Raw genomic sequence first — 71,076 nt, 5'->3', positions numbered from 1 at the left:
TAAACTCGTTGGACAAAATAGTTTTTGGAGTCTATTTAGTAGCTAAGTTAACAAAAATATGAAGAAGCAGTTTTTGGAGTCTGCGTAGACTGTCTCTAACCCAAGGGCGGGGAAAATAAAATCTCATAATTTGGGTATATTTCCTCTCTAAGGTGTGTATGTTTTGGGGTGGGAAAAACAAGATTTTGGGATTGAGAGTTGGTATTTGGGTCTTATATCCATCCCGGGATTTTGGGTGGAAAAGGGCCCATTGTTGCAACAAACCCATGTGAAAAATTGGGACAGCAGGGCCCGCGCGTCAGTTCTACTGACACAGGGATGTTCTAGTTTGCCGCGGCATACGGTAGCATGAAAATGTGCTAATGTGATTTTATGACGGTTAATATCCATCAGCTGTCCTGCTTCTTAGATTACTTTTAAAATCTGACGGCTCAAATCCAATTAATAAATTTTAATGGTAATAAAAAAGATTCAACGGCTTATGACACACCCCAATCTGGAATGTCCATCTGAACTTCGAATCGAGCTGTGCTGACCGACACCAGGAAGGTGACAAAACCATAAAGTGTAGTGATGTGAAAAAAAAGTGAATAAATTTAAACCTAAAGTGCCTAAATGTAAGAGTGCGCATGTGAGCTGGATTGAACTCAATTCATATGTGATGTCAGAACATAAGAAAAGTACAATAAATGTATGATAACAATTATACCATTAAAGGTAATCAACTATACCAACATTTGCCAAGAATTTCACTAAACGAATGTCAAAAAAGGACTTGGGGCGTCGAAATTAGCCTAGAAGGGTTTCCGAGAAAATTTCGAAAAGTTAACTGGGAGTTAACTGAATATTCCCTCCAATTTCATAAATGGACCCAAGTTGGACTTGTTGATCCAGGTTTGGATTTTTTTTTTCGTTGGGTGTCGACCCAGTCCCAGTCGCGGGTTGCACAGCTGCAATCGTCAGTTTCTAGGCTGGTTTGGCCTGTCAACTTTTGGAGTTGCGAACAAGCTCGATTTTTAGCTATTTCACTCCAAACAAAAATAAAGATAAAAGGACAACAAAATTGAATCTACCTTACCCAAGTAAAATAGGTGGCTGGAGAGGCTTGAAAATTGCCTACAAAAATCGCGGCTCTCGCCCTAAAACTAGGGAAGTCTACCCGAGTTGATTTTTGCACCAAAACCCCCCATTAAAGACCTTAGAAAAGCTAAAAACATATACTTAAACACGATCCAAGAAATTTTAGGTGGTTTTGGAACTTACCATTGTTGAAAATTCAAAAGCTCACCGGAGGAAAATATGCACAGTGATGGTGCCATTGTGCAAAGAAAGAATGAAGGACAAAGGCCTCGGCCTGGTTTGAGATCAACACTGGGAGGGTCTTAAGGTGGTGGTGTTTGGTACGGTCTCCACGGCGTGGGTTCGACGGAGGTGGTGATCTGTGATTTCCAGAGAGGGAGAGAGCTAGAGCGGGACAAAGGTGAGGGAGAAAATAGAGAGAAGAGAAAGGGGGTACGGATGTGTAGGGAGGAAAATCCCACATGGAAGAAAGTGAGTGGTGGGCATTGGTCCCTCACTTAACAAAATCTAAAAGGAAAATAATAAAATAACTTAGGCCAATTATCTTGGATAGTGAATTTACTAAAATACCCTTTGTCTTTGTAAGTCCGTAAAATCTCTATTGTAGCTCCAAATTCGAATTCTCTTGCGCTCACGCGTTCGTACCATTGAGTACTTCGAGATTACCATAAAATAATAGCTCATGTCACGAAATAACGGTCAACGAAAGTCAATAACCTCGCCACTAGGGGCATTTTTGTCAATTCACTCTTTCAAAATTAATAAAATTGTAAAATTAGGGACGGGTTGTTACAATCTACCCACCTTAAAAAAATTTCATCCCTAAAATTTGAAATAACTTGTTGTACATAAAATAGTAAAAATACAAAAGAAAAGTATATGTAAAGAAGATATCCAGCTAGAGCAGTTGCATAAAAGAACATGTCATTCTGTTGCGATCAGATTGCAATAATTCCTCTTTCATGCCTCCAACTCAAACTTCCTTCTCCTTCAACATAATACTGTAATATAATACCTTTATAAAATAAAAGACATAAAGTCAAAAATAGATATATTAAAACATAACGCCAAAATACGTATTTAATAATGTAAATTTATAATAGTTCTACTAAAATCAAAATCGAACATAGAAAATTTTCACCACACACTCATAGCGTCACGTACTCCGAGAACAAGCATGTAGTATCTTTGGGTCAAGCCCCAACCATAGATAAATAACTCAATGAATAAATATAAATAATAAAGTAGACGGGCCTACTTATCCACTTGCTTAATGAATCCAACGAATAAGTTATCGGTATTACAATATGCAATCCAGAATACCAACAACTCATTGTTGTCACAATAAGCAAGCAAATAATTCCCAAGGGTGAAATATACCATCTTGTCCCCCATTAGGAAATACGCATAAAACAACTGAATAATGCCTCGTTCGCGCTCACGTACTACCTTTTTGGGTGACAACGTCAATAAAACACAAGTTTGCTACAGTGTAATCTCGATCATTCAAATACATGTTTGCAATACTCATTTGTCAATCATGTACTATGCATAAAATCTCTATAAAATGGCTCAAACGATACCATAGCCAAACTAGAATAATAATTATCATTGTACGTAACTCAAACAAGGATAAGTGTTTACCATAACCTTGCAAAAACTACAGAACAGACAAACGCAACATGTCCACTAAGGTCTGAATAATTCGTTCAAACTGGTCGTTAGTCTGAGGGTGAAATGTGGTACTGGACAAAAACAAAAGCTTAGTACTCATGGCCTTCAAGAAGACTTCCCAAGACTTAGAAGTTAAACGCGCATCACAGTGAGATACAATAGTAACATGGACACCATGTAGCTAAATAATGTAGTTGACAACGTCTTAGCAAGTACAAGATAAAAGAACTATGTCAAGAAGGCTAAAAGAACACCCAAGAATTTGAAGGTCAAAACAAGTCCATCAAATCAAGAGTACAAGATAACTGATTGAATGCATAACATCTCGCTACAACGGTAGCTTCCAAGAGATTCAATCACCAACAGTAAAGATTTGTTCAGCAGAGTAATTGTTGAGTGATTGAAGAGTTGACGGTCACAACTAAAAATTATATGTCTGAGCGAATTTCCTAGACAATCTATCTGCATATTAAATAATACGAAATGCAGTAGGATAGACACGTATCTAAGGTTGACTGGAATGCCTTCTGGCACAAATAGATGAATATGGAATTACAGTCAGAGTAAATGCTGATTGAAACTGCTAGCAAAACTAATAAAAAATGATGAATCTTACCAAGTGGTCTAAAATGTTGCCCCTTTGGGACCAACAGAAAGTGAGCTAACTTGTCAAGCTGGTCGAAAATCACCAAAATATCATCATAATCTCCACATGTACAAGATAACTTGTATTGGGAACTTATGGTGATATTTTCCATCTCTATTTAGATATCATAATTGATTATAACCACTCGAACGATTTCTTGATAGTTTGTAAGTAACGTCGTATCAATACTCGTGAATTCTAGCTGAAATGGGATAGGATAGGCTGAAAGTGTTCAAGGGATATATGTCTTTTGCTACTGTAACAGTAATTACATTTGCATAACCGGGGTGATACACGATGGTGCAATCGTAGATGTTGATTTGGTTCTTCCATCGTCGCTGTCAAAATTTTAGTTCCTTTCAAATGAAGATACATTTGAGAAGTCTAAGGCTAGTAAAGATTTTGGACACATTTCTCCATAGAAAAGTGTCATCCAGTTTTCAAGTAAAGATGGTAGCTGCTAATTCTAAGTCATGAGTAAGATGGTTCACTTCATACGGTTTTGACTATCAAAAAAACATAAGTGATACTCTGTCATGCTACATTGGTACGCAGTCAAATCATTTAGTGAAACATCATTATAGATTATGTAATCATCGTTGTTATCGAAGGGTGTACGAACAATGGTCGAAAAGAAGCAACACCTCAGTTGTCAGAAACTTTATCCACCTTTAGCATCTAAAGGTAAACTAACTTTCCTTTGTTAACTTGTGAGGAAAATGCTATAGTTGAAAAATCATTAATAAACCGCCGATCAAAATCGACAAGGCCAAGGACGTCTCGCATTTCACAATAATTTGTGGGAATGTCACACTGCTACAACCTTTTGGGGAAATAAATATAATATCGCCAGCTGAGATCATATCTTCCAAGAAAGATACCTAATCTAACAAAGCTAACATCTGGAGAACTTGGTATAAAGTTGACTATCAGTGTTTAGAAAATTTGATCTCATTTCTAAAGTAGGTGAGAAAGTTGTCGATAAGACTACTACAAATTCGTTAGGCTATGAAAGAAAATTTGGACTCTAAAAAGTTGGTCAGACAGACCATCAACTTGAAGTATAGGTTTTAATCGTCACCGAATTATGTTGCCAGGAATCCAGGTACCATCCTAAGGTTCGGTCTATCATCCTCGTGACTAGGTTTGAGGTTCCCTAGATAAAGTATTTGGTTAGGTAAATTCCTAATTGGTAAGCCTTTGTAACTAAGTTCTCTCAATGATGTAGGAGTAGTTCGAAAATATGCAAGGAAAACTGGTGTAGTACGAGAAAGTGAATCGGTGGTGTACTTCACTTCACAATTTAGTGGTATCCCATGTAAAATTTTGAAAAGTGATATCAGAGATATATGTTTCCTCAGAACGTACAATACTACTTCTTTTCTCTACAACATGTACTAACAAGTCTTCACAGCTTTCACGATGCTCAATTCACTCTTACAGGAATAATTCAACTCATGCTTCAATTTTAATGTTTGTCTGTGGAGTTGATCAGAAAGGCGACTAGTTGAGAATCTTCTGGTTACCTAGATGGGTAAAATGGTTTACACAACTGCAAGTTTACGGTCCTCCTACAAGGCTTACTCCTAAATTTCCACAATTGTAATTCCTTCGGCTTTGGTAGTCAAAATTAATCAGTCTATTAGTCACATTGCTAATTAACGCATTTAAGATATTTTGATATTGTTTATTATCCTAAAATTGTGAACCAGCGTTCGGGCATAAAGATATCACTCCTAGATAGTAGCATGTGTCCGATTTCATAAATCATACCCCCTGAATACTGGTTGACATATTCTGGATGTCGGACAATATCAACAAGTAGTAGCACCATCGTAGGCTGATTACAGGTTTAAGCCTGCTCGGGTGGATGGTTTCGAATGATTGGTAAGGAACTGGTCCTGTGAGTTGGTTTCGTTGATTATGGGGAAAATACTTACTGCTTCGAGGATTTCTACTAACCGTAGGTATAACAATTTGCAGTCTCATGCCTATACTCATTGAAATGACGAGTACAACATTGAAAGAAATTTTGGGAACTAGTATTGATTGAAGTGCTCTAAGCCTAGGAAAAGGAATTCACTACTAACCTACTTTAGAACAGGTTTAATGATATTTGATTTTCCTCCTAAAGATCCGAAATTATAACTACGTTTAAAAGATTGGTGTTGTTGGGGATCAAAAGTGATTGTCCCCAAGATGTTCTTCATCGAGTGCTAGCATTTTAGCACCACATTGTCATTCGAGACATTTTCAGAGATTTTGACAGAAAGTAAAACTTTGTAGGAAATTTGATTGGTGGTATACTAATGGTACCGCCAAGGAATCAAAGCTATTTTTAGGTTCCTAACTTGAAGGGTTAGTAATGATGAGTGGATAGTAGTAATGGGATTAATTGGTAAATTCCTAGTGGTACACAACTATCAATACATTAGCCCGGCTTTAGGGCCAACAATTCATTCCAAACAGGGATTTTCCTTGGCAGGGAAATTCTTCACTTGAAGTCTGAAGGCGTTCGCCAAAACGATTTTCTAGCATGTCAATAAGTCGCCTAATCTGTCCAAAACTTAGGAAAAGCTAACACGTTTTTTGTATTCGATGGGGTGGCAAGATTCGACATTAGGTTCAAAAACTGAGAATGCTTACATCACGTATGTGATGGACGCAATATTGCCCAAACTTATGCTCTGATACCAAACTAACACACCCCGACCCAAAGTGTCCACCTGGACTTCGAATTGAGCTGTGCTGGCCGATACAGGAAGGTGACGAAGCCATAAACTGTAGTGATGTGGAAAAAGTGAATAAATTTAAACCTAAAGTGCCTAAATGTAAGAGTGCGCATGTGAGCGGGATTGAACACAATTCACACGTGATGTCAGAGCATATGAAAAGTACAGTAAGGTAGAATAAGAATTATACAATCAAGGGTAATCACCTATACCAACATTTGCCAGGAATCTTCATCACAAAAGCTCTGCTACTAAACCTGAAGGGGTGAAAAATAAAGGTGAGTGGGTCTAAAAATAATGTTTTGTAAAACCTTTTTGAAAATATAATAACCCTTCGCCATAAAACATGCATAGTTTCCAAATATAACATACTACGTATAATATGAAAATACGTACCATAACCAGCAGTAACTCAAGAATGCGATACATCACAAACTTTCATAAATAAACACATGACATCCGTAATCACATAATCTCGCATAAGAAAACCTATCATATCAAGTGCTCATCGACATATGATGACACACGAGTTCATGCAAAGGTATTCTGACAAAAACAGGACTAAGTGTAATAATGATATACGCTCTAGTACTAAAATCACGTGAAGACTGGCGCTATATGCATCACATATGAGTCCTAATTGTCTATAGCAATCTAGGACAGGACTAGTACCTACAATGGATCCAAAGTGAGCATACGATGCAATCTGAACATACACGTGACAGACTGGCCCTAGCCCTCGAGTGAGTACTAACACCAATGCAGCACACAATGAGCAAATAACGTAAATATGATCATGCAACGGTAAATCGATAATTGTAGGTAACATAACACTTCTCATGTTGCAAATATAATTAAGACATCCCATAATAGTACGCATACATGTGCATCCTATAAGATTCAGAATAATTTCATAATTCTCAACATTACGACCTTTCTTGTAAATGTTAATTTAATTATGGCAATCACATAGAAAATTCATTATTAAATATATATGTGGAAACTAAATAAATATATATATACTATATAAAAGAAAAGACTCACTCACAGATACTTGCGAGGCCGTATCCTTTCGAACTAGAAAAGCTGAAGTCTCCGATAGTATTCACACTTAAGCATAATATTGAGTCCCATCAGTAAAACTCAACTAAAACGATTAAATTTGAGAAAACGGACTGCGGATTTGAAATCAGGGCATCGAAATACGCTAAAAAGGGTCTCGGGCAATTTTCATAAAAAGTCAACAAAGAGTCAACGGTCAACCCTAAAGAGTCAACTAGGTCACATCGGCGATCAACTACGTTAAAACTTAGGACTTTAGCTAAACGGATATCAAAAAAGGACTCTAGGCTTCGAAATTAGCTTACGAGGGTTTCGGAGAAAATTTTGAAAAAGTCAACAAAAATCAACTAACGATCAACAGTTAACTTCAACAGAATATTCCATCCTAGAAGAAATATTTTGTTAAAGTTGACGAAATATTCCAAATAAATATTCCCTCCAATTTCAAAAATAGACCCGGGTCAGACTTGCGGATCCAGGTCAGATTTGGTCCACATATCCAAGTTTGGATCTTTTTTTTTCTTCGGGTCGGGTCGACCCAATCCTAGTCATGGGTCAGTTTTTGGGTTGGTTTGACCTAGAAACTTTTGGTGTTGCGATCGAGCTCGATTTTTAGCCATTTCACTCCAAAATTAAACCAAAGGAAAGATAAAAGGATGAGGACATTGAATCTACTTACCCAAGTAAAATAGGTGGCTTGAAAATAGCCTGCAAAAATTGCGGCTATCTGGAAAACTTGGAAGTCTCCCCTAGTTGATATCTGCACCAAAACCACCACTGAAAACCTTAGAAAATCTAGAAACATATACCAAAACACAATCCAAGAAATTTTAGGTGGTTTTGGAACTTACCATTGTCAGAAATTCAAAACCTCGATGGAGGAAAATATGCACAGTGATGGTGTCACTATGTAGAGAGAATGAGGGAGAAAGGCCTCGACCTGGTTTGAGATCAAGACTGGGAGGGTCTTAAGGTGGTGTTGGTTGGTGCGGTCTGCTCGGTCTGGGTTCAGCGGAGGTGGTGATATGTGATTTCTGGAGAGGGAGATTTAGAGCAAGAAAGAGGTGAGGGAGAAAATCAAGAGAAGAGAGAGGGGGTCTGGATGTGTGGTAAGGAAAGTCCCATGTGGAAGAGAGTGAGTGGTGGGCATGGGTCCCATACTTAACAAAATTTGAAAGAAAAATAATAAAATAACTTAGGCCAATGATCAAGGATAGTGAATTTACTAAAATGCCATTCATCTTCGTAAGTTCATAAAATCTCCATCATAGCTCCAAATTCGAATTCTCTTGCGCCCACGTATTTGTACCATCGAGTACTTCGAGAATATGGTAAAATAATAGCTCATACGCGTCACAAAATAATGGTCAACGAAAGTCAATAACCTTACCAGTACGGGCATTTTTGTCAATTCACTCCTTCAAAATTAATAAAATTGTAAAATTTGGGATGGGTTGTTATAGCTTAGATTTAAACCGTCAAAATAATATTATCAATAATCCAAATCAGATCCAACACATTAAACTCTATAATGCACCCATCCATTTATGTGTAATCCATAAAAAAAAAAAATAACAAATAAATAATTTTTTTACATCAAACCATTGTGAGAAAAAAGATAGATAATACAAAAACTAATTCCAAAATTGTTAACAAACAAGAAAGATTAAAGAGACTTTCTTACTCTCTATTCTTATAGAGGAGATCTGTTCTCTTTCCCCTTAAAATACAAAAAACTTAACAAACTATAAAGTTAAAGGTGAAAAATAATAGGTTCATAATCTTGGATGGAAAAGGGACTAACCTCATATATATTAATAGTAAAAATATGGTGCTAAATTTTGTAATTTCCTATCCTTGAAATAGAGATAGTCTAGTCTTACTAGCTGAGTCAACTAATTGAAGCTTCACCAACCGTACTGTTTCTAAGAGAATACCTCTTGGCAACCTAAAGCGCATTAAAATACAATTATACCCCTATACAAATTACTAAATTTTAAAAAATTAGTTAATTGAGTATGGATAATTATGTCAAACAACAAATAAAATACTATAACAAATATATATATATATATAAAGAATAACCAGAAATAAAAATAAAACTCCACCGCCCACGTTCCCTTTTTCAAAACCTCCACACCACCCCAATTTCTTCAAAGCCAATTTTTTTTTTTTTTTAAATTGCCTAAAAAGTTGATATAAATATAAGTCATAGCAAATTGATAGATTAAATTTAATAACACAACGCATAACGTGTGGACACATGGCTAATAGGATATATAAAACATATTGAGATGAAATCATCGAAAGAAAAAGAAAAATAATACCCTGCCCAGTCGTGTATTTTTCGTTAACGCATATATCGTGATGTGGAGGGACCAATTGTGCTCTAGTTGCCACCAGTGCCACATACATGTTTTTGTAGTGTTCCAGATGGTCTAAAGTAAAAGTCCATAAGTGCGGACGGTTAGCAGTCTTTGACTTACTCGTCTTCTAGATGGTCTAATAGGTTCCCTGTGGAATGGTAATGCACTTCACTTACTCTTCTTCTTATGGTGGAAATAATTAAATAGCTAAAAAAATAAAAATAAAAATATCTACTTCTAGCTTTGACTCTGTCTCACTTGGTGAACCCCTTATTTGTTTTGTGTTGAGTAAATATAGTGTTATTGGTTTATTATTTGATTTGCTTCAGAAATTGACATTTAGTGTTATTTTATTTTGTAGAATTAGTTTTGTTTCATTTTGACTCTTGAAATTTTTATTTTTGTCTCATTAATTTCAATTCATCTCATTTTTATCTATTTTGTCAAACAGATGTTATCGACATTTTATTTTTGACCCAACTCTTTGTGAAAACAATCCAAACTCCATTTTTTTATAACTCAAATTCAAGGCTCCATTCATCTCTTTTGCGCCTTTTTTTTTTTTTTTTTTTTTTTTTTGTGCAGATTGGTGCAGAGTTGTAGTTGAAGCTGTTGGATTCGATTACATGAGTTTGAATTAGAGTTGTGAGATTATTTTAGGTGGCATATGTTGGAGGCAAATAGCTGTTTCACTTTCAATAATGAAATGTCCACACTACTCTCTAATTTAACGTTTATTTGATGGAATGTATAACAATGGATGAATCGAGACTAATGAAAATAGTTGTTTTAGGAGGCAAAGGAAAACAAAATTAATTTCAGAGAGTAAAATAAGATTACATGACAGTTTAAAGGAACAAATCAACAAATAAACCTAATCCTTATTATATAATACTATATAATAAACAGGTTTGTAATCATATTCTCAATCATCTACTGGAGTGTTACAAGTCTAAAACTACAAGTCAATAAAATACAAAAAAATTATTTGCACGTTATGTTTCCAGTTTCCAGGAAATTATTAACACCGCTGATGTCTCTAGTTAACTCACTATCCAAAACACTACATATATACCAAGCTCCACACAACAAACATTCACACAATCAACACATTTGCTCATCAGTTCATATTTTAATATAGAGAAAGAGAGAAACCAAACAGATTATTTTTCTTTCGAAGCTTTTATTCAGCAAAAGCAATTAAGATGGCTGAGAAGACCCAACAGGTTTATCCTTCAGTCCTCGCAACCAATGGTTACCAAAGAAGTGATGCTGAGTCTTTGCAATCAGCTGACGAGCTCAAACGCAAGAAGAGAATCAAGTTAGCCATTTATGTTGCAATTTTCATTGTGTTTCAAATCATTGTCATAACCGTGATTGGTCTTACTGTTATGAAAGTTAAGACCCCAAAGGTCAGACTAGGCAACATCGACATCCAAGAACTCAACTCCTTCCCGGCAACACCTTCATTCGACATGAAATTCACAACCCAAATCAAGGTCAAGAACACAAACTGGGGTCCTTACAAGTTTGATGCTAGCACTGTCACGTTTTTGTACCAAGGAGCTGCTGTCGGACAAGTGGTTATTCCGAAGAGCAAGGCTGGAATGCTTTCCACCAAAAAAGTGAATGTCGAGGTGAGCTTGAATTCGAATGCACTGACGGGTTCCAATCTTGGGAGTGAATTGAGCAGCGGGGTGTTAACTCTCAATAGCGCGGCTAGTTTGACCGGAAAGGTTGAATTGATGTTAATAATGAAAAAGAAGAAGGCTTCCACCATGGACTGCTCCATTGCATTCAATCTGTCATCGAAGACGCTCAAAAGTTTAGAGTGCAAGTGAAAACAGACCAAAGATTTCTTTGTACTTGTTTTATATTTTCCTAAATTTTGAATGTTTTTTTTTCTGTTGCCTTTCGTTTTCACATATCCTATAGCTCGGTATATACGTATTCATACCAAAACGCAATTTTGCACTTGTACTCTTTTTTCTTTGGTTAAATGAAGATTGATAGTGCTGTTGTTTTAGGTTTTGAACAGATCCTTTGGAAACCTCTGTAACAAAATATTGACACTTTCATCCCAAAATAGTATGTAGTAAAATTCAAACATTTAGTAATTGAGAAGGACCATAAAGATTGCGACATGCATGGAGCCTATAAACTAACAGAAACTTTAGTAAAGTGGTAAAAATTTCCATTGTTTGGGATGGTCACCCCTTCAGATTCATCCAATCCAACCCTAACTTCAACTGACTAATTAATACCTAATTAATGCCTAGTCTTTGTCTTACAACGGGACAAATTACAAGCTGTGGTCTTGTTTGCAGTGGGGTGTGACATTGCTGTCTAATTTGTCCAGCTTAAGATGCTGTTTGATCTACTATAAATAATTCTCAAAGATAAATATCTAGGTGACATAATTCCAGCCTCCAGGCAGTATCTTCCTTATCTTTTTTCTAGTATATTTTTCCTACGTTTCGTTTTATTTATTTACTTCTTTTGAACGTGAAGAAGCAGCGGTTATGCAGTCCTTCTCTGTATTCAACCAAACAAAAAAGTCTAAAAGAAGAACAAATAAAAAATGAGAAAGACTGCATAACCGCTGCTTCTTCGCGTTCAAAAAAAGTTCAAGCATCACACAAATAATAATAAATCATATGAAACCGACTGGTTATTGGTGTGGCTGTGTTCCCAATACCTTGGAATAGGTCCCAATTTCCAATTCTTCAAGCACAAACCTTAAAAGAAAAAGAAAAAATCCTAATTAATGATTTAATAAAACGCAGTTCAACTCCAATCCTCTTTCACTCACTGCTTAGTTTGTGATCATTTGCATTTTAGAGTTTTGACCGTCTTAGTTGACAAATCGATTGTTACGGTGCAATTCATTGTAGCACTCTTCTTTTTCTTCATAATTAAAAACAATTTAACTTTTCCACTCAATTTGGCTTGGCTGCTCAGCGTCAACATCCCACTCTTCAATTCACTGCCAAGATTGGAACTGCCATGCGAGTTCAAACTCACCGTGGCACTGACCTTCTTGGTGGAACGCATTCCAGCTTGGCCCTTCGGAATTGAAACTTGCCCTATAGTCACGCCTTGGTGCAAAAACGTGACAGTGCCAGCGTCAAACTTGTAAGAACCCCAGTTTGTGTTCTTGACACTTACTTGGGTTGTGAAGCTCGTGTCAAACGAAGGTGTTGTTGGGTCAGAGTTGAGGCTTCGGACGTTGATGTTGCCTAACCTGACCTTCGGGAACTTAACCTTCATCACAGTGAGTGCAATTATTGTGATTACTATGATATGAACTACAAGGAAAATACCAATGTACTTGTACATCATCCTTCTTTTTTGACGTCTGAGCTCCTCAGATTGCAAATACACCGCGGATTCTTCATCTTTTCCGTGGAGCACAGGAACCGGTCCCATGTGACTGTACTTCTCAGCCATTTTTCGTTTTTATGGTTTTGTACTTCTCAATGATTGATTGAGAAGTATAAGAGTTCTACGTTTGGTAATGGTAGCAATATTGTGTATTTATATTGTTTAGACATCTTGACTAATTAATGTATTTACTTGAATTGGAAGGGAATAAGTACAAATGAGTTCTGGAATCAAAGTGACCATTTTGCATTTTTCAATTGGAATATGCAAACACGCTTAGATGAGATTCTTGCCTTCTAAATGGTTCCATGGACATGACTTGTAATGCAAGATGAAAAATGTACACTTATTTATCTATTGAAGCCTCGGTGACATCCAATTGGGACCATATAATAAATATATCTATACTTTGTCCCTTAAGGGGGGCGAAGAACGTGATATTGAGTAAGTACATGAAAAAACCTGAGAAAATACTTGTATTCACCCTATGGGGCAACTTACTTGTTCAACATCATAATCATAACTATTCCTTCTTTTTTTTTTTTTTTTATCATCATGTAAAGATCATCTCTTAAAAAAAAAAAAAAAACAATTTTTAGAATGTTTAGGTGCCATCCACATGCATCAAACAAATGGGTTGTTCACCATGATGATGATATTTGTTACAAAAATCATTAATTTATTTGACACGAATGGATGACTAAATGATCTCTAAATTGAATGATTATTTTAAAGTTAACATTTATATGATAATAAAGAGAATGAATAGATACCCGCTTATGATGCTTGTATAGTGGAAGTACGTTATATCACAAGTAAGTTTCCATTAGGTGATGGTCACAAGTATTAATATCCTTTATCAAATTTCCTGTCTGTTAAAATTTGCACACCAACTTTCACCAACAAGAACTTGCACATTAATTATGACAGAGAAGCATGGTGGCTCACATTTTACAGTGAAAGCATGTACTTGTCGACATTTTTCGCCCTGTAACGAGCTTTTAACTTTTTGTCCCAGTAAAGTAGAGGCAGGGAAGAAAATCCATGCCAAAAATTTGGTTAAGTACTTCTTGTCGACCTAAGTTCCTCATTACAGTGATGGAAAATTGTTTTGTGGATATTAAATATATATACATACACACACATACATATATATAGGAAATCTTTAAGGGAAGAGATCTCCATTTTTTTATAAAAATGGAGATTAGTTGTAGGATCCACACTACATCAAACTTTAACAATCCGAACCGTCTATTTTTCAAGTTGCACCTCATAAATCATCCTTGCAAAATATTAGCCAAATCGGAAATGTTTAAGACATCTAATTGAATTTAAAGAAATTAACGAATATTTTGTTATATAAGAAACAATGAAATTTTATCTTGATAATTAAATAGGCAAATGATTTCGGATTGAATTGAATTTTTGCAAGGATGATCTATGAATCGAGACTTACAAAATAGATGGTTCGAATCGTTGAAGTTCGATGTGAAGTGAGCCCCACACCTAATCCCCATTTTTTTAAAAGAAATGGGGATCCCTTTGCATAAAGGGCCTGTGTATGTACGTGTGTGTGTGTGTATATATATATAGGGCTAGGATCGGAGGACAATTATTTTTTGACACACATTTTGTAAAGTCCACTCCATAATTTTTTAGAGGTGACACGTAGACTTTTATTCAAGAAAGACAAGATTGCCCTCAATAAATGGGCAGGTTTCTCAGATGCTCCCACGTGCAACTTGCATCCATTGAGATCTCAGCAGCTGAATACGACTGACCACCTGCCCTTGGTAAGGAATTAAAGATAAGGATTAATTACCCAAATCCTTATCTTTAGTACATTCCTAAATTGAAGATTGACTCCAATCAAGTAAGTAATCCTTATTTAAATCAAGTAGGGATAATTACCCCATTATCTCAAGATATTATCTCCTATTAAATAACTTAGGCATCGGAGATCTATTGACCTAACGCACCCCCCCCCCGCCCCCCACCACCTCGTGGGCGGGCGCGTGAGGCTTAGTTCTTCAATCAAAGGTGTTGATTGTTTTGCAGGTGCATTTTCGTCAAGACTGAAAACGGTGGAAATTTGCATCGACACGTAAGAAAGAATCTCGTTTATTGGTTAGCTTACGGTAATGGCTCTTATTTTTGCCAAGTTGTTGCATGCTTTTAGAGACTAAATGACTGCACTTAATAAATATCCAACATGCTAATATCCCTACAAGACTTGTTGCCTACATGGACACTTCCAGATTCTGATGCTCAAGTTGGCATTTAAACATATAAACCAGGTGATCAAGAAGTACTGGTCTTGTAAGTTTGGACAGTCTTTGTGAACAAGTCAAATGCAATGGTGCAGTCCATTGTGGCTGCTTAGATAGTTTAGCTTTACTGCTCAGCGTCAACACCGCGCTGCCCAACTCATACTTGAAGTGTATAAAACTATATTCATCTTACATTATTAGAATTTTGTGAATGGAATGATTTGTAAGCATATGTTTCTACATATATATATATATATATATATTCAATCATATAAAAGAAAAAAGAAAGTACACTGAGAAACAAGAATAAACAAATAACAGTAATAATCTTCATCTCGAAAGTCTTATCATTTGCATTCCAAAGTTTTGAGCGTCTTGGATGACAGATCAAATGCAACAGTGCAGTCCATGGTGGAAGACCTCTTCTTCTTCATTATAAGCATCAGTTCAACCTTTCCAGTCACCATAGCCGTACTGTTGAGAGTCAACACCCCGCCGCTTAATTCAGTACCAAGATTGGAACCGCTTAATGCACTCAAACTCAAGCTCACCTCGACGTTCATTTTTTTGGTGGAAAGCATTCCAGCCTTGCTCTTTGGAATAACTACTTGCCCAACAGCCGTGCCTTGGTACATAAACGTGACAGTGCTAGCATCAAACTTGTAAGGACCCCAGTTTGTGTTTTTCACCTTGATTTGGGTTGTGAATTTTGTGTCGAATGAAGGTGTTGCCGCGACGAAGTTGAGTTCTTGGACGTTGATATTGCCTAGCCTGACCTTCGGGGTCTTAACTTTCATGACTGTGAGGCTAATCACAGTTATGACAATGATCTGAAACACAACGAAGATAGCAACATAAATTGCCAATTTGATTCTCTTCTTGCGTTTCAGTTCATCGGCGGATAGCAAAGACTCTGCATCACTTCTTTGGTAGCCATGGTTTTCTGGGGCTGAAGGATAAGCCTGTTGTGTCTTCTCAGCCATGTCTCTTATTTCTTTTCTGATAGAGAAGTGAATAGAAATTGCTTTGCTTTTGTACTGAAGGTTGAAACTTTCAAGTGGAGGGAGTTTTTTGTGGAAATGATGGAAGAGGTGTGTTGTTATATATACTGTTTGGAGTTTGGCCACTTCCAATGCGTTAATTAGTGGTATGAGTTTCCTGGAAAAGAGGATCTCAAGGAAAGTATTTTATTGCAGACGGCAAACGCGTCCAAAACCGTGGTGGAAATTATTGACTTCTAGATGATCGATGACTTTGGTAAGGTGAAGGACTTTTTTTATTATTTCTTTGACCCGTCAGGAGATTAGATATTAAATCTCATTAAATCTCCTTATGACAAGTGAGAACGTGATGAAGGATCTCTTACAGTACGCTTTACGCATCACCTAACACTTTGGCAAACTATTCTGAACTTGATTTATTCTTTCAAGTCCCGTAAGGTAGGCAATTGCATGATTTCTTGAGGGTAATGATTTTAACACTCTCAATTTTCTCTCTGCTTTATGTTTATTTACTGATTCTTCTTTAATTGATACGACACTAATCCTAATCATATATAAGAAAAAAGAGCGAAAGAAGTGCACATGATAGTGAAAATCATTTATCTTCTTCTATTGCTATAAAGTGGATTGGTTGTACTAATTATGGCTAACTACATTTTATAAAGTTTGAAGTTTTCAAAATGGACCATGAGATTTCAATTCTCTCATCACATTGTAGTATGAGGTTTTTTAAATTGTAGCAATTTAAACGTTGAAAAATGCTAGAGAGATCATAGTTTTAGACCATATTTTGTAGGTCACATGATATGATGGTTGATAGTTGGATTCTTTTATTGATCATTTAAAGAAGACTCCACCATCAATTGTCACATTATATGGTCTACAAAGAGTAATGCTAGGAAGACGAAAATTTTAAACCAAATTTACAAACTAAATGATGTGTCACCACTAGGAAATAAGTACGTTTATCAAGGCTTGAGTAATAATCCAATCATCGGTAACCACATCATTTGGTTTCCAAAATTTAGTTTAAAATTTTGGTCTTCTTAGCATTATTTGGTCTACAAAATATGGTCCAAATAGATGGTCTCTCCAACATCATTCTTGCACATTTTGTCTCCTTGAATGTCTAATACTTTATTAATTGATGATTTTTTTGTCAGTTTGGTACAAATGAGGTTTACATGTTAGCCCATACATAAAAGTCTCAAGATTACCATGTCAACAATTTAATGATTATCATACAATCAATGAAACTGTAAGCATAAATTAATACGATTTTAATATCTTAGGGTGCAATATGAGAAAACTAAAACGTTGCGACCTATTTTAAAAATCGCCCCAAACCTAAAAGGTTTATTATGACATGCCACATCGCCCAAGGGAGTGGATCTTGTAAGCCTTATATGTATATTCTCATCTCTACCTAGCACAAGGCCTTTTGGGAACTCACTAGCTTCAGGTTCCATCGGAACTCCAAAGTTAAACGAGTTCGCGCGAGAGCAATCTCAGGATGGGTGACCCACTAGGAAGTTCTTGTGTGAGTTCCCAGAAACAAAACCGTGAGGGCGTGATCAGGGCCCAAAGTGGACAATATCGTGCTACAGTGGAGTCGAGCCTGAGATGTGGTGGGGGCCCGGGCCGGGACGTGACAATCCAAGTGTCGGCCAGCACAGCTCGATTCGGAGTCCTAGTGGACATTCCAGGTCGGAATGTGTCATTTATAATGTAGTTAACCTTTCTAATTATATAATTACAGATTGAAAGAAGCAGAGGCCTCAAACCAATCATGCAAATCCATGGGATTAAGAACTTAATTTAAATTTCATGCTATTTTGTACGAACCTTTTCAAATCTCACATATAGAGCTTACCAATTGAGTAATTCAGACCGTTCAAGTGAGACATGTAGATATTTGGGCATGGAAGAGAGAGATTGTGTGTGAGGTGGGTCAATGGATGAGCTAATGATGACCGTATGATTTAAACTAAACGGCCTGAATTAAATAATGGATCATTTTGGCTTCGGTCCTTAATCAACCTAATTGTTGGACTAAAACCTTGTTTGTTTAAATATTTTGATCGAGGTCTTAACATTATTCAAGAGATTTAACTCATGCATTTATGCATATAATGTCCCACAAATTATGAAATTTAAACAAATTCAAATAATATTTTAAAAATATAATAAATACTTAAAAATAAATATTAGAAAAACATTGTTCTTTACAAATTATAGCAAGAAAATAATGTACCCAACCCACATAATTATTAACATATTTTAAAAAATAACTACTGATATATTTTAAAACATATAATAAATACATATAATTAGCATGGGTACATTTAGCAAAATTAAAAATGGTTACAAATAAATTAAAAAAAATGGGTACAAATACAAATAAAACTTTAAAATATATGGGCACAAAAAGAAATTAATATATGGATACAAATTAAAACTGAAAAGAAAATAGGTACAAACTAAAAATTCAAATATGTGATAAAAATTTAGCATGGCTAAATATAAATATACCAAATGTAACATTTGTAACACCAAATGAATATATTTAGAAATAAAAAAGATTTTATTATTGAAATAATTAATGGCGTTTATTAATACCTAAGGACATTGATAAAAAAATTAAAAATGAATAAGATTTTAATCAATGAAGTGACAAAAAGAGAGATGAGAACCTAATTTCTCCTTAAACAATTAACTTTGTATTAAAAAAATTATATTCCAAAAAGTCAATAAAAAATTGTAATGTCCCTAATCACACATCTCTTATTAACTTTATAGCGACCATGGAATAAATAAAAAAAGAAAAGAAAAAAAGGCTACAATGAGCTACGTAAAACATATTCAAACGCCACCTCAGAAGGAAAGAAAAAACAAAAAAACAATCAATCTAATGAAACTGAGCAAGAACAAAGATACAATCAAGCTCATCATTTACAAGCCAAATCATAAACAAGCTGGTTCGGTAAATTGACAATCATTGTGCAGTTCATCTGTGCTGTTTTGCGCTTCTTCATCAATTTCATCAAAGTCACCTTACCTCTAACCCTGGCAAGAGTGCTCAATGTCACATTCCCTGAGCTCACCTCAGTCCCAAGCTTAGCACCGTCCGATATCCCATCGGAGCTCACTTCAATCGTCACGTTCATTCTCCTTGTCTTCCTAGCCTTGGCTTTTGCTTTGATTATATCACCTTGCCCCACTATGACGCTCCCAAATGTGACATTAGCTTTTGTGGGATCAAATTTGAACTGCCCGAAATTCTTGTTCCTTACAGAAACTTCAGCAATCAGAGTCATGTTGAAGAATGGTGAATTGCTACCTGAAGAACTGTAGTCTAGGCCTTGGACCGTCACCGATCTCAGCCTCACATTCGGAGTTTTAATTTTCATCACCGTTGCTCCGAATATGGCCAGGACTATGATTTGGAACACAACAAAGATAGCGATGTAGGCAAAACACTTCCTGTTCTGCTGAATTTTCTTGAACCTCTCAGACTCCAACATGGCTGCAGGTTTTTTTTTTGAGTACCAAAATTTGATGTGTCTAGGTAGGTGGGGTTGTCTGCAATTTTTTGTTTGGTGATATTTGGGGTTGGTTGCTACCAATATATACACAATTAGATGACGACCCAAGGAGCATGTAATTTTTGAATATTTAATGGGAAGAATGAAGGAAATTGTGTGATGTACTACTTTTCTAGTAAGTGAACGTGTTGAAAAATACATGATAATTCTTGTCAATAGAGGGGCTTGGACGATGCCGCTTTAGTATTAAAAAAATAAAAATAAAGGGCACAGTAATTTAGAGAATTATTATTCCCACTCTAAAAATTTAATTGTATACTAACTTATAAGATTTTTTTTTTTTTTTAATAAAGAAAACTTGATGTACATAATAAAAATTTTAAAGTGTTAATAGCAAGTTCTTAAATGTGAAAATAACTAATTAAAAAGTAAACTAAATTGAAAAGAAGATACAAACAAAACCTAATACCCAACAAATATATGTTGATAATTACTAATTAGCCTTGGCTTGAATAACAAGGCGTACCCAAAAAAATTGAGGTAATTTGTAACGATTATGTTTGAACGGTGACTCGTGCATTTGATCCGACCCAAGAAAAAGTACTATTTGTTGGGCTTGACTTTCCAATTAATGCATGTATTGTGTGTTTGTTTAGTATTTTCAACTCTATTTTACTTCTCGTTTTAATTTTTTAATATTTATTTGTAGTTTGATTTCTTTGTTAGAGGTGCCCATAAGAAGAGCACATAAATATTAAAAAAATTAAAAAGATGTGTGGCAGGAAAAGTAATTTTAAAGGACTAACTATATATATTTTACATTTTCAAGGCTTGAAATGATTTTCAAAATGGGTTATTAGGTTTTAATTTCTCACATTGCACCTTAATGTTTTATAATTGTATCAATTTACTTTTTTTTTTTTTTTCTATTTGAACATCGAATTCTCCATTAATTGAATGAGTTTTTAGTCAATTTGGTGCAAATGTGGTTTATATGTCGACCCAATTACAAGTTCGACACCCACCATGTCATCAATTTAATAAAGATTCAAATAATTCGTTAAACAAAAGGCAGAAATTGATATAGTTTTAAAACCTCATGTGTAATGTGAAAAAGTTAAAACCTCATGATCCGATTTGAAAATCACCCTAGACCTAAAGGGTGTAAAATGTAGTTACCCTAACCTTAAAAGCGTTTTCTGCAAGCTTCTTCTATTTGGGCCGTGAAGAAGAGCAATGAACAAAGCGTATTACTACTAAGTAAGGTTTATTTGACTCTTTTGACTATGTTTGGCAAGAAAAGTTAAATTTGCTTTTAGAACTTAGAACGCCTTTTTGATAAAAACACGCTACGTACAAGCTTCTTCAAGAAGCAAGAACCACTTCAAGTTTAACAAAAGTGTCAACCTGCCCTTAACGAAAGTACTTCTAACAAAAATACTTATGAGCAAAAGTGTTTTCCGCAAAAGTAGTCTCAAATGTCCCTTAATTTGTTAGGACGTAATTATACATCAATTTAATTGCCTTGTAGGCCTTTCATAACCTTGTATATATAAAGCTAGAAGTGGTAAAAGAAAAAACGTTCATGGCACCTAAACAAATTAAATAAGGGAAACTAATTAATGAAAATGGCTTCAAAACTTTGAATTTTAACCAAAAACACTTTAATAAGTTTATTTAATGGTTATGAAAAAACAATCTCTTTTTTTTTTGTTTTTTTTTTCTTTTCCCAATCTTAGATTCTTCAAAGTGAGTGATAGCTGAAACTACTGTAGTGTCTCACATATATTGCCCGACACAGCTATGCCACCAAATCCAGCCAGCACATGATCGTCAAAACCCTAAAGGGAAGCTAGTGTACTAGACCACTAAGAGCTCTTCCAATGTAGGAAGGCTTCCCTGGGCAATAGGCGACTCAATCCCCTTAAATGAACAGTAACGGCCTGCAATGAATAATGGATGCTTAAGTGCATCTCCATCTCTAAATTAAATAACCCAGACAATTTGTATTAAAATATTGTATTTTTTATACTATAAAATAATAAAAGATAACTTTATTTTTAATTTTGGATAATAATAAAAGATAACTTTATTTTTTATATTTCTAATTCGTTTTTATAATTTTTAATAATTCTATAATTTTTTTAATTATTTAAATTGTGGTTGACGTTATCTTATATCATATAGGCAGGGTGCTGGGCTAGGCGATTATTGTCTAACTTCTCCATCGGGCTCGCCTTGGGTCCAATTGCTGAGTAAGCTGGAGTGTTTTGGGGAGGAGTAAGAGTGGAGCTGCTCTAAGGCAATAAACAACAGTGGAGCTGCTCTAAGAAGAGGGTAAGTTTGCCCAAGTGCCCTGTTACTGGAAAGAGAATTCAAGGGATCCCTCACTAGTGGCCTACTGAGTATAAGAGGTCCAGATTATCTAGGAATCGAAGGACTGTTAACCGTGTTTATGGAGGTGTGTTGTCTGGAAGTGCCATCAAGGAAATGATGATTAGGGCCTTTCTGGTGGAGGAACAAAAGATTGTGAAAAAGGTGTTGAAGATTCAGAAGGCAAAGGAAAAGCAAGCTACAAAGACCGAGTAGAACTCTACTGAGTTTTAAGTAGTTTTACAGACTAGGCTAATTTTGGCTTATGGTGAGCGATGCCAAGTAATTCAAGGTGTTCCATTCTGTACTTTTACATTTTATTGTGGCTAGTTTAAGTTATGGCTTACCATGGAAATTCCTGTTTTGTATTTCAGTGGTAACATGTACGTTTTCAAATTAATCGTGTAATGTAAGATTACTAACTTTATTTGCAAAAAAAAGAAAATAAAAATTTCTTAGATTCATTATAAGTCTCTCACACGGTAATGAAATCATGCAAGGTTAGAAGCTACGAGTTTGTTTGACGCCCGTCTTTCTTCTAATACAAGATCCACACATTGAGATTCAATGTTCAGGGAGATTCAGCTTTCCAAAGATGATATTTTTTTTGTGACTTTTGCCAATTTTTTACCAAACCTGACAAAATTAGTTCTTGACCCAAGAAAGTCATTTGCTTCTTTTCCATGTTAGTGCTTCCTCAAAATTAATACTTTGGTGGCTTCTGCAAATTTGATTTGGGCCAATTGATGATCAACCATGCTAAGGAAACAAAATTGTTAATATTAAAGAAATAGAAAGCAGAGTTCTGAAAGAGAGAGTACGAGAGAACACAGCGATAGAAGTAAAAAGGTTAAAGAGATTTCTGTACTGTTTACTTAATATTGAAGTAATTACAAGAGTGTATTTATAGTGAACTAGTCACTCTAATAGACTTTCTAACAAACCACCTAATCTAATTACAAATGGCAAGATCTCATTCATACAACATTATATTCTAACATCCCCTCCCCCCCCCCCCTCAAACTCAAGATTGGGGCACCCAATCATGATGTTGAAGCGGCATCTTCACAAATGCAGTATTCATCATGTTATCAAAGAACATTAGTGCAATATTCCTTGCAATTGGAGAGTGAGGTTGCTGGTGCCACCACCCTTATCACAAATGCCCATATGGTAGCCTAACTGAATATCAAATATACCTCCATCATAGCAAAACACATAATATCATTTGAACTCATGTGCAGCAATTTGAATATATTTCTCTTATATGGTCAAAATAACAAGTTGAACAAAATATTCTAGAAATAATATTGCATTGTACTTTTGTTGTGACATGTTTGCAAGAACCTGTGCAAATTGATGTGCCTGATGGACCCTAGTTGAAGGATGCAATATAGATAGTCCTTGCACTTTTAGTAACTGAGTTGAATAAAAAACTGTTGGTAATTTAGCTGATCTGCTAGTTTGTGAAGTTTCTACTCTAAATAAACTAGTTGTCTATTATTCAGTTTTCATTGTGGAATTAAGTGATAGGGAAGAGACATCAAACCCCTTCAAAACAGCGAATTCAGATTCGAGCTTTTTGATCTTTTCAGCGGTCAAGCGAAGTTAAGCCATCAATGCCACTTCAGCCTCCTTAGCACACTTGATAGCATCCTAATCAACGCATATAGACTCAGCTGCTAGGATCAAAGTCTTATGCATTGTAGCAATCAAGGAGGACCTCTTCGAGTAGGCGGGACGCTTCGCAAAATAGTCTGAGCGGATGACAACTTTCCCAACACTGTCAACGAACTTGGCGTATACATCAATATCGTCAAGCAGGTCAGCTTTTAGTAGCGCGTAAACCTCAGGAAACTTTCTAGCCTAACTTGGTGGATTTCTCACAACTGTCTGCGCGAGCAGATTTGCCTTTCTCAGCAGACGAATTAGTTGTAGCAAGAGGAGGAACAAGCCCAGGCACCACCTTAGCAGCATAATCCACCTTCTCACTCTTCATAGCGGCGAGCTTCTTAGAAGCCAAACTGGACTTAGCTCCCGATGCGCGCTTCGACACAAACCTAGACACTGGGGCACTACCAAACCTTTATGCTGGGCAATCCTCTCAACAATGGTCATGGCCACTTTCAGAGCAGTAGGTTTCACAGGCTCAAATTGAACGGGCTTTTTCGTCCCTTTAAGAGAAGTCAGATCGATGACAAGCCTCTCAGCAGCAAACGAGCCCCCGTGAGCAGCAGAAGAAACCCATGGCTTCTTCTCGACCGAAGGCTCACAAACAGGTGAGGAAGATCTCTTCTTCCCACCTTCATTAGCAGCAAATGCCTCATGAAGACCCCAACGAAGAAGACTGAGCAGCCAAGGCCACTCATGGTACTCAACAGGAATGCCAATGTGATGTGCACTTTCATCATATCCGCCGAAGTTCTTGGAGTTGAGCTAAATTCAGAATCTACACAAAGTAAGAATGACGATTAGTAAACTAAAGTCATGGAGCAGCTCAACAAAAATTCAAGCGGGCCAGGAATGAAGCAGTTTACTTACCATTGATAAAGACAATCGGGACACGTAACTCAGGAGAAGAGTTAGACGCCCACTCTCCATTAATCTCTAAGGTGTCTCTCTCCAACTCATGATCACCTTTACAAGAAGCATCAAGTAGCCTATGGCGAGGCATCAGCTACCCTACACTTTTCTTGTGGCCAATTTCGAAGAAGTACCAAAACTCATTATGGTCAAGCCAAAATCAAAGAGCCTGCTAAAGTTTGAAAACCCTACCATCGCATAAAGACGCACATTTCATGGAGCAGATCACCTCTTGGAAAAGACGTGGCATGGGAAAAGTAAATTCTAACACAAAGTAATATGAATGGAATTTGATAGCCCTCTTCCCAGCAGTGGCACCATTGCTACACGGTTTATGGCTGCTATCATCCTTCACCCGCTTGATGCGAACCCCTGACGAAACACATGCTTGTACGCCTCAAGAAAATCTCGAAATAGCTGGTCAGAATTAATCTTGACATGTACAGCCTTGAAGTGGCCCACCTTGCTAAAAGAACCACCTTGACAGTACAAAGATGGAGGATAGTCGTTACTTTTGTGATTGGAAGAAGACATCTCAAAGTCCCTGCAATATGTACGAAGGAAAATATTTAGAAGGCAGCTCACAAAAGGAGAAACAAAAATAAATAAATAAATAAATAAAATTTAGAAAGGACCTTAAGGCCCAACGCCCTAGCGCCAGGCCCTACAGCCTAGCTCATCGCTCTTTCTTCCTCCTTCAGCACGAGCCCAAACCGCAGGAGCCCAGTTACCAGCCAGGCTCTACGGCCCAGACCCAATTCTCCCTTGAGCAGCATGGCCCGAAGACCTTTGGACGCCCATGCACGTGGCTTACACCACTCAGCCTAACAAGGGAAAAGGCTATCGCCTCCTTCCCTTCTCCCTCGCGCACCTAGAACCCCAAACAGGCCCAGCCTTTCGACCCAAGTCACGGACATTAGAAATCCGGCCCATGTTGAACTCTCATTCTTTCCTATGAGTTCCAATGGGCCCGAGCCCAGCACCGCGCCTCTACGCCCTTGGCCCGTGCCAAACCATTATTTGGCCCATGCCAGTCATGTGCCGAGCCTAGCTTATGCCGCCAGCACCTCAGTCCAAGCTGAGCTGATCCCGTCCCGTGCTGACCACTATGCACACAGCAGCTCTATGGCATCCCTGCCACGTCAATCTCACCTCCTCGGCCTCCGTCGAGCCAATTTTTCAAGTCCCAAGACTCCCAAAAAAATTCAAAAATAAGGAATTCAAATTTTTTCTTACCTTGGCGCGGCATGGAGAAGAAGAACAACAACAGGAGACAACTCTTTGCAAGGGCAAGAGAATAAGAAAGCTTGGGGAAGGGGAAGAAAATTTTTCTTTGGTTTCTCTCTTCCTTGTTGGAATGAAGATTGTTCTCCAAATTTATTTAATCCCCTGCTTAAGGCAGAATTAAATAGGCATTGGGGGCAATTGGTTTCCTTTTCCTAGAAGAAGTTAATTACCTAAATCCTATTTTTAATACATTCCTAATTGAAGATTGACTCCAATCAAGTAAGTAATCCCAATTTAATTCAATTAGGGACAATTACTCCATTATCTCAAGATATTATTTCCTATTTAATATTTTGAGAATATTTCTCCATAAAATCATGGCCAATAGGATGCCGCCACGTGTAGGGCAAAAACCTAACACTATGGCCGGCCCTATCCCTATAAATACCCCATATTCTACCAAATTTCAGAAGCTTTTGCTACCCCTAAAAAGCCCTAAACACTTTACTCTCTTAGAGAAACTGACTTAGGCATTGAAGATCCATTGGCCTTACCCCCCTCCCCCTACACTTCGTGGGTGCACGAGGCTTAGGTCTTTGATCAAAGGTGTTGATTGTTTTGAAGGTGCATTTTAGTCAAGACTGAAGATGTCGGAAATTTCCATCGACAATTAGCACCGAGAAATCTTGACAACTGGGGTGCAATTCTCACTGAGCTTATTTCAACAATCTATCGTACTTCTTGGAGTTTGTGGATGTCTCATCGTCCATATTGAGAGTAGCCTTAGGAAATCATCATTCAATATGTTCATCACTCAGTCATCATTAACGTAGCCAGATAAAGGAGATTGATGACTAACTATGCCACTGCCAGAAGATGTTGATGTTGTAATGGGTGATCTTCGTGATAAGTCCAATTCGAGTAAGTATGTACAATCCCGTTCCCAAATTAATGATAATGAATGTTATCTAATGCCATCCAAATGTAGTTGTTACATTTCATGAACGAACACTTGATATGATACTGAGCACTGACATGGTTGCTTGCAAATTCAATAAACGTCTCGATCCCATCCAAATGTTCGTCACAACATCTATCTTGCAACTTTATCCCTCTTTGTCCATGGTGCCCGTTTTCAGAAATTTAGTCATCATAACAAGTTGATATATGATTTTTCATCCCCTTATGCCAACGACAATGACATTATCCCATTCGAAAAGGGCACTTTCTATGTTGCGGTTTGCAATTCATGCAGCTATTTTCAATTGTAAAAAATTTAGCAACATCTCCCTATGGTTCCTCAAGTGCACGACTTATGTATTATAAATAAATATCTAGTAAGTATTCGAAGAACATTAAAGGGACACAACCAAATTTTCCATAATCGAAAATTGGCCAGGTTCATCGCAAATGCTAAACACATACTAGTGCGTTCCCGAACTATCCGAATTGGACAATTCGAGAATCAGTTAGATAGCAAAGACACATACTACATCTACATGCACATCCAACAAACTTTTAAACGAGTCTAAGGTTTTTTCGATTCTCTCATACATGGGATTCGTTTGAGCTAGAGTGGTTGTTAAATACTTTGGCTTCTGATGTGAATGTTTCCATTCAAGTTTAATAAAATCTTTCTTTCAACAAAAAAAAAAAACAACTTTGTATAAACGGTTATGAAATTTTAAAAATAAATAAATAAATTACACCACGATTTCCAAGACTACTAATGCACAAATAAAATTCACCTAATCTACATATAGTCAAATAGTGCCTTGGTGAGATATTTGATCAGAGGATGGAACAAGGAGGTGTTCGGTAATGTGCATGTTAAAGTAAGAAAGCTTTTTGAGGAAATGAATAATGTTCAATCGCAAAGCATGGATGACCCAGATAATGTTTAATTGTTAAATGAAGAATTAAGGATTCGAAATGAACTGAGTAGAACTCTCAATAATGAGGAACTCCTGTGGGCTCAAAAAGCGAAAATTAACTGGCTTTAATTAGGGGATAAAAACACAAAAAAATTTCAAACAGTAACTAATATTAGACGTAGAAGGAATGAGATTCTTAAAATTAAGGACTCTAGGGGCTTTTGGTGGATGAAAGGGGAGGGCATGGAGTAGGTTTTTGTGTAGGACTTCAAAATGCGTTTTACTGCCTAGTCTACCCCAAATAATGATGCGTTGTTTACATTTACTGGCATTATTGAGGCCTACATAACTGAAAGCCAAAACTTGGCTTTGCCTAGCCTAATTTGTGATATGAAATTTTTGAGGCTGTCAATGGTATTGGAGCTTTAAAGGCTCCTGGTCCTGACAGTTTTCATGCGATCTTCTACCAAAAATGTTGGGATATCGTCGGGCCTTCGGTCATTAATCTTGTGAAAGATTTCTTTTTAAATGGGTCAAGCTTAAGTTTAATTAATCATACAAATATTGCTCTTATTCCCAAGGTGAACAATCCTGAAATAGTGGCTCATTTTAGACCTATTAGTTTATGCAATGTGTCGTATAAAATTATTTCTAAAGTGATTGTGAATAGGCTTAAACCTATTCTAGAAAAGTATATTTAGAATATCAGGGAGCTCTTGCTCCGAAGAGATCTATACATGATAATATTTCTTATTGCTCGTCAGATTTTGTCTTTCTTTAAACGGAAAAGAAGGGGGTACGGGAGCTATGGCAATCAAGCTAGACTTGGAGAAGGCTTATGATATGTTGAGTTGGGATTATATTCAGATGGTTTTAACAAATTTTGGGGTGAATACCCACTGGATAAATCTAATTATGGAATGTATTTCGTCTACAGCTATGTCAATCATGATTAATGGTAAAGCTCATGGTTATTTCAAACCCTCTAGGGGATTAGACAAGGAGATCCCCTATCGCCCTACCTTTTTATTCTTTGCATGGAGTTGTTAATTAGACACTTTAATAAGTTGGCTTTAAAGCCTAAAACTAGTGTCTGGCTTTTAACTTCTCCATTGGGTTTTAAGGTCTCTAATTTAATGTTTGCAGATGATTGCCTTATTTTTTCCAAAGCATCTAAAGGAGCTGCTAGAAATATCTTAAATACTTTGAACATGTTTGCCTCTACCTCTGGACAAAAGATAAATTTCCATAAGTCTTCTCTCTATTTCTCAGGGAATACCATTAATAGTGTTCGTGTGGAGATTGCTAATATTATCCAGATTCAACACAAAACAACTATTGATAAGTATCTGGGCATAAATAAAATTATCTGTTGGAGAGATTCGGTAAATACAAAGGATGTTGAGTTAAAAACTAAGAACAAATTAGCAGATTGGAAAGCCAATAAACTCTCGAAAGCGGGAAGAATTACTTTAACTAAGACTAATCTTTGTGGTTTACCCAAATATGATGTCTTGTTTCAAATGTCTGAGAAGTTCACTAGGATGTTGGATAAAAAAAACAGGAACTTTCTTTGGCGAAAAGAAGGTAGGATGAATCTTGTTGCTTGGGACAAAGTTTGTCAGCCAAAGGGTAATGGGGACCTAGGTATTAGAAAGAGTAACTGCTTTAACAATACTTGTCTAGCTAAACTTGGATGGAAGGTCCTGACTGATGATCATAATTGGTGGGTTCAATTAGTTAAACAAAAGTATCTTCATAAAGAAAATTTTATGGATGCAAAAGTGAGGCAACATTACTCGGTAGCCTAGAAAGGCATTCTAAATGATAGGCCTGTTATTGAAAAAGGTGTGCGATGGATTGTGGGAAATGGCAAGGACATTTCGTTCTGGACTCAAGATTGGGTTTTTCCTTTCCCATTAAAGAACCTTATTCCGAAGGACCAGGAAGTCAGATTGATTTAGACCTAAAGGTTAATCATTTCATTATCGATGGGAATTGGAATAAACATTTGCTAAGTGAGTATGTGGATGAGGATGTTATTTGTAAGATCAGTAGTATACCATTGCCTTTTTATGATAAGGATGGCTACTTGTGTTGGGGCTTAAATGCTAATGGTAAGTTTAGCATTAAATCAGCAACTTGGGTCCAAAATACTATGATAAGTGATGACTTGAAGAAAAGTTGCTAAATAGAATGTGGAAGCTAAATATTCCGAATAAGGTCAAAATTTTCAGTTGGTTATTGATTCTTCATAAGCTTCATACTAGAAGTAAAATTCATAAATTTGTCAACACCATAAGTGAGACTTGCTTATTATGTAATGGAGATGCGGAGGATCAAGATCACCTGTTTATTTGCTGTGAGCATGCCAAGCAAGTATGGGCTTATAGTCTGAAGATTAAACCTCCTACTAATCATAGTAGGTGTTCTTTGTTTGAGTGGCTCGCTAGATGCTGATGACGGTGAAAATCTTTCGAGTCTTAGCTTTGCTCTTATTATGTGTTGGCAGATAAGGAAATTGAGGAACAATATTATTTAATAAAGTTAAGATCCACCCTGTTAAAGTGGCGTCTTTAGCCTTTAATATGGCAAATGATTACAATAATGCTAATAAAAGAGACAAATACATACCATTGTTTTTATTTTCTTCCAATTCAATTACAAATATACAACAAAGAAAATTAATTAATTACATAATTAAACAAAAAAAAACAACACTTTTACCATTCACATGCTCTCATTCAGTGTTTCCCCGTACTAAATAGGAAAGGGATCATCTCCAGATCTTTTCCTCCTAATCCATCAAGTTCGGAGATTCAGACTATTAAAATTTAATTTAACAGCTATAAACAGGAATTCACTTTAAAAATTATAATAATTTTAACAGTTGAATCAAATTTCAATAATCTAAATCTCTAAACTCGGTAGATAAAGAGAAAAGGATCGGAAAGGATCCCTTTGTTTACTAAATAATAAGTGGACCCAACAATTCGAACTTACATAATCTCCAAATTAAAGCTGTGTTGACAGTCCACAAAGGCGGCTGCTTCATATATATATATAATAATCACGGACATTTCCAACATGACAGCCTTGAGTTGGTCAATCCCTTTCTCGGCAGTTGCCTTTGTTTATAAAAGAAGATAATCTAGTAATTGGGCGCGCCACACGTTTATGTCGTTAACTGTATTATTCTGAAGGCGTCTTTCTCTTCCAGAAGATAAGAATAGGCATCTAGTCTTTACGTGAGAAATGCCCCCGCTTGACAAATTCTAAAGTTTATTTTTAAATCCACAAGTAGTCAATCTCTCAAAGACTCCAAACTTTCCTTTTTTTGGTCCAGATAAAGACTTGAAACTTAGCGTCACAAAGCGCCAGGTAACTCTGAGGTTTGATTAGGCAACAACTTCCCGAGAAATTTAAAATTTTTTGTTATATTAGTTAGTAAATAGTGTCAAAAAACTATTTTAGTTAGTCGATTTAACTAAACATTTCCAACAACACTCTATTTTAAAAAAACCTCTAATATTGATTACTTTTTAACAGAGAGAAAAAAATTGAATAATTTGAGAGTTTTAAAACTTTTTTAATGTTTAGCAAGTTAATGGTCACTCTATAACATTCATTTAAAGATTCTTTTTGAGCGAAGTTTTGTTAGTTTTTAGCTAACATAGTTGGCAAATGTTTATAGCATCTCTTGGAGATGCTAAGGCAAAGAAATTAGCTCGACATTGTTTATCATTGATTTACTTAGCACAACTAAACGACGTTATTAATTGTAGATTCACTCAATAAGATTAAGCCAAATGTTTTTTTAGAATGAGAAATCAATCGCTTTTTATAAAATTATGAAATTTGCTAATTAACTACATTTTTCATATCATATCTATACCACCTCTCTAATAGAGCGGTGGTACATATATGATATGAAAAATATGATAAAAGTAGCATTTTTGTTTAAATACACATACACAACCTTTTTAAAAGAGAAATTACCTTCAATTGATAGGATAATTAGTTAATACCAAGGGATAGTTCGACAAAGTTTGATACCATAAAATGCTTGGATTCTCAATGTCATTGCAAATTGTTGGTCAAAAGTCTTCCAAATGGCAAATACGTTTTGAAATATTAACAAAGAAAAAAACAAAGATAATAAAAAATTAATGCAATAAAAAAATCCTATGTCTCCACTTGAATTTCTTAAACATTTTTACCGTGTCTGACACCACAAGAATTTTATAAATACAGCAGCTCCTTGGTCCCAAGTCATTCAACTCATTCAACTCCTCAGAGCCTTTTGTAATTCTTTGATACATACCAAACCAAGAGCAAAGACAAAAATCACTCATCCTTTTTTCGTACACAATGAAAGGAGAGGGGAAGAACACGAAGTGCCTAGCATATGTTGCTATTTTCATTGTATTTCAGATCATAGTCATCACAGCCTTTTCACTTACTGTGATGAAAATCAAGGGTCCAAAAGTCAGGTTTGGCACCGTTGCAGCAGAAAATTTCAGATCCACAAGCTCTAACGCTCCATCTTTGAGTTTGAATTTGGTAACCAACTTTGCAGTGAAGAACACAAACTTTGGTCACTTCAAATATTCAAACAGCACTGTCACAATCTACTATGCAGGACAGGCAATTGGGTCCGCTGATATTCCTAAGGGAAAAGTCAGAGCTCGATCCACACGAAGAACCGATGTCGTCATTAGCATTAACACAGACAAGCTTTCAGGATCCACAAACCTTGGCAATGACATTAACTCAGGTCTTGTGCCTCTGACTAGTGAGGCTACCTTGAAAGGAAAGGTTGAATTGATGAAGATTATCAAGAAGAACAAGTCTGGCAAAATGAGCTGCAGCATGTCAGTTAATTTGGCCAACCGTGCTGTCCAGGATTTGAAGTGCTAGTGATCAAAATTTTGTGTGGTTTTGGTTAATTTAGTTCTTTGTGGTATAACTTTTTTCTTCCGATGAGGACTTTATAAGTCTCCCTTTTTTTAACTTTTTTTAATTTTTAGCTTTTAGGTATTGCACCTTGTTTTTTGTAATGCCTTTTGGATTCTTGTGTTATATTGATTATAAATTCTTTTATATTCATATTCATTTGGAGTTGAGAGTAATTTATGCTTTTTTGTGGGTAATGATGGGCAACAAAAGCAAGCACAATTAGAAAAACTACTTTTAAAATGAATTCATGATACTTTTTCCTGGTAGAAAAATGAATTCTAGTATGCTTATGCTTAAGTGAGTAAGCCAAAGAAAATTAAAATGGTGAGAGTCCCATCATGCTTATTTAGGACGCTTTCTTTATGTAATATCTATCCGTTATCTTAACGAACATCGAACACGTATTTATGAAAAGAAAAACAAAATATAGTCCAAATGTAAATAGATATTCGATTAGAAATGATTTCTTAGATTTGTATAATTCCTTATTTTGGTTCTTGATATTTGAAATCAATAGAAGTATTCTATGAGTTTGTCCAGCATCAATCATTTTGATCTTTCCATAATGTGGTAGCCCAACGGCCAGGAGGGCCCACGGCCATGCAGGCCCAAGGTGAGCAGGCACCGGCCCAGCACGCCCCGCAACCCTCTCCGACGACCTGGCCCGCGGCCCAATCCATTCCAAGGCCATCTCCAGCGATTCGAATTCTGACCACCAGTCCCAAGATCGATTCAGGGTTGCTTTCACCCTATTTTTATGTAGGAATTCCCCCTTTGGGCTCAAATTTTGTACCTGCAGTCCACTATACTTCCACCACACATGGAGACACCCATTATCCATACTCTTCCAATGCAAATGGTACGTGAGCACCACCTGCCCCAGCAGTTCACCAATTTGACGAATGCCATTGCGCAGCAAACCACCTTGGTGAACCAACCCCTTGAGCGCATCGAGATGCAGCACGCTGATAGGGATTTTTACCACTTGCAAAAGTAGAGATAAAAACACTTAAAAATACTTGCAAGAGAACAAGGTAGTTGTAATATAAACGGCTCAAACAAGGTCATTTTCACAGGGATTGAATAAATAATTTATGTAAATACCAAATCTTAATTAATTATTTAAAAAACAAAGATTGGAAAAAGTTGATTTTATGACCTAGAATATTAAAAACGAATTTTAAATTAAAACAAATAAATAACTTGACAAAGTAAAGAAAACAAAAGGAAATAGTTTTGAAAACCAAATTGCAAAAGCCTAGGGTTCCGCCATCCCCTTAACAATTCTATGTAGATTTATCAATTACTTATGAATTGCCCATGCAACTTTGAAGGTTAGGTTTTCCTAATGCATATTCTACTTGTAGTATTCAAGCTAGAACGTATATCAAACATGCAATCCATTCGTGGTATTCATATCAAATATAAACATGCATGACTCATTACGCTTTGTGAAAACCCCTTGAAAAACCATGCAACCCCTAAGACGTGGTATTCATCATAGGTGAAATTACAACTATCAATCACTAGAAGCAATACTCAATTCCCCGGTGGTATTCCAACCGAATTGCATCCAATTGCTTATCTAAGCATCATAATGGTAGCTAAACAGTAAAATATAGAGATAGTTTAAAATACAGTGATTAATAATTCAAAGCATGCATGCATAATATCATAAGCAATTAAATAAAAACTACATATCTATGCTAAGGCTCAAGGCATCACCCTAGCAAACGAAAATTAGCTACTAGCAACCATAAAACAAGGGGACTTTATTGAAATAGAAAACACCTTCAAAATACAAAGTGTCAAAGCCTAGCTAAATTCTCCACATACGTTCCTCCCCCGCCCCCCCCCCCCCCCCAAAAAAAAAAAGTTGTGTAACCAACCCTAATGGCTAACAAGCCTTATTTATACTACTCTAATTAAAATCCTCCTAGTAAAAGGTCTTAAAAGAAAACTAGGAAACATAATTAAATGATAAAATAGAAAATAAAAGGTTTCCTATTTGAACTAGAATTCGGAGTTCTCAGAAAATTAGTCTTTTGACTGACCAAATCAACTCCGATTTGGTTCCAAACAGTCTCTTTTGAAAGCTGAAGACGTCCCCTACAAATCCTCAGAAGGAATCTTCCTCAAAATATGCCATCTTGACTTTCAAAATACCCAAAACGTGCAGAAATGTCAATCTGGAAAAGTTGCGTGCTGAGCCTTCATTTCTTTGCTACGGTCAAACGACTTGGTAAAAAAATCTGGAATTTTGATACAAACATCTTGAAAGACTCACAAACATCCTCTAATTGGAATCACTCCAAAATTCATCTGTTTGAATACTTTTTTCTCCCAAGGAAGTCAAATAAATTAATACTAAGATTAGGGTAAAATATATAGTATAATATGGACTCATCAAATACCCCCAAACTTAGCTTTTTGCTTGTCCTCAAGCAAAACAAAACTCAAAAACAAATTAAAAACTAACAAACTAAAACTAAATGACAAAAATTTTACCTTCAAGTTGCAATCTATAGAAAATGTTAAAAATCAGAACATCTTTTCAAAAGTTCCAACTAATCCCACTACAGAGTCTAAGGCATTTAGAATCAATTAGAAAAGAATTCATGAACTTCCTTTGGTGTAAAGTGAACCAACATGACTAAGGAGACTCGACTAAAACCCTTATCTCTCATCCTTCTTTATTCCACACGTATTAACTTTACAGATAGCTTTTTTTTTTTTTTTTCTCTTCTTTTCGATTTTTCTCTCTCTTTTTTTTTTTCCAGTAACATTAGTGGTCGTGCAATATCAGTTCACTTAAGTTTTCGATCTAACCCATGTAACGAGCTTTAGGTCAATGACTCCCAAACCACAAAGGCTTTAGGGCACTAGGTGTAGAACACCCCTAAGGACTTATTAACTCGAGCTGAAAAGGCTACGAAACCAACTAACCACCCTATTCCAAGACTTTACTGTTTGATGCGAGAATCACTGTTGATCAGGAAGGACTGGCCCGATTACTAAGTAAAGTCTCGGGTGGAACAATTATTACTTTATTCATAACAAGAACTAACTTTACTTAAAACAAAAATTAAAATTAAACTTAGACTAAAAGTAAGGTTTCAATCTCACTCCCAGCAAACCATGTTGATGTGAATGCGCAAATTTTCAAAGTATAACTCATGAATTAGTGTCTAAGCAACGATAAATAGAAAATACTCTACTGTGGGATTAATCTTCACCATGTCTATTTGTTCTAATGTTTAAAATAATCTATGGATATTAACTTAAAAAGAATGAAAATTTTTAACATAACTCAAAAATAAAAATCTAAAAATTCTATTTCCCACCCCCAAACTTAATCACACATTGTCCTCAAGGTGTGGAAAATAAAGAAAGAAAATAAAAATATTAAAGCCTTAAAATAGCTAACAAAGACAAAGAAAATAAATGAAGAAAATAAAATAAAGAAAACGATAAAAGAAAGTATAAAATAAGAAAGAAAACAGAAAACAAAAGACTAAGCAACTGACACACTTGGGATTCGAAGACAGGACCTGAAGATGGGGAAAGGCGCTGGAAACTAAAAACCTACAAGTGCTACTAGCTGGATTTGAACCCGTGACATGGAGGAACAAGGTGAGGCGTTGAGCCTTGCACGTGCAGGAACACTCGTGTGAAAACCCTAACACCTGGAGCTTATAAGCCGACTTAATAGCTTCATTCTTCATTTCCAATCCATGAGTGCACTCCGTCGTCATTTCAAACCCTAACACAAAACCGCTGCTCTCTAGCCATTCCAAAATCTTCCAATGGTCTTGGATTTGTCGAACTCAAAAACAAATACCAACCGTGCCTCCATAGCTGGATTTCTATCATTTATTCCCAAATCTCCGTTATGCTGCAAATCGAAGCTCCAATCCGTCGAATCAATGTCCCAGTGCACACCAAGGTAAATATCTCTTTTTTTCTTACAGATTTCATGACCAGAAGTTGCATGAACTCCTTTCTGAACTTGATGCATGGGCTCATTGATATGACGAAATTCTCTAATCTGATACTTGTGTGTGCTGTGCCTGCAAGTTCAACCCACAAGTGATGCAGAGACCCAAAAATTCGTAGATCCTCATGCCCTCGAAAGTAAAATTCATCACTGCAATTATTTGAGCCTGAACTTGCCAAATCTGTAAATGTGCTGCTTGTGCATGTCTAAAATATGAATTAGGTTAAGTCGCATACATCTGTGTAATAGTGCTTTCTGATTTCAGTGCGTTCATGCATCAATGGTTTTAGTCTACTATCTGCAAGCTCATGAATGTTATCTGTATATTGCATGTCTCCATTGATTAACACATGAGCCCAAAAATTCGTGCATGAGGTCAATCTGCGTATTGGCTTAATGAATGTGCTCCCCTCTGTGCTACTTAGATCCCACCCCAAAACTTGTATGTAGTGATATTTTAAATAAAATGCGAGGAAGTGATTAAGTGAGAGGGGGTGCCAAGCAATACAGGGAGTCTTCTCAGCAATCCCACTATGAGTATCTCTGGACCTCAACTTGGTTTCTGTTTCTGTATTACTTTGATTTCTGCATTGCTGAATCTCATGAATGTTGATGAATTAATGATGAAAGCTCAGATAAGTGTTGATGAATGGATGACTAATGGTGCTTTTTGAAATGAATGGATGTTGAATACTGGTGAATGCAAAATTCAGTCGAATGTGCGCGTATGGTGGATGTTAAAGGCCGACTTTGAATCCGAATGTAACCTGCAAAGACCAAGAATTAAAAACTTAATTGGACAAGGATAATAAAAATAAAAATAAAAAACTGAATTTTTTTTTTCTTTAGATTTTTTATTTATTTATTGTTATTTAATTTTTTTTATTCTTGATAAAGACTAAAAGGAAGAAAATATAATGAATGAAAATAAAAAGAAAAGAGTTTAGAAAAATTGGGTTGCCTCCCAATTAGCGCTTTAGTTAACGTCTATAGCTAGACGTAGAAGGAAGAACTGAAGATCACGTCACTTGTTCTATTAGAGTCAACAACTCTTTAGTAGCATCATAGGGCAATAGTAGGTATGGAATGAGTTGTTTATCAATGGTTGAATTCTTCATAATTGCCCTTATATGTGAATGAATCTTTGTGATCAAATAGGGTCCCTTCTAGCAATGCTTGTGTTTCCCTTGAACTGACTTCAATCTTGTATTTAATACCCACAATTTTTGTATAGGTCAAATGTCTTGATGAAAGATGGGGCTGCTATTAAGCTTTTTTTTCTTCCCGTTGTAGAATGTAGCATGCCGGATAGACCTGCCCAGAGTTGCTTTAAATTTGATGGGCTATGTATGTGCAATGTCATGTGAATTTCCAGATTCTGATTTGTTATGAACAACCCCTTGCAACACGTCAGTTATGATGAATTCCGGCAGCTTGGTTGGTTTCTTTGCAGCCTCTTGATTCGGCCAAAGCAAACATTGTGGGAAAATTTCGTGTGGCATATAAGCATGGGTAGCAAATGATTCCGTGGGAATTTCAAGATCAGCATGTGCTTTTTCCTCCATTGGGCACGAGTAACTGGCAGATTGCTCCTCGGTACCTGTACCAATCTCCTCTTGATCATTAAAGCTCTTCCTACAGTTTAATGCTTGAATAAAAAAATCCTTGCTTGGTTATTTCAATGTACAACTCAGTTGATTCCAACAATTTAGAGAGCTTGTCCTTTACCGGAAGCTCCTGTGGCACATTAAACTACTCAAAATAGTGCTCAAGTTGCCTTTGCAAGCTTAGGGTGTAGAACTCTGAATATGGATTGCTCCAATTTCTTTTTGAGTTGTTTCTCATATTGGTATGCTCTTGGACATAATCTGGAAAATATTCCTTCTGAGGACATTGCAAAATATCATGGGTCTTCAAACAACAAAGTGCACAAATTGTAGGTTTAAATCCATAAAAACCCCATTATGCAGAGTTGACCCATAAGGGCGGTCTTCCTGGTTGTATATTGAATCCAGGAGGAGGAACAAATTCCATTATTGCGCGAATTGTAACCTTAAAAAAATTAAAATAAAATCAAGTAAATAAAAAGTTATATACAAAAATAATTAACTAAGAAGAAAACTAGGAAACATAATTAAATGATAAAATAGAAAATAAAAGGTTTCCTATTTGAACTAGAATTCGGAGTTCTCAGAAAATTAGTCTTTTGACCGACCAAATCAACTCCGATTTGGTCCCAAATGGTCTATTTTGAAAGCTGAAGACGTTCCCTACAAATCATCAGAAGGAATCTTCCTCAAAATATGCCATCTTGACTTTTAAAATACCCAAAACGTCCATAAACGTCATTCTGGAAAAGTTAATTGTAAGCCTTGTTCTACACCCTGTAAGCCACATCAGTTTGTTCTTGCTGTTGAAGGTGAGTTATTACCTGATCCTACTATATACAGAAGCCTTGTTGGAGCCCTGCAATATCTAACCTTTACAAGGCTTGATATTTCATTTGTTGTTAATAATGTTTGCCAATTTATGAATGTCCCAATCAATATTCACTTTAGTTTGGTCAAAAGAATCATGGTACTATGAAATGTGGCTTGCATTTTTCTTCCGGTACTGGCATGGAAATCAATGGCTATAGTGATTCAGATTGGGCTGCTGGATATTAATACCAGAAGGTCTATTATTGGATATGTGATTTACCTTGGTGATAATGCTATTTCTTGGCAATCTAAAAAGCAAAATTTAATGTCAAGAAGTTCTATTGAGGCTGAATACAAGGCCTTAGCTCATGCAACAACTTATGTATCTTGGATCAGGTTAATTTTAAGGGACATGGGTGCAATTTTACGTAATCCTCCTCTTCTACTTGTTAAAACGGAGTCTGCAATTGCATTAAGCCTGAATCCAGTGCAACATTCCAGGCTTAAACACATGGAAACTAATTTCCACTTTATTCGAGAAAGAGTACAGAAAGGTGATCTGAACAAGTGGCAGATGTGCTAACTAAATGTTTACATGATCCTGGCTTTCTTAGACATTGGGCTTACCTTAAACTGGGAAATCCCAGTTACGATTGAGGGAGGAATATTGGATATAGATGAATTGTATACTTGTGCCACATCATCAGTAGCTTAAGAGATAAGCTATGTAGTTTTGAATATGATTGTATAGAAAGGAATTTCCCTCTCTTGTATTGTAGGCTGATTGTAAGAAATACATTTACACATTTACAAGCTTTCTTCTCTCCTAAGCTTCTTCTTTATCTTCTTTCTTCTGAGTTTCTGCAAATATGAATCTTTATGTTAATACCTTGTTCCTAATAGAATGCATGTGCCACAAGCCTTGCATTATATTACGTACCATCAGCCAAGATTTCAAGAGCATCTATCTTTTCTTACTTGAAACTATTGATCATTTGATCAAGCACTCATCATCTATTTTCATTCTTCAACTGTTTGACAACACAAAAAAACCATTGTTCAACTCTTTGGCAACATAACAAACCAAAAGCTTTGCCCTCTCTTCTATCTATCCAAGGATGAAAGGGCAGAGACCTTTGGTGTCCCCTCCAGTCAAGAATTTGAGCCTCACAATCACTAGCCAATATGTTTTTCTCTCGTACCTTTCTTTGCTCATTTACTATAGCTAAAATATTTGGTTTGCGAGTTATTTTAATTTACTCCGACATCTTAATTATATTAGCCCAAAAGAGTATGTGAAACTATTGTAACACTTAAATTCCTCAAATGATAATATACAGTCTCTACTCGTTGACATATAGGATTGTTAGTTTGTGGAATTCAGTACAAGCAGTAGTAGTTTTGATTCTAGACTACAAGTGGTCAAATAATACGATCGAACTAAAAGCATGATTTCTGAGAAAAGTAGTAATTGCATCATGACAATATTCCCACGACTAAATGTATGAAAGAAACACATTTTTGTTCGAGAATCATAGTTAAGTGTGTGATCAGTTACAATGCAAATCCCCTTAATATGGTAAGTTAAAAATGAGTTTCGTGCAGTAAAACCTTGTGTCTTCTTTTTTTTTTTTTTTTTTTTGGTTTCTCTTAAGCATACAATTCATGTTTGATGCGATCATAGAAAAATCAACTTGTTGGAAAAATTAGGGTCTAATTGTTATATTAAATCACATAAAAAATTAAGAAATGATTCATGCAATTATATTTCAAAATTAATGCATACATATGAGTAACCAATGTTAAATGAACATGACATAATGGATTAGGAAAACTTGAAAATTCGGTCGAGGCAGGTGTTAGACAGTTAGACACTTTGTCCTTAAGACAAGTTTATGCTCCACTACGGTGCTCATAGTTGATTGGCGCTTGTCTCCCAAGATACAACTACATCCTTGTAATAGTAGCACTCCAAATCACAAGCCTCCATGAACCACAATTGTGTTGAATACTCTTTCATATGAACTCAATGAGATTCTCTAATATTTAGTGCACTATATGTATGATTATGTAAAACAATGAAAATTGATTTTATATTTACAGGGGGGCTTCCTCATTTATAGGATTTGTGATGACTCTTTGAAAAACATGTGATTATTCATGAAGAGTCAAAAGTTACAATTCTTCATTTGAATAGACACATCTTTCTACCAAAAAGTTTCACTTCTAATTTTCATTCAATTAATAAATTTAATATATAATAGGGAATTGTTATTAGCACTCTAAAAATCTCATTCTACACTCCAAACTTTCTATATTAGGAAAGAAAAATACACTTGTGAGAAGTGTAGAATGAGATTTTTAGAGTGCTAATAACACTTCTCATATAATAATATTATTATTAAATTTTCCAAACACAATTACCAAAATCCAGAATCATGCAACCTTCAGCTATCAGCTACCCGAGCTGTATCAAACCTCCCCGAATTCAATCCCGGAGTAGAAAGTCCAAAAGCCCATATAAAACTGAGGTTGAGCTAGAGCAAAGCCTATAAACCCGAAGCCCATCAAAGACTTTGTTCTTTGTTTTTTGTTTTTTGTTTTCCTGTTTGTTGGGGTTTGGTGTGGAGGTAAGTTGTAGTGAGATGGTGTTCACACACTTTTTTTTAGTTTTTATACACATTCTTCTTTGTTTTTGATCATCGGATTGAATAAATTAAATGAAAGCATAAGTTGGAGTCAAACATGGGTGTGTCAGAGGCTCTAAAGAGTTTTACCATTTGCCCAGTTTTATTGTATCTCATGTCATTGCAAAATTTTGCTAGTAAACTCCAATCTCCATATTAAGGTGTTATATTGAAATGATTCTCATATCTTGAGAACTATATAAGTTTAGATTTGGATTCTGAATTAAACCTTCAACTCATAAATTAATATGTGAATATTATATGGATCATAGTGTCTTAAAAAGAGATTCCACCTTTCACATTATAAATTTATTGTGTTGTCCTAAAGTTCATACCATAGCATCCAAAAAAGAATAAAGACTTCAACATTTTTAGCAAATAATCATATAAAAGTTTTTTTGTTTTTTTTTTTTTGAACAACTGATATTATCTATACAAGTGGAAGGGGGGGGGGTTAGCCTCACAACAAGCTAGATAATATGTTCAAACTCACATTTGGCGAGAATTGAGCCTAAGACCTCTCATTTACAAGTGAAGAGAAACACCACTAAACCATAGCACTAAATGACATATAAAAGTTAATTATAATGACCAAAGTACATGAGATTAATAGGGAAAGGTGATACTATTTATACACTTATTTTTACCTTTCATACACCCCTATTAACTTTTAATCATCTTTGATTCATTAATTGTGTGTGAAAGATAAAATGGTATGTCCCGACAACACCACCCAATAAAGAATAATGGCCACTAATTTAGTACTTCACGCTGGATTCCAATATCTTCCAAAGACACTTCCACTTATGTTTCAATGAAAAATAAATAAAACATGAAGTATGATCCCCATTTACTGGAAAATTTCTATTACTGCAAAGTAACTTAAAAAGTAACTGCACTGCATCTGCATGTGGTCCTTCTGCCTGCACGGCAACTTCCTCATCCACGTTCTAGAAGGATATTCCTGTGCCCACTTCACAAAAGGAGGAGATCAATCACTCTAACAGACAAAGCCATCTCATTCCCACCACCTCCATAGTCCACTGAAAGAACCTTCTTCTGTTAATTTCTCCTTTTTCCAAACTGTCTTCTTCTACCCACCTATGAATGTCTTCTTCCATTAACCCCTCATCCAAGTCAAATCATTAGCAATTTGGTCAACTTCTCCATGCTGTATCGCACTCTAGCTTTACTAGCTCCCCAATAATGACGTTTTAGGTCAACTTCTACATCTCACCACCAATATCTTGCCGTGTATACAATGCAGGCACAAAGCAGCATCCAAATTTTTCATAGACCCCTCACTAACCAGAATATTTCTTCTAGTTGTGCTTCTTTACTTTAATTTATATGGCTAAATACTAAATAGAGATTATTTTGTATACATACATACATACATACATACATACATATACATATATATATATATATATATATGCACTTCAATTGTCTTTCTTTTCTTTTTTTCTACCAAGACTGTACAAAATTCAGTTTCTTATTTTTATTGATCTAAGATTATTGCAAAATTTCTTACTCCGAAAGTGAACGAAGGTGTTAGGAAGGGATATGGATTTGAAAGGAGAAGCTAAAGGGCATGGAAGTTTATATATATAAGTATTGCCCAAGAGTGTTCTAAAAGTGTTCCTTGTGGAATTCGAATTTGGTTGAACCTTTTTGATTGAACTCATAGCAAAGCTGGCTGAGTTCTTTAGCCAAAACTGGTGCTCCACAATAGAATACCCCTGCTCAAATATTTCAACACGGTTAATTAGTAACAGTATTTGGAGAAAGCAAGCGAATTCTGCTTATAGGTTTAAGAATATTGACTTACCTATCCTTGCATTACAGTGTTTGGAGGAAGTTTTTGAGAAAACTTTCTTCCAATTAGGCCTTGCAAAATGGGTCCGCACCTAAGTACAAGAATGAAGAGTAGTAACTAAAGTTATTGTCACGACCAACAAGTCCGACCCAAGGAAGTGCTCGCCACCTCGAGGCTATACCCAAAAAGGAGTAATGATAAAGTGCCACGGATATAACTGGTATCTTATTTATGAAAGGAAGAGAGAAGCACAATGGACCATTTGTCCACTCAGTTTCGGTGGCTCAACAACATCCCGAGTGAATCATATGTAAAGAAAAAATTCCCAAGTTTATGTATTGGAAGAAAAAGAAAATGACAAATTAAGGCATTGGTTGCAGATTCAGTGCCACAAAAATTCTGTGGTGGAAAAACCAATGCTTGAAAGGTTAACATGCATGAGATGCTATAGAATAAAAGAGATAAGATATCTTACCCTAGTGCCTGACACAATGTCCACCCCATTCTTAGCATGGTTGAGAGCTTGAACCATGGTGATGAGTGTTGATCGAGCATCGCCTTCCTCATACACACTAGTCAAGTAGTTGTGCATCTCAATGACACCCTAAAAGTAAATAAAAAAGTCATGACAAAGTTATAAGTAACTTAACTATGGTCATCTATCTATATACGTAATCAATTCCACAGGAACATGTCTAATTACCCTTTGATCAAGCTCTGCAACTTCATTCATCACTCCTTTGAACCAATCAAACGACCCTTGCTCCCTCGTTACCCAATAAAAGTAGGCATTGGTGGTCTTCAGAGGCTTTTTCCGTTTCGGATCAACCTTGTTGGGATTGGGAGAACCTATACTTCCAGAACTTAAGTCTGATGTTCGACTGAAATCTGAAATGGAATCCTGAAAAGAAGAAAGCAGATTTGTGAGTCCTCATTTATGCAAAGGACTTGGTGACCAAGAAACACATATTTAGATGATAACATTGGGATAGTGAGGTAGCAGTCACAATAAACAGAATGGCTGCAGAAGTTCTATATATACTTACTGCCTGCTCTTCCATCTTGACAATATTGTTGAGCAAATCTTTCAAAATACTGATGAATGGCGTTGCACCGATTCCAAGACCAACAAGCAGCAGGACATCATATTTCCGGTAGTCTTGTGCTGGGGCACCGTAAGGCCCATCTATTAAAAGCTTGGGCAAACTGGTGTCCAGAAAACTTGTGCTTAAATATCTTACTAAAATTGAGACCAAAATAATAATAATTTCATGATATACACCTTGTCTTGGTTGTTTCATCAGCCCTTAGAAGGCCACTCTTCCCAGCTAAGGGAGGCTCGCAAGCTTCTGAGAAGACCCTCTTAAGTTCTTGTGTCCAGTCCCCAAGCTGACGAATGTGAACACTAAGGTAGTCATCACCTGGAGCAGATGTAATCGAAAATGGATGCCTGACATAAATATTTTAACAAATTAACACTCGGGATGAGCAAATCAGAAACAACATCCCTACACTAATTATATGCAGGGGACTAAAATTGAGTGTTTTTCATAAATTGGTATCACCATAGTGACTTACCACTCAAACGGAGAAACTGCTGGGCACTGTACAAACATGTACTGACCACTCTTGTACTTAAATTGTTGTGGCTTAGACATTTGCAATGTGAGAACGTTTCCAGGATAAATAGCAACCTGCAAGTTCAGAATTAATATCTAATCAAATAACTCATAATTGCAACTTACTAGCAAGCAGCCTTCTATATATTCTAGTTTCCTAACAACAGAAGTTGTATTAATGCGCTAGTACATGTTCACCTTCAGAAGACGGACAATATATGAGCCGGACCGAAAGATTCTCAAGATCCTTTCTCCAGCATATAGTAAAACAGGAACAGAAAGATACATCCAAGTCTGAAAGCATGAATATAACACTCTTTATTAAGAAACTTAAACATTATTAACAACCCAAATTAAAGATATATTTCTAATCAATACAGGGATATCAAATAATTACCGTCTTTAGGTACCATGTGTGCACGAGATAGAGGAAAACGCCATGGATAATCAGCAAGATATAGACAATAACAAACAAGTGATGTGAATACCAGAAGGCATTGAAGCCGGTGAGCCTATTGAAGGGCTTGGGAAGCTTAATGAGGCTCCGCCTGAACCACCGTGTAGCGAGTGTGAAAGCAATAATCATGCATATCACCATTATAATTCCAGTCACCCCCTCTGCCCCTTTAACCAAATCTAGGTAGGTGGGTTTATGCTTTCCAAAGTCATGATGCAAATATTTCTCGTAGTCTGATTCGGGAACCTTTATAAGCCTCGGAAAATCACAAGCAAGATGGTTCCCAGCATGGAGAATGACACCAACTACGATGGCTGCAGCAATTGTCTGCAAAGGTTCTCAAAGGAAAGCACATTTTAGCGGATGTCACATAGTATTATCCGTTTCATAAGACGAGAATTGAGTTTAATCAGCCGGGGATTCAGTTAACAAGATTAATTAATAAATTCAGGACCTCTACAAATCAAGTAATCTGGCACTCTAGCATTGAACAATCTCACTTGGATGTGTCATGTGATGCTACTTCAAGACTCTTTGCCAAGCCTTTATACATACAAAAAAGTTTCTAAGTCACAATGAGGCACATTGCATTTACGATTATATAGTAGAGAAAACAAAGTGCACAGAGGAAATCATCTATAATTACGTCAACCAGATGTAGTCAAGTGAGTTCCCCTCACCTAAACCCCAAACATAGAACCCACAAGGATCCTCTCCGGATCCTCTTTGTGAGGATTCTAAAGATCCTTAAATCGTGTTTATTCTTCGTATATCGTGCGGTCAGTTTTTGTCAAATACTATTCATATTTAATTTAAAATAAAAGTATTTAAAATGATTTCTAACCGTACAATGTACGATAAAAAAACACGATTTGAGAATCCTCACAAAGAGGATCCGACCGGAGAGGATCCTCATGCACATAGAACTATGTTAACCTACAAACAAATTCAAATTAATATTTCTACTATATTAGTTTTGGCACCTCAACAGCAATTAGGACCTACCAGTGCTCATAGGACGGTGATACCTCTTTATATTTCTTTTTCGGTGACATGTGATTTGATACCTATTCCCTTTATTTTTATTAAAGGAAGATATCTACGAATCAAGTATAAATACAGCTGTAATACTTTAACCTTATTTTTCAAGAAAAGAAAAGAAAAAACTTTAACCTTATATATCCTAAACATGTGGGTTGCCTGGTTACTTTTCCCAAATTAAGTCAATGCGTTTCTGGTTCCCACTATATGGTTTTCTCCTTTCCTTTGCCCTAACAAAAGAAAGATATAGAATGCTATTTATTTCGTCAACTTCTGCTGCCTATAGTCTCTAGATGAAACTAGTGCTTTCCAAGGGCTAACGTAAACCCTTGCGTTGGCACTAAATATTATAAAGTTTGCCCTAGATGCAGGGGGAAGATATACACAGACCGGCGGCTGTCCATGTGAGATCATGTCATCACTGGCTTACAAAATTCCGAACTTTCGTATAACTATACTAAAGAAATGGTTAACAAATGTGTTATTGGCCCCAAAATTCTAAATTTCCGTATAATTTTACTAAAAAAATTTGCTAATTAATATTTTCTAAATGTGTCCAAAGATAAGTGGGACCAAGGTAGCTCATATTTTGGGAACTTTAACAAAAGTTTCCGGTACTGTTCACTTTAACAGAAAATCATATTTTTAAGCTATTTTCATAGTCTTCCTTAATATTTTCGTGAATGAGTGTGTCATGCACGTAGTACCTTGTGGAAGTTGATGTTGTCGTCAAAAGGCACAAAGAAGCCAAGCCTGGTGGACCTGAGCCAAGTGATGGTGTTTCTACAAACAGGCAACAGCACAAGAGCCATGTTGAATTTCAAGGTCTCGCCAGCACCTTTGGCCGTGAGAAGGCAATAACGCATTATCTGAAAAGCACTTTTCCTCTTGTACTGGATGAATTTCCATGTGAAGAGCGCAATCATAATGCTAACCCACAATGTCAAAACCCAGATTCTCTTCCAGTTTTCCTGCAAGTAATAGAGTAATTTGGTGCTCATTCTGCGTATTGGGCTCCTACTTCTCAGCCCTTGGAGGTTCTGGCTTAGGGCTTGGCTCGTGTAACTCAGTGCTTGGCTGTAGTTTAAGTACGTGTCTTTTTGTAGTAGAAGCGTCTCCAATTGCCATAACTGCATCAACATTTTATCGTCGTCCTCATCATCCACATTATTAACAACAAAATCTTCAGAGTTTTATTTTTATTTTTTTTTTGTTTTTTTTTTCATAGACTAAAAAAACAAGTTTGAATCCAAAACGCAGCTCAAGAGTAAAATCATATTCAACTACACCAGTAACACCCACTTTGGACAAACTCGTCAGAGAATGAAGATGACTACCATGCAATGCAGGAAAGATTTCAAGAAATCTGCATGATGTCAACTAATAACCCTGCACGCGTGCCTCGTGTTTGAGTGAGAATTAAGCGTAGAAGTAGAAGGTCCACGTGGGAGAGTGAGGTGAGAATCTTGGGATCTTTTAATTCTGTTCATCTATTGCATATCGTACGATTAAAAATCATTATAAAAAATTTATTTAAAATAAAACATAAATAGTATCTTACGAAAACTAACCGCACAATTCACGATGAATGGATATGATTAAAGGACCATATGGATCCTCACAAAGAGAATCCGAAGATGATCCTCACAAAACTATGTGTAAGTCAAAATAGCACTCGCCAAGTGTATGGTAGGTGAAGATGATTTTCCGTATCTACGATTAAATTACGATAGTACCCTCTCAAGATATGATGTGTAATAGTTAGTCACATCTCTTCCAATAGTTCGAACATCTCCACTAAGTTTGGTTTAATTAATATTTCTCTGCCCTTAGATGTAAATAAAAATCAAACACTGTTTTTATATATAGATAGAAGAAAATTGTTTGAAACTGTCATGAAAGGCTTTTGAGAATGGAAAAGATGCAAGGGTGATGACCTATATAACTACCAGCTTAAGAAAAAATTTCACTAGCTTTTCCTTTGGAATAATTCATCCACTATTTTTCGACCTTATTGTTGCAACGTTTTTCATAGAAAAAAGACCATGTCTCAAAACACTTAGTAGCAGGCACATAATTAAATTCAGGCAAGATAAGTAAGGAATGAGAAAAAAAGGAAATCTGATAATTAAGTCAACAGTAACGAAAAAAATGGTTCAACCATCCCAGATGTTTGTCAAGAAGTTTGTCAATAAAACAAAGAAATCTGATAATTAAGTGGAATTCTGGTCGGTGAAATTTAAGCATGCATCTTGCCTTTAACTGTGTCAATAACAAACTAGTCAATGCCTTATTTGACATGTAAACCCAACTAATTACTTGGGAAAACTAATTTGCAAATTAAATTATAAAAGTCTATGCCTCAAGAATGTGTAGTTGGATTGTCCAAGACTATTTGACCAAAATTTCCTAGCAGTTCTAGCTGTCTTTATCATTAATAAATCATTTTTCATTATAAGTAAAAGTCTACTACAAATAATGACGGACTCCAAGATTTGGATATTTAATGATCCATATGCTTATCTTATGGCCAGCTAGAAATATATAAAAAGGTGGTGTATATATAAATACATGTATACAAGAAAAAGAAAATCCAACTAGAAGTTGTGGCAATTGGGACCTACCTCGATGTAGCCAAGCCTTTCAGGATCCAACTCTTCCATGATCAGAGCTGCATATTCCTCTGCTTGTTCCTTCAATCTTGATAGCTTGTTTGCAGAAGCACTCAACATGATGATCTAAAACATTCGAGATCAAATAAATAAAATAATAATTCTTTTTTACAAGAAATAAAATAAGAATTTAATTATAATTTTTCCAGCAAACACTGAGTTTATAGTTCACATTAATTAAAACTATCCAAACAAAAAAGGAAATTTCCAAACAACGACCGGAATACTTACTACCATGTATTGACTACAAAGCCCTCACCAACCCCACTGGAAACGATTGGACCATTCCGAAAAATTTGGTAAAATCCGAGAATTTGAGATGCCATATGTCCAACTAAAAATGAATAAAGATGCTTACGAACCAAGAAAAAAGAGACGTTTTAATTAACTCCATTATTAAGTATTTTTTTTTTTTTTTAATTTAAGTGTGGTAGTTAGTTTTGGAATTTTTCATTGATTTATGGTCACCCAATCCTGCCTAACATGAATTATAATAAAGCAAATGACACCATGTAGGCCATGAAAATATGAAACCCGCCAAGAAGCTTATGCATTACTTGTACGATTAGATTAGGGAGATCAAATTTCATGAACGATTGAGTTTGGTCGGCGCAGAGTTAGGCAAGTTCATGAACAGCATTTATATTATTAATTTAACGCGGCTGCTTAAGCATGTTCAAAGTTGATTAGAAAAAATATAATAAAATAAAAATAAAATCCTTTGATCAATATAATTAAAATACCTCTTTAACTTCTTCTTCTGTAATTCGACCATCATCATTCTTGTCCACCCTGTTGGAATATATAAATTATGAATTAAAATATTTCCATATAAGTTTAAATATTTCAAAAAAAGTGAAATACGACATGACGATTTGGCATTATTTGTCCAAGTGTTTGCTTTATATGAGTATACAATTAAGGTTGAGCAAACAATTAATGAGCAATGATTGTAATTAGATAATTGTTTTTTTTTTTTGGTCAAAGGTAATTAGATAATTTATTAATTACTGCGTACATGTCGAAGAAGATCTGAAGTCTCGAATCGAAACTTTGATCGGAAATTTGGGACCAAAACTCATAGAGCTCGTCCTTGCTGATTTTCTCAACCTTCATTCGTCGTCTACGACCCAACGCATCGAACAACTCCAACGCAAACTCCTTGGAATCTCTCATTCCTTCGAAAACAAAATCAAACAAAACAACAAACACACAAAAATCAATAGTGTATGAAAATAAACATAATAATATTGAGTCATTGACTGCGGCAAACTGCGCGAGCAATTTTTATCGTTTATCATTTGAAACCCGAAAAATCATTTTACAGAAATCTTTCTTGCATGCATAATGTCAAGATAAATTGTAGTTTTAGTAGTAGTAGTAGTACCGATGCATTGACCGAAATCGGCGCGATGGAGGTGGCCGTCCTTGGCGAGCTTGTTGAAATTGACCTCCACTTCGTTCCAAGCATCGACGCCATTGGTCTTCGTACTCTTGCAGTTACTAATGAACCTTAACCCCCGAAGCGCTTTCTGAGCGCTGGAGTGAGTGCGATCAAGCTGCGCTCGCTGCCGCCTGAGAGCTCGAGCTGCCAGCGCCGAGTCAAATGCACCGCCTCCGCCACCACCGACTGATGCATTCTGAGAAGTCGAAGCGGAGAGAACTTTCGAGCCGTGGCTTTGGTTCCACGAAAACCTCCTCAGCTCGGCTTTGAGCTCTTGAGAAAATTGCTTCGCTTTCGCTACGGCCTCGGCTTTGAGCTCCTGAGAGAACTGCCGTATCCGATTGTTGGACGAGCTTCGCCGTATCGTGGATGGCGACTGAGAAGCTGAAGCCAACGCCGACGTCGGAGTTTCATTTCCGGCGGTGGCGAGTTCGTCGATGTAAATGACGGTGGCCGGCTCGACGCTGCGGAGGACAATCGTGTTGTCATCTTGTAAGTCGAGAGTTACCTCGACGAACTCCTGATCCCCAGAGTTGGAGTCATCGGTCATTGCCGGAGATGATGATCCGGTGCTGACCGTCGATCTCATGGGGACGGAGTCCGAGGCCCATCGGCGCTCGTGCCTCGGAAGAGCCCTCATTTATGAATAAAACAGAATGATAATTAACAAACAGAAACAGTTGTATATAATTTAAAAATGAATGGAGGGAGGTGGTGGTGTTTATAAGAGTTGTAAAAATGCAGAGGTGAGGAGAGTGATGAGTGAGTTTTGTTTTCTTCTATTCTTTTTGTGAAAAGAGAGTGAATTGGTCGTGGAACGCGGTTTGTTCGGAATCTCAGGGAAAAGACATGTACGCGGAACGCAGCATTAGACACAGAAAAAAGAGAGAAGCAGACAAAGCTTTGTATTCAGAGAAGGAAGAAAGCTAAAAGTACTCAATTATCTCGTGGGGAGCATACAATAAAACCACCACAATTATATTATACATGTACATATTTATGTGTTATATATGTACGTTTATTTATTTATTTTATGTAAATTGATATTTGTTATGAAATTATATGCGGATGTGGTTACGGTTTGTTTGAATGTGTTACACGCAAGGATTCAAAAGGTGCTAGGCACCGGTTGGGCGACGGATATGTGTCTAGGCGGGAGTTTAGGCGGAGCCTAGGTGGGGGTTTAGGCAGTTTTTTTTTTTAATTTTAATTGAATTTATTATATAACATATAAATAACTGTCTAGTTGTACTTAAAAAAATACATCATTGTATTAAAACGCTTGAATTGCAAAATAGAATGATATATTGATTATAAAATATTCGAACATATTGAAAATATGAGGAACAACATACAATGAGTGTTCATCCAAACATTCAAGAAATCTCGTACAATTTAATGAAAAAATAAAATGCAAGATGAAAGTTATCTTTCTTAAGTAAGAATTTCGACCTAGGTGGGTGGACAGGTCTAGGTGGGCGCCTAGGTAGGCTATGTGCCCTTTCTTAATTTTAAATGCTTAGGGACTAATCATGTCGGTAACCAGCCGCCTAGCGCTAGGCGGAGATTTTTAGAACACTAGTTACATGCATTATTTGTAATGGTGACTTATTATTTGAATGTCAAGCTTTTATTCATTATCAATTGTGTTTTTATATCCCGCAAACTGAGAATTTAGCTTGAGTAGTTATTTTATTTTTATTCGTCATCTAACAGTGTTGAGAAATTTGGAAAAATAACTAAATTTTAAATCCCGTATAGAATGTTAACGATCATTTTAATTTTATGTAATTATAATCAATACTTGATGTAAAAGTATTAATATACCCTTAATATTAGGATTTCTAACAACAACCAAAACACAACCTTTAAACTACCTTAAAATGAGGAAATAATCTATATCACTTTTTAGTTTTCATTATTCTCTTCAACTTTTGAACTACTTTCTGCAACCTTTCGGATTTTTGCAAAACGATACAACAGCCTTATTGTTACCTTTGACTGCACTTTCATTCTTCAATCACATCAATTTTAAAATCTTATTGGAAGTACCGAGATACCTAGCAATTTAATCTCGAAGACTTTGTTTTTTTTATTCTTTTTTGTTTCAATTCAGGCTTTCATTATGGTTTAAAGGTTGCAAACATCCAAATGTGTAGTTAAAGGTTGCAGACATCCGAATGGAATTTAAAGATTAAATACAATAACGAAAACAAAAAAGTGACAAAGATTAATTTCTTAAGTTGGCCAATTGCCAAAAATAATGTGGGAATTCAGAAAACTCTCTTCATCTATATTCAAATCTTCAGTGTTACAGGTTGTGTTTAGGTTATTGTGAGAAATCGTAATATAAAGGGTATATTAGTACTTTTACATCAAGTTTGATTAGGCTTTTTAGCCAAAATGGTCCATGAGATTTGCACAATTCCTCACTTTGGTCTCTGAGATCTGAAATTAATAGAAGTGGTCCCTAGGATTGTCCACCATCAATTATTTTTGTCATTCTGTGAAAACTTATGTTAAATAAGGAACAAAATGAAAAAACTACCATTTAATAAACAATAGGCCAAAATGATTTGTTAAAAATGAGGGTATTTTTGTCACTTTATCCTTATTTAATGGATATTTTCCATGGAATGACCAAAATGATTGATGGTGAACAAACTCAGAGACCAATTCTATCGATTTCAAATCTCAGAGACCAAATTGAGGAGTTATGCAAATCTCAGGGACCATTTTGGCTAAAAAAACCTTTTAATTATCATAAAATTAAAATGGTGACTATAAACCTATATAAGGTCTAAAATTTGATTATTTTTCCAAATTTCCCAACAGTGTTGTCATATATAGTGATATTCAAGTAGTCTCAACTCATTCATTTTCTTTTTGTCACGTTCTTTTTTTTAATTGATCGAGCATACTAATGATTTGAATTCTCAAGGTTCTAAAAGAGTCTAAGCGCTAGTCAGGTGGTGGGTTGGGACCTCGCTCCTAAGCGGTCTACGGGGGGGGCTAGGTGGCCTAAGCGGATTTAAGTAAATTTATTATATATCATATAAATAAAGTGTTTGCTTATACTTAAAAAAAATACATAATTTCATTCGGATACATAAATTGCAAAATAAAATGACATATAGATTATGAAGTATTAGAACATAATGTAAACATGGGAAACAAACATATAATATGTGTTCATTGAAGTATTTACAAGTCTCTTACAACTTAATAAAAAAAAATTGCAACATAAAAGTTATTCATTTTCTATCTAATTGAGAGTTGCAACCTTGCAGATGCCTAGGCGGGTCTGGGCAGACTAGGCAAGCGCCTAAGTAAGTCTAGGCACCCTTTCTTAATTGGGACGGTGACCAGCAACCTAGTGGCTAGGCGGCACGAGGCGATGATTTTTAAAATAATAGAATTTTTAGTGATCTTGAAGATGTCATGTGAAAAGATCTTAATAGTGGTAACAATTTTTTTTTTAATTTAAATTACATTAATTGTGCTTGACTCATATATTAATTAAAAACGACTTTCAATAGTTTTGTCAAGCAAGACGACACACAAGCGCTCCTATTTTGTACTCCTCATAAGTGTATTTTGTTTTTAAATATAAAAAAATTGGAGTGCAAATGACAATTCTCCTTCTTTATAAGCACTACAAATGTAAAAACGCCATGTGACCACTAGCAGAAAAAGCTTCTTTTTGATGGGGTCAAGAAAAGAAAATCCATGTTTGTGGGTTTCTTCCTTTCTATTCTCTTCACTCTGCTTTTTTTGGTGGCCACTTAAGAACAAGAGAAGAATTCCATGGTGTTTTTTTATTTATGATTTTATTTAATGAGGAAATGATTCACAAATTGCAGGCAAGAAACTGGTGGGGATACTAGAATTAATTTTTATTTTTATTTCTTTGGGGGTGAGTTCGTTCTGAATCTTTCACATTTTGTGTGTTGGTGGAGTTGAGAAAATGCAATAGTAACAAGTGTTTCTATTACAGTCATTACTTGCAAGCTTCTAAGGGCTGAGGTAGGTGGATTTGTATACCTAAAATATTGCTTGTGGCTTCCAATGCTAATAGATCTAGAGAATGCTTTCAATTTTCAACACATGCAAATCTAACCTTACATTTGTTACTGCTATTAGATGCTGGGTACTTGTAGCTAGTATCGAAGGGCTTACTTACGTCGCAGTAAAAGGAACAAACAAAGGAAAAAGAATGTGATGGTATTATATTATATAGTAAGTGCTTAAACAATGATATCCTCTTTTCTGTACCTGAGTAGGTAAAAGAAACCAAAAGATTAGAAAATAAAAAATTAAAATTGACTAAGATGTTAGATTCCAACAACGAAGTATTGCGTGTGATATACATAGCCTTATTGTGAAAAAACTTAGATTAGATTTTTCTTTTGTACACATTAGATCTTAAGAATACGACCTTGCACCAACCCTAATGCTGTTTTACCTTAATTGGCTGAAAACTAATTACGCAACTTATAATCTCAATTCACCTGGAAAAGCATCTTTCTCTATTTAGCATTCATCATGAGTTACACCTCTGTGGAGAATGGATTCCAAATTAAGGGAAGAAGGGTCTTGCATAGGCTTTATAAGTAAAGTGAGGCTACTTTCACATTGCCAACTGATTTTTTGGTAGAACTCTAACTTTCTTCAAACTTATGCCTCAACACTTTTCTTTATCAATCAGAGCCTGTCTCAAACCTAGCTACCACACATTTAATTAGGATATATGTTAAGGATCCAAATATGAACAATTCTTAGATAATTGAACTGAACATTTAATTAGGATATGTTGCAAGATGTAACCTACAAAAACACATTCATTGGAACGAGGTTCCAATTTGTTAGTAGTATAAGTCCCTATGTGTGGGTAACACGGACAACTAAACGTACGAAGAAAGGACAAATTTGGGTGACGACCAAAAAGATGAAAATAAGGACTAGACCAACCAATGATAGAAGATGGAAGAAGGTTAATGATAAAGTTGGCACGGAGAGCAGCTTCAACCCAAAAAGAGGACAGGGCATGACCAGTGTTTAAGAGGAGGCGAATGACAGTAGATATATTATGATGTTTGTGTCCAGCAATACCATTTTGTTCGGAGACGTGTGGACAAGAGACACGATGAACAAGCCCAATTTTATGGAAAAAGGTTTTAAAGGAATCATTTATGTATTCCGCACCACCATCGGTTTGAATGAATTCAATGGATGAATTAATATAGGCTGATTTGAAGAATGATTTATGTATTACGTACCACCATTAGTTTTTCACCATATTGTATAAAGATTCAAAGTGCATAAAAACCTCAAATTTAGTATGCATAGGGAAACCCAAGAATAACAACTATAATCATCCGTGAACAAGACACAATATCGAAAACTAGAGAGAGGGGGTAAAAGACATCCAAATATCTGAATGAATTAAATAAAGAAGTAACGGACCAATAATTATATCGGAATTAAAAGATAGTTTGTGTGACTGAGAAAGTGCACAAGGCTTACAAAACGCCTTATTTAATTAAGACATAAACCTAAAGACAATTTGGATAAAACTTTGAAAGTTGGATGACCAAGATGGGAGTGCCACAGGGAAGACGAGACGACATGGAAGGTAGACGAACATGACAAAGACATAGGATAGAGATGACCTTTACAGCACCCTTGAAACAACAGAGAACCAATGAAAAGTCAGAAATAAATTGACCAAAATGATGAATAGTATGAACAATGGAATTATCTTTAGTAAATTGAAAAGCAAAGAAAATATTTTTCTTTAGAGAATGAACATGTAAGCCATTATTTAAGTTGAACAAACGAGACCCCAAAGTAGGATGAAGAGAACTAGTGTGAGTGATAGAAAGAGCATCCTCATTACCAACGAGGACAAAATCCTTACCAGTATATGGAGAGGAGTCTTGGAGGGCAGCCCCGTTATTAGCCATGTGGTAAGTAGCTTGCGTATCAAGGTACTAGGTGAGATCATTGGCAACATCATGAGGAATATCATGATAGCTTGCAAAAGAAGGTGTAGGGCGATGAGGACAAGCAAAGATGTGATGGTTGGGAGAGTTGCCAAAACTACACAAACAACAAAGAGGATCACCAAGAATACCTTGTTGGTTATTGGTGTTGAAGGCCCAATTGTTGGATTGCTAATTGCTACGACCAACACCACCACCACCACCACCATTACTACTACAATATTAGTTTTAGGTGGCGGATGGTGGTGGTAGATATTAGAAAAATCCTGTTAGATAAATTATATCTAACTCATCATTTAATTAGTGACGCATATTAGAAAAATCTTGTCGGTTATATCCGACATAAAGTCCTAGAGGAAATTTAGTAGCGGATTCTGGCTTAACGATGGTGGTTATAACCAACAGAAATTGACTATTTTATTATTTTACTTTCTGGCGGTTATTATTTTAGTATTCTGGTGGTTATAACCGGCAGAAATGAAAATTTTATTATTTTAAAATGTTATATTGATTATAAATAAATAAATAAATGCATAATTAAATTTTTTTTTTCACTCATGACCCTAAAGTCTAATGAACCCAATTTCCATGAGCCATAAATTTTCTGAGAGAATAATAACAACAGACTACAATCTAAAGCTCTATCATTTTTGTAAAAGGATTATGCTCCTTCACAGGCAAGCAACAAGATACAAAGAAATTCAAACAATTTTTTTCAATGCGTCACAAAGCACATTGTCTGGCACATAAACACACATGAACATCTAGCGTACTCTATCATGTTTGATTTTATTATTTTAAAATGTTATATTGATTATAAATAAATAAATAAATAAACACATGTTTTAAATATTTTTTTTTCACTCATGGCTCGGTTGGATATAACCGACACGAACAAAGCAAAATTTTGGACGGCCACCAGAATAATCTCTGAATGTTTTTTTAAGTGATTTTTTACACATGCTATCTTGGAGTATATACAAACATATTTGACAGTTAGATCGTTGAAACTAGTTTCGTAGAATGCATATCCTATCAAATTGATAGATTTAACAAACACTTAAGAGTTAACGTTATACTTCTATTAAGTATAAAATAAGATTTATCCACTAGTGTAAATATTTTAAATTGAAGATCGAATTCATTCATTGCATTCTTATAGAATCGAGGAGTGTAGCTGCAAAAAATCATCAAAATCGGAGCCAAAATAACGTTACATTGTGATTTTTCATTTATAACCATCGAAAACTTTTGTTCCATTACCTAATCTCTAAATGTTTGTTTTTGCGATTTTTTACTTATGCGATCTTGGAGTGTGTACAAATAAGTTTGATGGTTGAATCGTTGAAAAACGTTTCGTAGAAAGCGTATCGCATCAAAATGGTAGATTAAACCAACACTTAGAGTTAATGTTATACTTCCCCATCAAGTTTAAAATAAGATTTTGTGGTATCCACTAATCTAAATATTTTAAATTAAAGATCGAATTCATTCAAGCCATTCTTATAGGGTCGAGGAGTGTAGCTATAAAAAACCATCAAAATCGAAGCTAAAATAACCGTTAAATTGTGATTTTTCGTTTATAACCGTCGAAAACTTTTGTTCCATTGCGTAATCTCTGAATGTTTGTTTTTTACGATTTTTTAATTATGCAATCTCAAAGTGTGTACAAATAAGTTTGACGATTGGATCATTGAAAAGAGTTTCATAGAATGCATATTGCGTCAAAACGGTAGATTAAACAAACACTTAGAGTTAATATTACACTTCTATTAAGTATAAAATAAGATTTTGTGATATCTACTAGTGTAAATATTTTAAATTAAAGATCAAATTTATTCATTACATTCTTATAAGGTCGAGGAGTGTAGCTATAAAAAATCATCAAAATCAGAGCTAAAATAACCGTTAAATTGTGATTTTTCGTTTATCACCGTCAAAAATTTTTGTTCCGTTACGTAATCTTTGAATGTTTGTTTTTTAGGATTTTTTAAGTATGCAATCTCAGAGTGTGTAAAAATAAGTTTGACAATTGGATCGTTGGAAAAAGTTTCGTAGAATGCATATTGCGTCAAAACGGTAGATTAAACAAACACTTAGAGTTAATAATATACTTCTATTAAGTATAAAATAAGATTTTGTGGTATCTACTAGTGTAAATATTTTAAATTAAAGATCAAATTTATTCATTACATTCTTATAAGGTCGAGGAGTGTAGTTGTAAAAAATCATCAAAACCAGAGCTAAAGTAACCGTTAAATTGTGATTTTTCGTTTATAATCGTCGAAATTTTTTGTTCCGTTATGTAATCTCTGAATGTTTGTTTTTATGATCTTTTATGTATGCAATCTCGGAGTGTGTACAAATAAGTTTGATGGTTGGATCGTTGAAAAAAGTTTCATAGAATGCATATTGCATCAAAACGGTAGATTAAACAAACATTTAAAGTTAATATTGTACTTCTATTAAGTATTGGTTAGACAATATTTAGTTTGTGTGATGACATTTTCATTGTAAAATTATCTTTTTGTTTCTTTATCACATATTCTATTTAAATACATATTATTTATTTATTTATTAAACCAAGCAATTATTATTTTATTTTTTAAAATCGTAACAAAATTTTGGGAGGAATTTAAAATTTTAGGAGGGAATTTAAAATTTTGGGAGGGAATTTTGGGGGTATTTTTTAGGCCATTTTTTTTTCTATCGGTTATAACTGATAGCAATGAAAATTTTCTATCGTTTTAAAAAAAAATGTTTCTATTTGTTTTAACCGACAGGAATGAAAATTTTCCAAAATAAAACCTATGAAGTAGCAGAAAAAAGAAATGGAAGCTGAGTCGTCCAGAAGAAGACTGAGAGCCCTAAATCGTCTTTCTGATTGCACCAACACCATTTCCTCCACCATCGCCCTAGCCACTGCCGCCTCTTCGCATCCTCGTCCTCCTACACCGTCAAGCTCAAACGCCAGAATCCCAAGCTCTCCTCTGTCACCGATAACCTCATCTCCGCTTTAGACCTTAAGCCCTCGGTAGTCTTGCCACCGATACCCTCCACTCATCCTCGCCCTCATCTCATCTCGTCCTCCGCTTCTGGTAATTTCTCTAATCCGTTTTTTATTTCTCCGTTTCTTGCCTTGGGTTCAGGTGTGATTTCTGCTTTGTTCTGGTTTTAATTTCAATTTAGGAATCTAGGGTTTCTGGATTTTTCTAAAAGAAGATGATGTCGCTTGGAATTTGTCCGTTTCGATCCTCAATCGTACCTTAAATCTATTGATATTAGTTGAAATGTGTTACTTTGTGTTTGCATTTGAATGCTTTGTTTGAATACTTGAATTGAATTTAATGCTATGCTTTAATAGTGGGAACTTTAACGAATTACTGTTCAATTTCATCAGATGGTCAATTCATGGTGGTCATGGAACCTGCAAATTTTGTGCATATATATAGCACAAAGGCAGATTACAAAGTGCGGCGAGATATTGATTTCTTTGGGTAGATATTCGGTGTATCAATGAGTCCCGATGACAAGTCTCTGTATATAGAACTCTGGGACCGAATCATCTGGAGAGAAAAACCTGCAAGATGAGGAAGTAATCTTAACTCTTGGTTTCACCTGTTTTAGGGTTGATTTTTGTTTTTGTTTTCCTTTGTTTTTGTCCATTGTATGAAAGGTTTTGTTTCCTAGTGGAAGATGTGGGTTTTCTCTTTTGTTTTTCTTAGATGGATTGTTGTGTTTTGTGTTTGGGAAAAAGGTTGGTGGAGTTGGGTTTTGGATCTTTTGAATTCAAGCTTCAAATTCCATCGTGCATGGAGGTTGAAGCATGTTTTTCTGGTTGTATATTAGTTGCAGATTCTGATTTCGAGCAGAAGGGGAGAAGAATGCTCAACGAGAAGAAAGGAGAATGCTCTCTTGTCCTTTTTATTTTTTTTTATTATTAATATATTTGCTGTCAGATTTATCCGACAGAGAATGCTTTACTTATTCATTATTAATATTTCCTGTCGATTATAGCCGACACAATTTCTATCAGTTATATGTATTTTTTGTTGGTTTTATCCGACAGAAAATGTTCTTTTTTATTCATTATTAATATATTTTCTGTCGGTTATATCTGACACAAGTTCTGTCAGTTTTAGAGTATTTTCTGTTGGAAAATTGATTTCCTGATGCTGGCAAATTTGTCGCTTATTATATCCGCCACTGCATCCATTTTTAGTCTAATTTTGCATAATATTCGACAATAATATATGTTTCTTGTCGGTTTTTGGACCGCCAACAATAGATAATTTTGTAGTAGTGCACGAAAATTACTGCAACCCCATATGCCGCTAGACCTCTAATTGTAGTCACCACATGGCCTATTATAGACCCCATGAGGGCTGCAATTGCAGTTGTGGCAAGTTTGGGCCGTGAGCTTAGCAAGCTGCTGTTGCGGCATGCCTTGCTGTTGTATTAGGATGGGATAAGGCGGCTGGGCCGCGTGCTGCATAACAGTGACAAAGGCGGGAGCACCAATGACACTAGCAAAAAGTGCATGGCTTGGCCATATTCTCAAGGCGAGTTTGGGTCTCAAAGCTGAGAAGACATGGACGAAGATAAGGAAATTCTAACAAAGGAGAAAAAAATGAGAACATCAGTGACAAACATCAAATAATCAGGATCAAGACCCTTAAGCATAGAGGTCACCAAATCATTATTAGAAACGGGTTGATTATAGAATTGACAATAAATTTAGCATGTTGAAGGTAGTCAGAGATGAAGCTGAAGCCTTTTATGAGAAGTAGTAATTAAAACTAGAGGTTGGTGGCATTGGCTAGAAAAGCCTGATAAAAGTGCACATGGTGACATTTCCATATTTTTTTAGAAGAATTTGCTAATAGTAAGACAAAATTAGTCCAGAGAAGGTGGAAGTCAAATAATGACAACTAATTGATTCGTCTGAAACCACGTAGCGAAAGTCGAATCCAGTTAAGTAAGCTTCTTGTCAGCAATAGGAAGGGTGGCGGCATGACCAAAATAGAGTTATCCATATAACCAAATAAATTGTAATCCAGAAGAAACAACTACATCTGACTAAACCAGAGAAGGTAATGGGAATCGGTGTGTTTCAAAAAGTGAGCAACATTAGGACCCGAGAGAGGGACCTGAGGTGGAGAAGGAAGAAGAAGCTTGAAAGACCATGAAAGATAAAGAATGGGAAGGGGTCACAACAAGTTTATGAAAAAAATAAGGGATGGGCACGACAGGTTTTGAGAAAGGAGAGGGACGACAATTTTTAGGGAAAAATGGAGAAATTTAGGCTCCGGTTTAACCAGGAAAGGGAAAACCTAAACAAGTGATATCATGTAGTGTTGATGCACAAAATCAGTGAGGACTTTGGTACAATAGAAAGTGTGAAGTTTACGACCTTCGCTAGATTGCTATGGTCATTAGTGTGGATAAGTATGTAAATGAATAGAGACAGGGAAGCAAATAACACAAGATGTACGTGGTTTACCCAGATTGGCTACATCCACGGAGTAAAGGAGTTCTCATTAGTTGTGAAGGGTTTACACAAATACATAGGTTCAAGCTCTCTTTTAGTGAGTTCTAGTGAATAATTTAGTACAAATGACATTAGGGGTTATTGTGGGAGAATGATCCACTTTTATAGAAGAGAGTTTCTAGCTTTGTTCTGACATCAACACGTGTCGTGATGTGATTGGCCTCTGATATCGACACGTGTTGCGCTGTGATTGGCCTCTGATACGGACATGTGTCGCGTTGTGATTGGCCTCATGGTTGGAGGAAAAGTCTTGTGGGTCCTTGACGGTATATTGTTGACCGGTGCTTAGTAATTTTGGGATTGGTTAAGTATGGTACAAACAGTGCTCCTCTAAGTTCCCGAGTAAGGGAAGCTCCTCAGTTGGGGACTTGCAAGATCTAAGCCATTGAGTAATCACGAAACTTCCAAGTACCGAAGTGTGGTGTCGCCTTCACTTACCTTCTTTGTCCTGTAAGTAGATGTGGCATCTTCTCTTGGAAGTACTTTTCCTTCATCCATGAGTGGTATCTTTAGTTGGCGTTAATGCACAAGGTAATGTATGTATTTCATTTGAAGCTTATTTGTAGTTTCGGGTTTGGTTAAGTGCGATACAAACCATATAGTAGGAGTCCCCCAAGTCTCTAAGCGAGGAAATTTGCCGAAGGAGGTGACAGACAAGGTAAGCAATTAGAGTTCCAAGCAATCAGTCTCAGATCAGTAGGTTGATCTTGGGTTCCGGCTGATTGTGCTCATTCTCCTTGTCTCTTATTCAGTAACAAGGATAAAGAGAAAAAACAGGGAAGATATATGATATGAGGTACTCTTGTTTTTGGAGAAGACGGATGAATCGGCACATGCTTTGTTGTACTTGACTTTCCACAGGTGTATGTTTGAACTGGGCTGGAGGGTTTTCTGGTTTCCTCCAAATGAGCGAGCTGACTCCAGAATTTGAGGTTCAAAACAAGTTCGTCAAACCTAGAGTATGTTCGATCCTGATGATATGGGATACTTTTGCTGTTTGACAAAGTAGTAGATGTGGTATGGCGAAGCTTTGTTCTTCGACAGCGGTGTTAGCAAAAGGCTGTTGAGGCTTCTCGATCTCTTCAATTAGAGCAATGATGTCGAGCTTGGATTTTTTATTTTGTTGAAGTTTGCATGTTGAAACTTCGTGGGTGGACCCTGTAGGTTGAAGTAGTACTCCCTTAATTTCTTGAGTGAGGAAAACTTCTCAGTTGGGGACTTGAAAAATCCAAGGCACTGAGTAGTCGCGAAATTTCTGAGTACCAAGATGTAGTGGTATATAGTAGGAGTCTGTCAAGTCTCCGGTCAAGGGATGTGTCTTGCTAGTAGGCAATTTTCCAAACAAAACTTCACCATTTTCCTTTCTAAGTGGTTGCCCAAAACTCGTCATTCATATATATTTGGTAGGAAAGTTGTTAGGCCCAAAGAAAGGGAGGCCTAGGCTCATTTCTTTCTTTCCTTTTTTCTTTTTTTTTTATTTTTTTTATTTTTTTTAATTTTTGGGTGAAGCTTTGATGTTGAAGTTTTGTAGGTGAAGTTTTGGTGTTGAAGCTTTGGTGTTGAAGCTTTGTAGTTGAGAGTTGAGCCTTTGTAGGTGAAGTTTTGGTGTTGAAGCTTTTGTGTTAAAGCTTTGTAGTTGAGAGTTGAACCTTTGTAGGTGAAGCTTTTGTATTGAAGCTTTGTAGGTGAAGCTTTTGTGTTGAAGCTTTGTTAGGCACCATAAATTGATTTTGCTTCACACTATCTTGATCAAGAGTGTGTGAAGCTTTTGAGAATTGTAGTTGCTCTCCATTGATGAAGCTTTGTTTGATGTTGAAGCTTTGTAGGTGAAGCTTTTGTGTTAGTCACCATAAATTGGTTTTGCTTCACACTATCTTGATCAAGAATGTGTGAGACTTTTGGCATTTGTTGTTGCCTTTCATTTGTTGAAGCTTTTGTTGGCACTATAAATTGAGTATGTGAGGCTTTTGACATTTATTGTTGCCCTTCACTTATTGAAGCTTTTGTTGGCACCATAAATTGATTTTGCTTCACACTATCTTGATCAAGAGTGTGTTAAGCTTTTGAGAATTGTTGTTGTCTTCCATTGATGAAGTTGTTGCGTTCCATGAATTGATTTTGCTTCACACTATCTTGATCAAGAGTGTGTGAGGCTTTTGACATTTGTTGTTGCCCTCCATTTGTTGAAGCTTTTGTGTTAAAACTTTATGGGTGAAGCTTTGAGGTTGAAGCTTTGTTGGGCACCATGAATTGATTTTACTTCACACTATCTTGATCAAGAGTGTGTGAAGCTTTTGAGAATTGTAGTTACCCTCAATTTGTTGAAGTTGTTGAATTTCCCAATTTTTTTTTTGGGGGGGGGGGGGGGGGGGGACGGAAATTAGAAATTTGAAAATGTGGGAGAGACAACATATACAAATTTTGCTTCCACACTGTTGAGTAAGAGATTGTGATGCAAGCCACACCTTATAGTAGTCGATGGTTTGGATGAACCATATAAATTGAATTTGCTTCGAACAATCTTGATCAAGAGTGTGTGAAGCTTTCTATGGGTTGTAGTGTTTGCATTGTTACAGAGGATAAATGTCTGAAGCAAATGTAAGAGGGCTGAAGAGCTTGATCTTCGTATACTATGCACTGAAGCCATTGTTGGCTTGCAATAAGACTTTGTTAGTGACTATAAATCTTGTTAGGCATAAATGCTCCCCTAGTTGAGTTGTAAAGCTTGAGGGTTTTTGATTATATATGAATGCTAGGAGTTCACATGTACAAGTTGTACCACTCATCTTCTGGTTGGTGGAATAAATAGTAAGTTGCTTTCATCACTTGGTTAGTAGTACGAATGTGAGTTCCTTTATCACCTTTCATCACATTTCATCACCTAGTTGGTGGCACGAAGATGAGTTCCTTCTTCACTTGGTTGGTGGTATGAGTGGCAAGTTGCCAAATGATGTTAGAGTACGGGTTGTACATTTCATCACTTGGTTGGTGGCACGAAGATGAGTTCCTTCTTCACTTGGTTAGTGGCATGAATGGCAAGTTGCCAAATGATATTAGAGTACGGGTTGTACATTTCATCACCTGGTTAGTGGCACGAAGGAGAGTACGAGTTGTACATTTCATCACCTGTTTGGTGGCATGAAAATAAGTTCATTCTTCACCTGGTTGGTGACATGAGTGGCAAGTTGCCAAATGATATTAGAGTACAAGTTGTACATTTCATCACCTCGTTGGTGGCATGAAGATGAGTTCTTTCTTCACATTTCATCACTTGGTTGATGAGAATAAGGGCGAGGTGTCGAGGCACATTGTAGCAAGTGTCGAATGACACAAAGTATGTTGAACCCTTTCGAAGCACAGTTGGCTTATGTATGGATATGTTGGAATGTATGATGTTTATGTTGATTGACATGAGTAATGCTTATGAATGTTTTGCTATGCATGAAGGGATCCATGCTTTCGATAGATGAACCATGTTGGTTGTAACACTTAGTATCACATACTTTGTCAAAGTACGCATGTTGAAGCTCTGAGTTGGAGTATAGGGGTAGGTCAACGTAGACCAAGTGTTCTAATGCTAGGAATGCAAAAAACTTAGAAGAAATTGTCTAAATTCCCTCTTCTTTAAATATTTGCTGAATGGCTTGTGTGACAAAAGATCTCAAGTGGTTGAGAGTCAAAACATTTGTAATGTGTATGCCTTCTTATAATAGCATTTCCTTCAGTGCCCAGTTCTCCACTTTGAAAAAGTGAGGCTTGGCCCCATAGTCATAATAGTCAATGGTACGTTCACCCCTGGTTGTCTTGATATGAACTTTTATCCCTCTTGTTGTAATAGGCTTGCTGAAAGTAAAAATTCTTCCTCTTACCAAGAGACAAATACGTTTGGTGACTTAGCGAGTAGCTAAATAAGGCAGAAGATGATACAATGCGTGTCTAAATGGACAAGATCTCCTCACTTGGTAGAACTTGACTTCCATTTCCCACTTGTTGATAGGGGTTAACCATATGGGGGTTCCCTTGGTATGTCCTTGCTTTGGCGGATGCGTGGTTGTAAGCCTGTGCCATCACCCCAGAGTAAGTCTTCCAAATGTTAGCATTGATCATGTACTTGAAGAAACAATCACGTAGGCCTACCGTGAAGGCTTTGAGGGCGATCTTGTCATCTGCCTCAACGTAGCGAGAATACTTATGGCTGAAGCGGCCGACATACTTTCGTAGTGGCTCGTCCGACTTCTGGCGAATAGTGTACAAGTCATCTGCAGAATGCAAGTGATCTGTCTGGAAGATGTGTTGAGAGACAAACAGTTTCCTCAATTCCTTAAATGAGTCTACTGTCTCAGGTGGAAGATGGCAATACTAATTCAGAGCTTCGCCAGAGAAGGTAGAGGGGAAAACAAGACATCGTTCTTCGTTGGTGTGCATCTGGTATGCCATGGTGGACTCAAAGAAGTTAAGGTGTTCAATCGGGTCTTTCCTTCCAGTGTAGAGCTGTAAGCCAAGCTTCTGCTTTGTCTTTGCTTGGAAGAGGGTGTCGAGGATCCTTTTTGTAAGAGGGCTAGGCCTAGGTTGGTTCTAGTCAGGTATTTCGGCTTGACGTTCGGCCTTCAACTTGTTTACTTCCTCAAGGAATTGTAGGACAAGGGGGTCTTGAGTGGAGTCAGGTGCTGCTGAATCCTTCTTCCGTAAGTCTCCATCTCCTCTTGGAAGTAGAAAAGCTTGATCAAGGGCATGAGATTTTTCTTTGACCTCACCGTACTGACTTTTAGGGTGAGCCTGTCGAAACGCCCCCGAGTCCCCCGTACCTTCATATTTCTTTAGGATATGTCGCTCATTCCTTAGATTGGCAGTTGGCTTGGGGCATGAGAGATGACTGAATCTTTTAGAAACCCTTGGGTCATTGACTTTCGAGCTTATGTGGTTCTCTCAACGTTGCCTCAGGAAGTCCCGACAGTCGCGATAAACGGCTCTTGATCCTTCTACTCCTTCTGCAAAAAGGTGTCTTCCTTCATTTTTCCTGCTTCGGGCCAAAGCAGCTGGGTCGAGAAAGGTGTCATGTTGATCAACAGCTTAATTAATAACTTGCTCCCCATTAGGGATATCCATGTTGAAGGCAGGTGATCCCCTGTGTTGGGGGGCACCCAGGTGGTGGTTGACTTCCTCAGGGACGATGAGTTCGTGTGTTTGAGTATGCCTAGCTTCATGGAGCATCCCGAAGAACTTCTCATACTGCTCCTGGAGGATTTCATTCTTTATCGCTATCTTATTGTTCTGAGCCTTTAGCTCATCGACTTTAGCCTGCAGAGCAAACTTCTTTTGTTGCTTAGCACTAAGTGCGAGGGGGGGTGTCATTCTGCGTGCTGTGGCTCCCTTCACTCCCCATGTTGGAGAGGGGTGCCTAGTCGAAAGAAAGTGTACGAATGGTGGAAACCAGCTTGACAAAGCTGGAGAGAGTAGGAATAAGCGCGATTCCCACAGATACCGCCAAATGTTGATGCACAAAATCAGCGAGGACTTTGGTACAACAGAAAGTGTGAAGTTTATGACCTTCGTTAGATTGCTCTGGTCATTAATGTGGATAAGTATGTAAATGAATAGAGACAGGGAAGCAAATAAAACAAGATGTACGTGGTTCACCCAGACTGGCTACGTCTACGGAGTAGAGGAGTTCTCATTAGTTGTGAAGGGTTTACACAAATACATAGGTTTAAGCTCTCTTTTAGTGAGTTCTAGTGAATAGTTTAGTACAAATGACATTAGGGGTTATTGTGGGAGAATGATCCCTTTTTATAGAAGAGAGTTTCTAGCTTTGTTCTGACATCGACACGTGTCATGATGTGATTGGCCTCTGATATCGACACGTGTTGCGTTGTGATTGGCCTTTAATACCGACATGTGTCGCGTTGTGATTGGCCTCATGTTTGGAGGAAAAGTCTTGTGGGTCATTGACGGTATACTGTTAACCAGTGCTTAGTAGTTTCGGGATTGGTCAAGTATGGTACAAACATAAGGTACAAATATGTACTAGTCACCCAAACATGTAGAATTGTAATTGTATCGATTTTACTTGATAACATAAGGTACAAATATATACTAGTCAAGTGACTTATTGTACAAGTAAACCTAAGATCTCAGGGATTTACATAACCTGGCCTAATAGAATCCTAATCAAATTCTCCTACACTAACAGAAACTTTGGTTAGATACACATCATGCACCATGAGTACTTCTTCAGGGCATCTCCAATAAAAGATGCAAATGCCTTAACATGTGTATTTTGCTTTTCTGCTTCTAGAGGTTTTCTTGAGATTTGTGTGCTGCATAAAGCTAACCTGCTCGAAGACCTTGTAGTGTGTGCCAAGTTTTTCGAGAACGTTGAAGAGGTGGTTCACCTGGGTTTCTTTGCAAATCATCTTGCTGAAGAGAAAAGAGTCTCCCTCTTTGCCACCATGCAGAAGACTTTGATCTTAGCTACTGAGACGATGCATCTTGACTATGATGTAGTTCATGCTGTGAAAAAGACTGAGGTAGTGATGGAATCTAAAGCTCGCTCTGCTTCAAAAATGTTGAAGAGTTGAAGTCTAAGCTTGCCGATTTAATGGGGTCCAATGTCTTTGCCCCAACTTTCTGTGCAACTGGAAGACGTTCGCCCTAAATCTTAACTGCCTTAAGAAGTCTTTCGCAGACAAGAAAGACAAATGGCCATATGAACATCTCGATGTTCTATGAGCATATTACAGAACTAAACAACGAGCTACCGGCGAAACTCCTTTCTCTATGGCATTCAATTATGAGGCGTTAGTCATTCCTAACGTCGTTGTGCCAACAACATTGTACGACTAAATCCAGAGCAGAGCAAGAAAGAAGCTATCACAAACTTTGGACTTGGCAGAGGAAGAACGTGATAATTTGTCACCCGAATCGTAGCTTACCGTCATCAGCTCCTTTCCAGATACAACAAGAGGGTGAAGATCCAACAGTTCCACCCGGAAGACCAAATCCTAAGAAAGAACCCTTCTTCATTACCCACAGGGAAGGCTCCAAATAGACGAATCCGCTTTCTGTCATCACCACCTGAACCACATCCCAGCCTACCAAAGTTTAAGTCTCTAGCAGATTGATGAGCAAGACCTCGCAAGCCGAAAAATTATTTAAGTTGTTTTGTAGTTCCTATCTTTCAACAGATCTTTAAATACTTCTTATATTTTCAATGAAGATTTGAGGGGTTATCTACAACTTGGCCCAACTGTATGCTCATAACAGCTTCCATGATCTCTAGTGAGAGAAGATAAACTAATTTTCTGACACCACTTTGGTGTATGCTCTCCCCTAGGGAGAAGGTAAACTGCCCAAATATCTAGGCGTGGATAAGTCTAGCTACCTTGTGTAACTGGGTGCATAATGACATGTGTCGGTTATTCTTTGAATTAACCACAATAGTCTTGTTCAAGACATAGCTAACTGAAGGATTATAGGCCCCTAGCCTAATCCATCGGAACTTGAGGTCTCTTTGTTGGAAGAGGCATAAATGCAGTGCATTCCTTGAACCTCTATCCATGAAGATGCATACTACTGCATGCTTTCAGGTGACTATCCTTTGTGTTCTTATGGAACTTTATCATTGTCGACATGCTATTTTCAATCTCAGTATTTTCGTATCACTCGGTGCTACATACTATATCTTGCAATTCATTAAAAAATCATAATCTAGATATATCTACATTTGATAACTCTAAAAATATACTCCTCAAATTTTAATGGAGTATGTGACACATCTACATATTTTAATATTAAAGTCCTTTGTTCATTGTGACTTTCATTAGGAGTACTATCAAGTATTACTGACAAAAAAACACTTTTCACTTTTGATGCCAAAGTCAACTCGGATTGAGTTTTCACTAAGTCCCATAAGCATTGGAAAACATTTAACTTATCTACAAAAGGTCAAATCATGCATACAAAGACATTTCATAACAATAATTATTCTGGAACTGCATCCCTTCCGGATCCATATATACTGAGCCTGCTAAGCAGGCAATCCAGATCGTTGAAATTTGATCCAACGGCTACAATTATTATAACTTTTAGAGGGCCCCCTGCTTATAACCGTTGGATCAAATTTCAATTACCTGGATCTCCTGCTCAGCAGGCTCAGTTTTATTGGATCCAATGGGTATCCGGTTCCAATTATTCTAACTATATATAACTTGTTTCTAGTGTAGAGTATTTTTCTTAATTATTAGCTCTTGCAATTCTTTATCAATTGTTTGATTTTTATTTAGTGTGATAAATTCAGTTCTGTTTTGTTGTTGAATAAGGTTCTCATCAAGATATTTTCAATTTCTGATTCCTTTACCTCACTTGACGATTGACTTTAGAAATGCATTACTTTAAACAAATAACAACAAACACAAAATGATTTATCCAACTTCACATTTACATCTATTTAATTTGTCTCTCCACCATTGACCAAAACAAAAAACAAAAAATTCTCTCCAAGTTTTTGGATGGGACTAATTCACGTATAAGGGACCGTGTGTTGGTTTGATATGCATTGGAAAGGTACAGTATTTGGCTTGTACCATGTT

At 36.3% G+C, this 71,076-nt stretch overlaps 6 protein-coding genes, 2 long non-coding RNA genes and 1 pseudogene across 11 annotated transcripts; 4 read left to right on the top strand and 5 right to left on the bottom strand.

Annotated features, from left to right (window-relative positions):
- Positions 1–2,610: 2,610 nt before the first annotated feature.
- LOC125479580 lies at positions 2,611–8,455 on the bottom strand. Of its 2 annotated transcripts, XR_007260114.1 has the most exons (4): positions 8,046–8,455; positions 7,874–7,954; positions 7,181–7,242; positions 2,611–6,389 (listed from the first exon to the last, which is right to left on the bottom strand). It is a non-coding gene; the product is annotated as an uncharacterized LOC125479580 (long non-coding RNA). The 2 variants fall into 2 exon arrangements; XR_007260115.1 differs by lacking the exon at positions 7,181–7,242 and having other exon boundaries at positions 8,046–8,425.
- Positions 8,456–10,765: 2,310 nt separating this feature from the next.
- LOC103935787 lies at positions 10,766–11,586 on the top strand. The gene has a single exon (XM_018644641.2). It carries the CDS (start codon positions 10,766–10,768, stop codon positions 11,399–11,401), a length of 636 nt encoding a protein of 211 aa, XP_018500157.2. The 3' UTR covers positions 11,402–11,586.
- LOC125479597 lies at positions 11,539–13,068 on the bottom strand. The gene has a single exon (XM_048589111.1). The coding sequence runs from the start codon at positions 13,008–13,010 to the stop codon at positions 12,387–12,389; it is 624 nt and encodes a 207-aa protein (XP_048445068.1). The 5' UTR covers positions 13,011–13,068; the 3' UTR covers positions 11,539–12,386.
- A 2,388-nt stretch (positions 13,069–15,456) lies between these two features.
- On the bottom strand, positions 15,457–16,197 carry LOC125479652. The gene has a single exon (XM_048589278.1). The coding sequence runs from the start codon at positions 16,195–16,197 to the stop codon at positions 15,562–15,564; it is 636 nt and encodes a 211-aa protein (XP_048445235.1). The 3' UTR covers positions 15,457–15,561.
- A 2,782-nt stretch (positions 16,198–18,979) lies between these two features.
- On the bottom strand, positions 18,980–19,827 carry LOC125479662 (late embryogenesis abundant protein At1g64065-like). Its single transcript, XM_048589310.1, has one exon. It carries the CDS (start codon positions 19,737–19,739, stop codon positions 19,164–19,166), a length of 576 nt encoding a protein of 191 aa, XP_048445267.1. The 5' UTR covers positions 19,740–19,827; the 3' UTR covers positions 18,980–19,163.
- Positions 19,828–20,754: 927 nt separating this feature from the next.
- On the top strand, positions 20,755–22,349 carry LOC125479650 (annotated as a pseudogene).
- Positions 22,350–32,079: 9,730 nt separating this feature from the next.
- Positions 32,080–32,930, top strand: LOC125479794 (late embryogenesis abundant protein At1g64065-like). The gene has a single exon (XM_048589817.1). The coding sequence runs from the start codon at positions 32,189–32,191 to the stop codon at positions 32,735–32,737; it is 549 nt and encodes a 182-aa protein (XP_048445774.1). The 5' UTR covers positions 32,080–32,188; the 3' UTR covers positions 32,738–32,930.
- Positions 32,931–36,471: 3,541 nt separating this feature from the next.
- On the top strand, positions 36,472–38,694 carry LOC125479801. 2 transcript variants are annotated; one of them, XR_007260270.1, is made up of 3 exons: positions 36,491–36,722; positions 36,854–36,910; positions 38,067–38,694. It is a non-coding gene; the product is annotated as an uncharacterized LOC125479801 (long non-coding RNA). The 2 variants fall into 2 exon arrangements; XR_007260271.1 differs by having other exon boundaries at positions 36,472–36,910.
- A 3,923-nt stretch (positions 38,695–42,617) lies between these two features.
- Positions 42,618–51,888, bottom strand: LOC103941851 (respiratory burst oxidase homolog protein A). Of its 2 annotated transcripts, XM_009352047.3 has the most exons (14): positions 50,876–51,888; positions 50,507–50,666; positions 50,232–50,280; positions 49,441–49,554; positions 47,524–47,946; positions 45,716–46,102; positions 45,517–45,612; positions 45,278–45,393; positions 44,982–45,149; positions 44,746–44,905; positions 44,403–44,600; positions 44,175–44,303; positions 43,712–43,790; positions 42,618–43,622 (listed from the first exon to the last, which is right to left on the bottom strand). In XM_009352047.3, exons 1-14 carry the CDS (start codon positions 51,570–51,572, stop codon positions 43,513–43,515), a joined length of 2,886 nt encoding a protein of 961 aa, XP_009350322.2. In that variant the 5' UTR covers positions 51,573–51,888; the 3' UTR covers positions 42,618–43,512. The 2 variants fall into 2 exon arrangements, with proteins under 2 accessions (XP_009350322.2, XP_048445431.1); XM_048589474.1 differs by lacking the exon at positions 47,524–47,946.
- Positions 51,889–71,076: the final 19,188 nt, after the last annotated feature.

This window comes from the organism of the source record quoted next, unplaced genomic scaffold (genome assembly GCF_019419815.1).
Source record: "Pyrus x bretschneideri cultivar Hongxiangsu unplaced genomic scaffold, Pyrus_bretschneideri_v1 Contig3, whole genome shotgun sequence".
Classification (NCBI taxonomy): Eukaryota; Viridiplantae; Streptophyta; class Magnoliopsida; order Rosales; family Rosaceae; genus Pyrus; species Pyrus x bretschneideri.
This window is presented reverse-complemented; position numbering and strand designations above follow the sequence as displayed.

Bases quoted from the DNA above. Each gene is read 5' to 3' on its own strand.
- LOC103935787 (XM_018644641.2), top strand. From the start codon at position 10,766: ATGGCTGAGAAGACCCAACAGGTTTATCCTTCAGTCCTCGCAACCAAT.
- LOC125479597 (XM_048589111.1), bottom strand. From the start codon at position 13,010: ATGGCTGAGAAGTACAGTCACATGGGACCGGTTCCTGTGCTCCACGGA.
- LOC125479652 (XM_048589278.1), bottom strand. From the start codon at position 16,197: ATGGCTGAGAAGACACAACAGGCTTATCCTTCAGCCCCAGAAAACCAT.
- LOC125479662 (XM_048589310.1), bottom strand. From the start codon at position 19,739: ATGTTGGAGTCTGAGAGGTTCAAGAAAATTCAGCAGAACAGGAAGTGT.
- LOC125479794 (XM_048589817.1), top strand. From the start codon at position 32,189: ATGAAAGGAGAGGGGAAGAACACGAAGTGCCTAGCATATGTTGCTATT.
- LOC103941851 (XM_009352047.3), bottom strand. From the start codon at position 51,572: ATGAGGGCTCTTCCGAGGCACGAGCGCCGATGGGCCTCGGACTCCGTC. The intron at 46,103-47,523 runs GTACTACGTGCA...GAACCTTTGCAG, and splicing joins ACAACATCAACTTCCACAAG to ACAATTGCTGCAGCCATCGT. The intron at 43,623-43,711 runs GTAAGTCAATAT...ATATTTGAGCAG, and splicing joins ACACTGTAATGCAAGGATAG to GGGTATTCTATTGTGGAGCA.